The sequence below is a fragment of the Triticum aestivum genome, chromosome 2A (genome assembly GCF_018294505.1).
Source record: "Triticum aestivum cultivar Chinese Spring chromosome 2A, IWGSC CS RefSeq v2.1, whole genome shotgun sequence".
In the NCBI taxonomy this organism is placed as follows: domain Eukaryota; kingdom Viridiplantae; phylum Streptophyta; class Magnoliopsida; order Poales; family Poaceae; genus Triticum; species Triticum aestivum.
In genome coordinates this window covers 373,134,986-373,207,074 of record NC_057797.1, presented here as the reverse complement: position 1 = coordinate 373,207,074, position 72,089 = coordinate 373,134,986, and the positions used below count along the sequence as shown (strand labels likewise).

Genomic DNA, 72,089 nt, shown 5'->3' with positions numbered 1-72,089 from the left:
AACACCGCGCTGGCTGAGTGGGGCATGACGGCCAGGTAGAGCACCAGGGGCTTGAGGGGACGAGGCACTACCATCACCGGAGGGCTGGTCAAGTATCTCTTGAGGTCTTGAAACGCCAAGTCGGCCTCTCGGGTCCACTCGAATGGGCCCTTCTTCTTGATCAACTTGAAGAACGGCAGGGCATGCTCCCCCAACTTGGAGATGAAGCACCCCAGCGAGGTCACGCAGCCCGCGAGCTTCTACATTTCCTTGAGAGTTTGAGGCGGGCTCATGTCTTCTATCACCTTGACCTTCTCCGGGTTGGCCTCGATCCCCCTGTGCGACACGAGGAAGCCCAGTAGCTTGCCGAAGGGGAGACCAAACACGCACTTCTCCGGGTTGAGCCACAGGTCCACCTGGCGCAGGCTGGTGAAAGTCTCCTCCAGGTCATTAATGAGTGTTCTTGCCTCCCGAGATATTACTACGATGTCGTCGATGTAGGCTTCAGCGTTTCTCCCTAGCTGCTGGCCCAGGGCGATGTGCATCAGCCGCTGGAAGGCCGCCCCAGCGTTGCGTAGTCCGAATGGCATGTAGGTGTAGTAGTATACCCCACACGGGGTCAAGAATGTCGTCTTCTCCACGTCCTCCACCGCCATCTTGATCTGGTGGTAACCCGAGAATGCATCCAGGAAACACAGCAGGTCGCACTTGGCAGTGGAGTCGACGATCTAGTCGATGCGCGGGAGTGGGAACGGGTCTTGGGGGCAGGCTTTTATTGAGGTTGGTGAAGTTGACACACATGCGCTCCTTCCCCCTTTCTTGGGCACGACGACGGGGTTCGCCAGCCATTCCGGGTACCAGACCTCGCGAATGACGCCTGCCGCCTGTAGTTTGCGAGTTTCCTGGACAATGAAGGATTGCTTCTCCGTGGACTGTCGTCGCGCCTTCTACTTCAAAGGGTGCACATTGGGGCATACCCTTAAGTGATGTTCGATTACCCCCCCCCCCTTGGGACCCCTACCAATTGCTTGTTCTCCCAGGCGAATACCTCCTTGTTCGCCTGCAGGAGCTTCACCAATGCCACCTCTTGATCAGGGTCAAAGTTGGCGCCTATGGTGAATGTGGCTCTCGAGGATCCGTCCCCCTTGATCGGCACTTGCTTTGTTTCGGCCCGATCCTGAGTGAACAACTAGTTCTTTTTCGCCGGCGCGGCTCCCTTAGCCCCTGGAGTGGCTTCGTCGGCCGGGCGTGCCGCCGCCGCGGCCCTGAAGGCAAGCTTGAGGGCCGTCAGAGCCTCCTTGGTGTCTCCAGCCATGGTGAGGACGCCACTACTATCCGTCATCTCCATGAGGTTGTAGGTCGGATGGGTCGCTGCTATGAACTGAGCCAGGGCAGGGTACCCGAGGATGGCGTTGTATGGGAGGCTAATGCGGGCGACGTCAAAGTCGATCAGCTCGGTGCGGTAGTTGTCCCAGGTACCAAAGGTGACCGAGAGGCGTATTTGCCCCAGTGGGCTGGTGGATCCGCTACTGACTCCGAAGAAAGGCTAGGTGGGGCGGAGATGGCCGTACGGCACGTGAAGCAAGCCGAAAGCTTCGCCGTTGAGGAGGGTCTTGGTCATGGCGACGTTGCAGATGGTGGGTGTGCAGAGCATTGGGAGCACCCCCGAGCCAGCGGTGGTAGCGGCATGGTCTCCTGAGTCGAAGGTGAGGTCGGCCTTGGGTGCCGCCCATCCTAGAGGGGCTCCCGGCTGCACAGAGGTGGCGTTGATCTGGCAGAAGAACTGCTTGACATGGCAGTCCGAGGGCGGTGCCTGTGAGCCGTCGAGGAGGGCCGCGACAGCGACCGGCACCGGTGCTGCGAAGCGCGCGACGAGAAGGCCATGCAGCACCTCCCAAGAAGCCACAGAGGATCCTGGTAGGTGGAGCAACCAGGCGCGCGGCACGCCAGCGAGGATCATGGGGAACTAGTTGGCCATGACCTTGTCGTCGCCTCCAGCCTCCAGAACGGCCTCCTCGTATGCCAGCAGGAAGGCCGATGGATCCGCCGCACCGTCATAGCGGGGTGGAATCTCCGGCCTGAACTTGTGCGGACACTGTACCCACCGTAAGGTGGGGGTGAGGGCCATAAGCCCAATGGTGCCATCGCGGGTGTCCGTCGGTCCAGTCGGAGGAGCGACGCCGGCCATGGGGGGCCGAACGGGGAGGTGAAGCTGGTGGAGGAGCGAAGCTTCGGCGCACCCCTACCTGGCGCGCCAAATGTCGGATTTGAGGTTCCAGCAAACCCTTGAGGTTTAAACTCCAGGGTGCGCACAAAGATCTCTCTCTTCCTAGCTTGCTCTCGCAAGGATATCAAGGCCTAGCTCCCCGATCCCAAGGAACAAGCGACATGAGGGTTTATACTGGTTCAGGCCACCGTTGTGGTGTAATACCCAACTCCAGTGTGGTGTGGTGGATTGCCTCGTGGGCTAAGGATGAATCAGTATAGTGGATGAACAGCCTCCTGAGGAGAGGTGTTCTTGAGCTCGATGATCTGGTGTGTCTGAGGATGGTCTGAATGATCTGTCCCTTGCTATGGTGGTGGCTAGCCCTATTTATAGAGGCCCTGGTCCTCTTCCCAAATGTTAGGCGGGAAGGGATCCCACAATGGCCAATTTTGAAGGGAGACAACTAGTACAAGTTATCCCAACAAAAGGTGGTCTTCGCCTGCCAAAGGTTCTGGTGGTGATGTAGCTGTGGGCTCCGCGGTGACCTCCGTCATGCCGTCCTCCTAGTCTTGGTCTTGTTGCACTGATATGCAAACCTTTTCCTAATGCCCCGGGACTCATTGCCTGCGCCTGCTCCTTGAGCACCAAAGAGGAAACTGGCACTCTACGCCCGCTGGCGCCCTTCTGGCTTCAGTCATCATGGCTCACGTCATGCGAACTTCGCGAGGTGTCCCCCACCTTGATATCGCCGCTCCTCGAGAGCCAGCCTAGTGAGGCTTCCCCTGAGGAGGTCATGTATCGTCCACCTCGCGAGGCTTGGCCCCTCGTAAGGGTCTTGAGTGGTTGCTGATGAAGATGGGCCGTACCGGGTCACCGGTAGAGCCACGACGTGGGCCGCAGGCAGGCAGGTCTGGGTACCCCCATTCCGAGGACGCTGACAATCTCCAAAGTAGTGGGATCATTATTACCTAAAGTTGACACTCTTCCAAACCCACTTTCAATATTGTAGCAAACATATTCATCATGAGGCTTAAATAAATATTCAAAATCGTAAGAAGCATTATCACCCCAATCATGATCATTGCAATAAGTAGTGGACATAGAAAAATTAGTGTCCCCAAGCTTAGGGTTTTGCATAGTATTAGCACAATTAACATTAATAAAATTTATAATAAAATAATTGCAATCATGCTTTTCACTCAAGGAGTTATCGAGAATCACTTCATAAATTTGTTCTTTTAGCACTTCATCACAATTTTCAGATTCACAAATTTCAAGCAAAACTTCATAAAGATAATCTAGCGCACTCAACTCACAAGCAATTGGTTCATCATAATTGGATATCTTAAAAATATTGGCAAGTGGATGAGGATCCATAAACTTTTAGCATGCAAAGATGCAAGCAAAAGGAAGGCACATGGTAACACAAGCAAAGATAGCAAATGAAAAGACGAACGGAAGATGGGCGAAGAAAAGGCAAATCTTTTCGAAAATCGCTTGAGAAGTGGGGGAGAAGAAAATGAGAGGCAAATGGCGAATAATGTAAAGCAAGAGATGATAGTTTATGATGGGTACTTCATATGTCTTGACTTGGCGTAGATCTCCCCGGCAACGACGCCAGAAATTCTTCCTGCTACTTCTTGAGCTTGCGTTGATTTTTCCGTTGAAGAGGAAAGGATGATGCAACAAAGTAGAGTAAGTATTGCCCTCAGTTTTGAGAACCAAGGTATCAATCCAGTAGGAGACAATGAACAAGTCACCGAATACCTGCACAAACAATCAAACAACTTACAACCAACGCGATAAAGGGGTTGTCAATCCCTTCACGGTTACTTGCAAAAGTGAGATCTGATAGAGATAGATGAATGGTAAAGTATATTTTTTTGTATTTTTGGTTTATAGATCGGAAAGTAAAATATTGCGAAGGAAGTAAATCAGAAACTAAAATTGTAGATCAGAAACTTATATGATGAAAATATAAGATTATATATGGAAAATAGACCCGGGGCCATAGGTTTCACTAGAGGCTTCTCTCAAGATAGAAAATTATACAGTGGGTGAACAAATTACTGCCGAGCAATTGATATAAAAGCGCAAAGTTATGACGATATCTAAGACAATGATCATGAATATAGGCATCACGTCCGTGTCAAGTAGACCGAAATGATTCTGCATCTACTACTATTACTCCACACATCGACCGCTATCCAACATGCATCTAGAGTATTAAGTCCATAAAGAACAGAGTAATGCATTAAGTAAGATGACATGATGTAGAGGAATTAACTCAAGCAATATGACGAAAACCCCATCTTTTTATCCTCGATGGCAACAATACAATACGTGCCTTGCTGCCCCTACTGTCACTGGGAAAGGACACCGCAAGATTGAACCCAAAGCTAAGCACTTATCCCATTGCAAGAACAACCAATCTAGTTGGCCAAACCAAATTGATAGTTCGAAGAGACTTGCAAATATATCAAATCATGCATATAATAATTTAGAGAAGATTCAAATAATATTCATAGATAAGCTGATCATAAATCCACAATTCATCGGATCTCGGCAAACACACCGCAAGAAAATATTACATCGAATAGATCTCCAAGAACATCAAGGAGAACATGGTATTGAGAATCAAAGAGAGAGAAGAAGCCATCTAGCTACTAGCTATGGACCCATAGGTCTGAGGTAAACTACTCACGCTTCATCGGAAGGGCAATGGTGTTGATGTAGAAGCCCTCCGTGATCGAATCCCCCTTCGGCAGGACGCCAGAAAATGCCCCTAGATGGGATCTCACGGGTACAGAAGATTGCAGCGGTGGAAAAGTGTTTTCGTGCCTTCCCCTGATGGTTTTGGGGTATAAGAGTATATATAGGCGAAAGAATTAGGTCAGTGGAGTCACAAGGGGCTCACAAGGGTGGGGGCGCGCCCTCCATCCTTGTGGCCGCCTCATGGCTTCTCTAACTTGCACTCCAAGTCCTCTGGATGTCTTATGGTCCAAGAAAAATCATCGCAAACGTTTTATTCCGTTTGGACTATTTGGTATTCCTTTTCTGCGAATCTCGAAAATAAGGAAAAAACAGAAATTGGCATTGGGCTCTAGGTTAATATGTTAGTCCAAAAATCATATAAAATAGCATATTAATGCATATAAAACATCCAAAACAGATAATATAACAATATGGAACAATCAAAAATTATAGATACGTTGGAGACGTATCATGAGCCAGCCAACTGTTCTCTCCCGCGCATAAGTAGCTCATCAGAGAGGTAAGGGCTGCCATGGTTCTTAGCTTGTCCTACCCGAGCTGTCATACAAACCATTCATCCCAGATACTATGCCGGAAGGCGACGATCGCCTATGCATCAGGACAAACAACTATTTGGTTCTTTTTAGTTAAGAACCGATTCCAAAATTTCCTGCCCGACTCACTAGGCTGTTGAATGATGTGGCTGAGGTCATCGGTGTCTGGAGATAAGACGTAGGTGCCTTGGAAGTTTACTCGAAATGCATCCTCGAGCTGCTCCTAGCTCCTGATTGATTTCTCAGGTAAGCTGTTGAGCCAATGCCTTGTCGATCACTTGAGCTTAACCGGAAGGTACTTAATGGTGTGGAGGTCATCTCTACGAGCGATATGAATGTGGAGGAGGAAATCTTCGATCCACACAGCCGGGTCAGTCATTCCATCGTACGCCTTGATGTTGACGTGTTTAAACCCTTTGAGGAGCTGATGCTCCATGACCTCATTTGTAAAGCATATCGGGTGTGCGGGCACTTGAAAAGGAGCCGCCTCATCCCAGACAATGGTTGGCATTTGAGCATATGCTTGCTCCTGGGCCCTCCCATACTTGTCCAACCAGGCCTGGTAGTCGACCTATGTAGCACGCGCGTGTCCTCATGATTCGTAAATGGATCGAGCTAGAACTGGGTTTGCATTTAACTGCGTTCACAAATCGTACGAATCAGGGTAATGGAATTGGTCGTTGCGTTCACGACGAGGTACCATTAGAGGATTTCTGTTTCCCCATGTCGGCCTGTCTCACTCTCGCCCCCTAGGAGGGAGATTAGGTTGATCATCTTGGTCATGCCTAAGTAGCACGTTCTCAGCTACTTCGTTGTTGAAGTCAAGAAGCAAATGTCGATGTTGGTAGGATTTGGCTTGCCCCTTATGTCGTGCCTCAAGATCTTGCTCAACCGCGAGGATCTCTATGCAGTTGTCATTAAGTGTATTTTGATCAGCGAGAAGTTGATGCTACTTTTTCTTTATGCTCCTAGCGATTGCAGCGTGGCGCCGCCGGAATCCCTCTTGCTTGTACGGTCCTCGGGGACAATGAAGTCTTTGGGTCCAAGGCAAACATCCTCCTTGAATTCAGGAAGGTAATCACTTTTCTCCTCAGCCTTGGGATCCTTGGGGTCCCTGTTGCTGAACGCCCCTTTGGGGCCGTCGATCTGAGCGGGCGTGGTGTTATTGCCATTTCCCTGGTCGTCGACGTTGTCAGGGGAGGGGCCATCGGTCGTGGCTCCCATGTTGTTGGTCTGGGTGTTGCCCCTGCCAGTGCCTTTTCGTCACCTATGAGGGTGTCGATGTCTGGGTGGATATTTTGGTGCATACATCATATAAACGTCATAGGTAGATGTCGTGGACCAATTGTCGGCATGTGGTGTGACCCCTGGCAATGCCGCCACGAATGCATCATTGGCATCTTCATCCATATCAGTTGCCTCGTCGGAGGCGTATGATACGTCCATTTTGCATCATGCTTTTATATCGATATTTATTGCATTATGGGCTATTATTACACATTACGTCGCAATACTTATGCCTATTCTCTCTTATTTTATAAAGTTTACATAAAGAGGGAGAATGCCGACAGCTGGGATTCTAGGCTGGAAAAGGAGCAAATATTAGAGACCTATTCTGCACAACTCCAAATGTCCTGAAACTTCACGGAAGTCATTTTCAGAATATATAGAAAATACTGAGCGCAAGAAGTTCACCAGGGGGGCCACACCCTGCCCACGAGGGTGGGGGTGCGCCCCCCTACCTCGTGGGCCCCCTGGTGGCCCTCCGATGGCCATCTTCTGCTATATGGAGTCTTTCGATGAGGAAAAAATCATAAGCCATCTTTCCGGATGAGACTCCGCCGCCATGAGGCGGAACATTGGCGGAACCAATCTAGGGCTCTGGCGAAGCTGTTCTGCCAGGGAAACTTCCCTCCGGGAGGGGGAAATCATCGCCATCGTCATCACCAACGCTCGTCTCATCAGGAGAGGGCAATCTCCATCAACATCTTCACCAGCACCATCTCCTCTCAAAACCCTAGTTCATCTCTTGTATCCAATTCTTGTCTCCAAGTCTGGGATTGGTACATGTGGGTTGCTAGTAGTGTTAATTACTCCTTGTAGTTGATGCTAGTTGGTTTATTTGGTGGAAGATCATATGTTCAGATCCTATATGCACATTAATACCCCTCTGATTATGAACATGTTTATGCTTTGTGAGTAGTTACGTTTGTTCCTGAGGACATGGGAGAAGTCTTGCTATTAGTAGTCATGTGAATTTGGTATTCGTTCGATATTTTGATGAGATGTATGTTGTCTCTCCTCTAGTGGTGTTATGTGAACGTCGACTACATGACACTTCACCATTATTTGGCCCTAGAGGAAGGCATTGGGAAGTAATAAGTAGATGATGGGTTGCTAGAGTGACAGAAGCTTAAACCCTAGTTTATGTGTTGCTTCGTAAGGGGCTGATTTGGATACATATGTTTCATGCTATGGTTAGGTTTACCTTAATACTTTTGTTGTAGTTGTGGATGCTTGCAATAGAGGCTAATCATAAGTGGTATGCTTGTCCAAGAAAGGACAGTACCTAAGCACTGGTCCACCCACATACCAAATTATCAAAGTACTGAATGTGAATCATATGAATGTGATGAAAACTAGCTTGACGATATTCCCATGTGTCCTCAGTACTTTTCTCTATATAAGAGTTTGTCCAGGCTTGTCCTTTGCTACAAAAAGGATTGGGCCACCTTGCTGTACTTTATTTACTCTTGTTACTTGTTACTCGTTACAAATTATCCTATCACAAAACTATTTGTTACCTATTATTTCAGTGCTTGCAGATAATACCTTGCTGAAAACCGCTTGTCATTTCCTTCTGCTCCTCGTTAGGTTTGACACTCTTACTTATCAAAAGGACTACGATAGATTGATGACCCACAAGTATAGGGATCTATCGCAGTCCTTTCGATAAGTAAGAGTGTCGAACCCAACGAGGAGCAGAAGGAAATGATAAGCGGTTTCCGGCAAGGTATTCTCTGCAAGTACTAAAATAAGTGGTAACAGATAGTTTTGTGATAGTATAATTTGTAATGAGCAACAAGTAACAAAAGTAAATAAGGTGCAGCAAGGTGGCCCAATCCTTTTTGTAGCAAAGGACAAGCCTGGACAAACTCTTATATAGAGAAAAGCGCTCCCAAGGACACATGGGAATATCATCACGCTAGTTTTCATCATGCTCATATGATTCGCGTTCGGTACTTTGATAATTTGGTATGTGGGTGGACCGGTGCTTGGGTGCTGCCCTTACTTGGACAAGCATCCCACTTATGATTAAACTCTATTGCAAGCATCCGCAACTACAATAAAAGTATTAAGGTAAACCTAACCATAGCATGAAACATATGGACCCAAATCAGCCCCTTACGAAGCAACACATAAACTAGGGTTTAAGCTTCTGTCACTCTAGCAACCCATCATCTACTTATTGCTTCCCAATGCCTTCCTCTAGGCGCAAACAATGGTGAAGTGTCATGTAGTCGACGTTCACATAAAACCACTAGAGGAGAGACAACATACATCTCATCAAAATATCGAACGAATACCAAATTCACATGACTACTAATAGCAAGACTTCTCCCATGTCCTCAGGAACAAACGTAACTACTCACAAAGCATAAACATGTTGATAATCAGATGGGTATTAATATGCATATAGGATCTGAACATATGATCTTCCACCAATTAAACCAACTAGCATCAACTACAAGGAGTAATTAACACTACTAGCAACCTACTAGCACCAATCCTAGACTTGGAGACAAGAATTGGATACAAGAGATGAACTAGGGTTTTGAGAGGAGATGGTGCTGATGAACATGTTGATGGAGATTGCCCTCTCCTGATGAGAGGAGCATTGGTGATGACAATGGCTATGATTTCCCCCTCCCAGAGGGAAGTTTCCCCGGCATAACAGCTCTGCCGGAGCCCTAGATTGGTTCCGCCAAGGTTCTGCCTCGTGGTGATGGAGTTTCGTCTGAGAAGATGGCTTCTGATTTTTTTTCACATCAAAAGACTTCATACAGCAGAAGATGGCCACCAGAGGGCCACCAGGGGGCCCACGAGGTAGGCAGGCGCACCCAGGTGGTAGGGCACGCGCCCCACCCTCGTGCGCAGGGTGTGGCCCCCCTGGTGAACTTCTTCCACTGAGTATTTTTTATATATTCTGAAAACGTCTTCTGTGAAGTTTCAGGACTTTTGGAGCTGTGCAGAATAGGTCTCTAATATTTGCTCCTTTTCTAGCCCAGAATCCCAGCTGCCGGCATTCTCCCTCTTTATGTAAACCTTGTAAAATAAGAGAGAATAGGTATAATTATTGTGACATAATGTGTAATAACATCACATAATGCAATAAATATCGATATAAAAGCATGATGCAAAATGGACGTCTCAACGCCCCCAAGCTTAGACCTCGCTTGTCCTCAAGCGAAAGCCGAAATCAAAAAATATGACCACATGTTTAGAGATAGAGGTGTCGATAAAAGTAAAATACGGACATGAGGGCATCATGATCATTCTTAGAACAACAACTTATATAATTTTTATCATATGATCTCTTATGCTAGAGTAATAATTCAATCACAATTTCAAGTATGAATCGTAAACTTTGTTGAAAACTAACAAACTATAATCTCAGTCATTGGAGCAATTGCAATTTATCATAACATAGGAAATAGTCAATGTATAAGAGCTTTTCAGCAAGTCCACATACTCAACTATCATATAATCTTTCACAATTGCTGACACTCACGCAATACTTATGGGTATGGAGTTTTAATCAGACACAGAGAAAGATAGGGGCTTATAATTTTGCCTCCCAATGTTTTACCTCAAGGGTAATGTCAACAATAATAGTCCATGAAAACTCACATCCAATTAGCCATATATACCAGGATCTTTCCAACATGTTGTGCTTGCCAAAAGATAAAATGTAAAAAGGAAGGGTGAAGATCACCATGACTCTTATGTAAGGTAGGAGATAAAGGTAAAAGATAGGCCCTTCGCATAGGGAAGCAGAGGTTGTCCTGCGCTTTTATGGTTGGATGCACAAAATCTTAATGCGAAAGAACATCACTTTATATTGCCACTTGTGATATGGACCTTTATTATGCAGTCTGTCGCTTTTATTTCTTCCATATCACACGATCGTATAAAGCTTATTTTCTCCCACACTAATAAGTCATACATATTTACAGAGCAATTTTTATTGCTTGCACCGATGACAACTTAATTGGAGGATCTTACTCAATCCATAGGTAGGTATGGTGGACTCTTATGGCAAAACAGGTTTAAGGGTATTTGGAAGCACAAGTAGTATCTCTACTTGGTGCAATGAATTTCGCTAGCATGAGGGGGGGAGGCAAGCTCAACCATGTTGGATGATCCATGACAATATAATTTATCTCAGATGTAAGAAAACATAACCCATTACGTTGTCTTCCTTCTCCAACGTCAACTCTTTAGCATGTCATATTTTAATGAGTGCTCACAATCATAAAATATGTCCAAGATAGTATATTTATATGTGAAGACCTCTCTTTCTTTATTACTTCCTATTAATTGCAACGATGACCAAAACTATGTTTGTCAAGTCTCAACAACTTTTATTCATCATACTCTTTCTATGTGAGCTCATTACTATCCATAAGATCCATATGATCTCTTTGTTTCCTTTTTACTCTTTCTCTTTTCTTTTATTCACTTAGGATCATGGGAAAATAATCATGCCCTTGACTCGACACTAATCTTTATTATATATAGCTCACGGACTCGATTACATAGAAGGATCGTAAAGCAAAACTCACAACTAGATCATACTAAAAGCTTTTATTCTACTAGATCAAGATATTACCAAAAGGATCGAACTAAGAAAAACGGTAAAGATAAAAGTGATGGTGATACGATACCGGGCCACTCCCCAAACTTGGTAGTTGCCAAGGGGAGTGCCCATACCCATGTGATTATGTCTCCTTCGTTGATGAAGAAGGTAGTGGTTTTGTTGATGGCATAGGCTTCTTCCTTAATTTGCATTTTAGGACAGAATTTTGGTCCCTTAGGTTATCGATCTCCTGCTCCAGGCTCAGTATCTTTTTGCATAGTTCCTGCTTGTTTTCCTGCAAGAGGCAAAAAGGGGTAAACTCGATCTTAGGTTTCTTTACTCTATCCGGGAGGCTTGACCTTTTGAACTCCACATGCATGTCCCCAGGTTGAGGTAATGGGACTTCATCTTCATCTGAGCTCGTCTCCTCCTTTCCCTTAGGTTCATAGTCCACTTCTTCTTCCGTAGTCCAACCACAATGCTCCACATCCCCATAGACCTTAGGGTCTGCAAGGTAATCAGCCACATAGCTCTCTTCTTTTGAATCCTGGGACGACATGTTGCTCAAATCTGCGGCAGGATTGCTCGAAACAAAGACAGGAGATATTTACGTGATACGGGAGTCAAAACCCCGGGGAGATTATATAATGAATTTTTACCGACCAAAATACGTGTTGTGTACGAAAACGGAGTCCGGAGAGCACACGAGGTGCCCATGAGGTAGGGGGTGCGCCCAGGGGGGTAGGGCGCGCCCTCCACCCTCGTGGAGGCCTCGTGTCCTTCCCGAACTGCTTCTTATTTTTCCATTTTTCTAAATATTCCAAAACGGAGAAATATTGCCTTAAAAACTATTTTGGAGTCGGTTTACTTACCGTACCACATACCTATTCCTTTTCGGAGTCTGAAATGTTCCGGAAAGTGTGCCTTATGTATTCCTCCGGGGTTACGGTTTCAATAACATTGGTTTCAAAATTTATGGGATTACCTGAAATATAATGTTTGATTCTTTGACCGTTCACCACCTTCGGATTTGTGCCTTCGAAGTTGTTGATTTTTATAGCACTGAAACGATAAACCTCCTCGATAACGTAAGGACCTTCCCATTTAGAGAGAAGTTTTCCTGCAAAAAATCTTAAATGAGAGTTGTATAGCAATACATAATCATCTACATTAAACTCACGCTTTTGTATCCTTTTATCATGCCATCTTTTAACTTTTTTCTTTAAACAACTTGGCATTTTCGTAGGCTTGGGTTCTCCATTCATCGAGTGAGCTAATATCAAATAACCTCTTCTCACTGGCAAGCTTAAAATCATAATTGAGTTCTTTAATATCCCAATAAGCCTTATGTTCTAGTTCGAGAGGTAAGTGACATGCTTTTCCATAGACCATTTGATACGGAGACATACCCATAGGATTTTTATACACAGTTCTATAGGCCCATAATGCATCATAAAGTTTCTTCGATCAATTCGTTCTAGATCTATTAACAGTCTTTTGCAACAATAATTTGAGCTCTCTATTACTCAATTCTACTTGACCAGTAGACTAAGGGTGATAAGGAGATGCAATTCTATGATTAACATCCTATTTAGCAAGCATTTTACGGAAAGCGCCATGAATAAAATGTGAACCACCATCAGTCATTAAATATCTAGGGACTCCAAATCTTGGAAAAATAACTTCTTTAAGCATTTTAATAGAAGTGTTATGATCAGCACTACTAGTTGGAATAGCTTCTACCCACTTAGTAACGTAATCAACAACAACTAAAATATGTGTATATCCATTAGAGGAAGGAAAGGGTCCCATATAGTCGAAGCCCCAAACATCAAATGGTTCAATAACGAGTGAATAGTTCATAGGCATTTCTTGACGTCTAGTAATATTACCAATTCCTTGACATTCATCACAAGATAAAACAAACTTACGGGCATCCTTGAAGAGAGTAGGCCAATAAAAACCAGATTGCAATACCTTATGTGCAGTTCTATCTCTAGCATGGTGTCCTCCATAAGCTTCGGAGTGACACTTGTGTAGGATCTGATCTTGTTCATGCTCAGGTACACAATGTCTAATAATACCATCTACTTCTTCTTTATAAAGATGTGGGTCATCCCAAAAATAATGCCTCAAATCAAAGAAGAACTTTTTCTTTTGCTGGTATGTGAAACTAGGTGGAATAAACTTAGCAACAATCTAATTAGCATAATCAGCATACCATGGAGCAGTATGAGAAGCATTTATGACATTTAATTGCTCATCAGGAAAACTATCAGCAATAGGTAGTGGGTCATCAAGCACATTTACTAACCTAGACAAGTTGTCTGCAACGGGGTTCTCAGCTCCCTTTCTATCAACAATATGTAAGTCAAATTCTTGTAGCAAGAGAACCCATCTAATAAGTCTAGGTTTAGCATCTTTCTTTTCCATAAGATATTTAATAGCAGCATGATAAGTGTGAATAGTTACTTTAGAATCAACAATATAAGGTCTGAACTTACCACAAACAAATACAACTGCTAAGAATTCTTTTTCAGTAGTAGCATAATTTCTTTGAGCATTGTCTAAGGTTTTACTAGCATATTGAATAACATTTAATTTCTTATCAACTCTTTGCCCTAGAACAGCACCTACAGAATCACACATAATTTCAAAGGGTAAATTCCAATCAGGTGACAGAACAATAGGTGTAGATATCAATGCTTTCTTAAGTACTTCAAATGCTTCTACACAATCATCATCAAAGACAAATGGTATATCTTTTTGTAACAAATTAGTCAGAGGCCGAGAAATTTTTGAGAAGTCCTTAATGAACCTCATATAAAAACCAGCATGACCAAGGAAACTTCTTATACCTTTGATGTCCTTGGGACATGACATCTTTTCAATAGCATCAACCTTGGATTTATCAACTTCAATACCTCTTTCAGAAATTTGTGCCCCAAGACAATGCATTCATTAACCATAAAGTGGCACTTTTCCCAATTCAAGACAAGATTAGTTTCTTCACATCTCTGCAAAACTCGATCAAGGTTGCTTAAGCAATCATCAAAAGAAGATCCATAGACGGAGAAATCGTCCATGAAAACCTCACAAATCTTTTAACAAAAGTCAGAGAATATAGCCATCATGCATCTTTGAAAGGTAGCAAGTGCATTAAATAAACCAAAAGGCATACGTCTATAAGCAAAAGTACCAAAAGGGCAAGTAAAACTAATCTTTGATTGATCCTTAGCTAACACATGTATTTGAGAGAAAGCAGAATAACCATCTAGAAAGCAAAAATGTGTATGTTTAGATAATCTTTCTAGCATTTGATCGATAAAAGGTAAGGGTTAATGATCCTTTTTAGTGGCCTTATTTAATTTGTGGAAATCAATTACCATCCTATAACCTGTAATAATTCTTTGAGGAATCAATTCATCTTTATCATTAGGAACGACAGTAATACCTCCCTTCTTAGGGACACAACTATCAGCAACGGGATAAATTATACCTGCCTCAAGGAGCTTTAGTATTTCATTTCTTACCACTTCTTTCATTTTAGGGTTCAGCCGTCGTTGATGATCACAAACTGGTTTAGCATCTTCTTCCAAATTAATTTTATGTTGACATGGAGTGGGACTAATGCCCTTAAGATCATCAAGAATATACCCAATAGCAGCATGGTGCTTCTTCAGAGTTTTCAATAATCTCTCTTCCTCATGCTCTGAAAGGTTAGCACTAATAATAACATGATATATCGTTTTCTCATCAAGATAAGCATATTTAAGAGTATCATGTAACGGTTCAAGCTCAAACACGGGATCACCCTTGGGTAGAGGAGGATCCCCTAGGATTTCAACAGGCAGATTGTGTTTCAGGATGGGTTCCTATTTAAAGAATACTTCATCTATTTCCCTTCTTTCATTCATAAACATATCATTTTCATGGTCTAGCAAATATTGTTCTAAAGGATCACTAGGAGGTACGGCAATAGAAGCAAGACCAATAATTTCATCCTTACCAGGCAATTCCTCTTCACGATGTTGTCTACAAAATTTAGAGAAATTAAATTCATGAGTCATATCATAGAAACCGATAGTAACAACATCTGTTTTGCAATCTATGGTAGCATTAATAGTGTTTAAGAAGGGTCTGCCAAAAATAATGGGACAAAAGCTATCTTGTGGGGAACCAAGAACAAGAAAATAAGCAGGATATTTAGTTTTCCCACACAAGACTTCAATATCTCTAACAATTCCCGTTGGTGAAATAGTATCTCTATTGGCAAGTTTAATTGTGACATCAATATCTTCTATCTCAGCAGGTGCACTATCATGCATAATTTCTTTGTATAAGGCGTAAGGTATTGCACTAGCAATAGCACCCATATCACATAAGCCATGATAACAATGATCTCCTATTTTAACAGTAATAACAGGCATGCCTACCACAGGTCTGTTTTTATCTTTAGCACAAGGTTTAGCTATTCTAGCGGTCTCATCAAGGAAATGAATAACATGCCCATCAATATTATCACACAAGAGATCTTTAACGATAACAATATCAGGTTCAACTTTAATTTTCTCATGAGGTGTATAAGTTTTAATATTGCTTTTACGAACCACAGTTGAAGCTTTAGCATGATCCTTTATCCTAACAGGAAAAGGTTGTTTCTCAACATAAGAAGTAGGAACAATAGGATCATTATAAGTGACAATCTTTTCTTCAACTTTAATAGGTGCAGCTACTTTTACTTCTATGGGAGGATGATATTTAAACCACTTCTCCTTGGGGAGATCAACATATGTAGCAAAAGATTCATAGAAAGAAGCTACTATCTCAGAGTCAAGTCCATATTTAGTGCTGAATTTACGGAAAACATCGGTATCCATAAAAGATTTAACACAATCAAACCTAGGTGTCATACCTGACTCCTTACCTTTGTCGAGGTCCAATCTTCAGAGTTGCATTTAATTCTTTCCAATAAATCCCATTTGAATTCAATAGTCTTCATCATAAAAGAGCCAACACAAGAAGTATCAAGCATGGTGCGATTGCTATTAGAAAGCCGAGCATAAAAATTTTGAATAATCATTTCTCTTGAGAGTTCATGATTGGGGCATGAATATAACATTGATTTGAGCCTCCCCCAAGCTTGAGCAATGCTTTCTCCTTCACGAGGCCAAAAATTATATTTATAATTGCGATCACGATGAACAAGATGCATAGGATAAAACTTCTGATGAAATTCCAATTTCAATCGTTTGTAATTCCAAGACCCCATATCATCACATAGCCTATACCATGTCGATGCATCTCCCTTCAAAGATAAAGGGAAGACCTTCTTATTAACAACATCTCCTGGTACACCTGCAAACTTAAATAATCCACAAACTTCATCCACATATATTAGATGCTCATCAGGATGTTTTGTTCCATCTCCTAAAAAAGGATTAGCTAACAGTTTTTCTATCATACCAGAAGGAATTTCAATGCAGAAATTTTCATTTTCATTTTCATTTTAGTAGGTTGAGTAGGTTGAGGAGCAACTCTTTGCTCTACTAGTCGGGGTGAAGATACCCCAAACAAGCCCCTCAGAGGATTACTTTCCATAGTAACAAGTGTCAGTAAGTTTCAGCACACTATATAAATTTTTCCTTACCAAATTCCACCTACCAGAGGCGCTTCACTCCCCTGCAACGGCGCCAGAAAAGAGTCTTGATGACCCACAAGTATAGGGGATCTATCATAGTCCTTTCGATAAGTAAGAGTGTAGAACCCAATGAGGAGCAGAAGGAAATGATAAGCGGTTTCCGGCAAGGTATTCTCTGCAAGTACTGAAATAAGTGGTAACAGGTAGTTTTGTGATAGTATAATTTGTAACAAGCAACAAGTAACAAAAGTAAATAAGGTGCAGCAAGGTGGCCCAATCCTTTTTGTAGCAAAGGACAAGCCTGGACAAACTCTTATAAAGAGAAAAGCGCTCCCGAGGACACATGGGAATATCATCAAGCTAGTTTTCATCACACTCATATGATTCGCGATCGGTACTTTGATAATTTGGTATGTGGGTGGACCGGTGCTTGGGTGCTGCCCTTACTTGGACAAGCATCCCACTTATGATTAACCTCTATTGCAAGCATCCTCAACTACAACAAAAGTATTAAGGTAAACCTAACCATAGCATGAAACATATGTATCGAAATCAGCCCCTTACGAAGCAACACATAAACTAGGGTTTAAGCTTCTGTCACTCTAGCAACCCATCATCTACTTATTACTTCCCAATGCCTTCCTCTAGGCCCAAATAATGGTGAAGTGTCATGTAGTCGACGTTCACATAACACCACTAGAGGAGAGACAACATACATCTCATCAAAATATCGAACGAATACCAAATTCACATGACTACTAATAGCAAGACTTCTCCCATGTCCTCAGGAACAAACGTAACTACTCACAAAGCATAAACATGTTCATAATCAGAGGGGTATTAATATGCATATAGGATCTGAACATATGATCTTCCACCAATTAAACCAACTAGCATCAACTACAATGAGTAATTAACACTACTAGCAACCTACTAGCACCAATCCCGGACTTGGAGACAAGAATTGGATACAAGAGATGAACTAGGGTTTTGAGAGGAGATGGTGCTGATGAAGATGTTGATGGAGATTGCCCTCTCCTGATGAGAGTAGCATTGGTGATGATGATGGCGATGATTTCCCCCTCCCGGAGGGAAGTTTCCTCGGCAGAACAGCTCTGTCGGAGCCCTAGATTGGTTCCGCCAAGGTTCTGCCTCGTGGCGGCGGAGTTTCGTCCAAGAAGATGGCTTCTGATAAGTTTTTCTCATTGAAAAACTTCATATAGCAGAAGATGGCCACCGGAGGCCACCGGGGGCCCACGAGCTAGGCGGTCGCGCCCAGGGGGTAGGGCGCACCCCCCACCCTCGTGGGCTGGGTGTGGCCCCCTGGTGAACTTCTTCCGCTGAGTATTTTTTATATATTCTGAAAACGTCTTCTGTGAAGTTTCAGGACTTTTGGAGCTGTGCAGAATAGGTCTCTAATATTTGCTCCTTTTCTAGCCTAGAATCCCAGCTGTCGGCATTCTCACTCTTTATGTAAACCTTGTAAAATAAGAGAGAATAGATCATAGATGCAAAATGGATGTATCATAGATCCCCTATACTTGTGGGTCATCAAGACTCTTTTCTGACGCAGTTGCCGAGGAGTGAAGCTCCTTTGGTAGGTGGAATTTGGTAAGGAAAAATTTATATAGTGTGCTGAAATTTACTGTCACTTGTTACTATGGAAAGTAATCCTCTGAGGGGTTTGTTCAGGGTATCTTCACCCCGACTAGTAGAGCAAAGAGTTGCTCCTCAACCTACTGAAAATGAAGATGTCTGCTTTGAAATTCCTTCAGGTATGATAGAAAAATTGCTAGCTAATCCTTTTGCAGGAGATGGAACAAAGCATCCTGATGAGCACCTAATCTATGTGGATGAAGTTTGTGGATTATTTAAGCTTGCAGGTGTGCCCAGAGATGTTATTAAGAATAAGGTCTTCCCTTAACTTTGAAGGAAGATGCATTGACATGGTACAGGCTATGTGATGATATGGGGTCATGGAACTACAAACGATTGAAATTGGAATTTCATCAGAAGTTTTATCCTATGCATCTTGTTCATTGTGATCGCAATTATATATATAATTTCTGACCTCGCGAAGGAGAAAGCATCGCTCAAGCTTGGGGGAGGATTAAATCAATGTTATATTCATGCCCCAATCATGAGCTCGCAAGAGAAATGATTATTCAAAAAAATTGCTCAACTTTCTGATAACAATCACATCATGCTCGATACTTCTTTTGCTGGCTCTTTTATGATGAAGACTATTGAATTCAAATGGGATTTATTGGAAAGAATTAAACGCAACTCCGAATATTGGGGGCTCGACAAAGGTAAGGAGTCAGGTATGACACCTAAGTTTGATTGTGTTAAATCTTTTATGGATACCGATGTTTTCCGTGCATTTAGCACTAGATATGGACTTGACTCTAAGATAGTAGCTTCTTTCTGTGAATCTGTTGCTACTCATGTTGATCTCCCTAGGGAGAAGTGGTTTAAATATCATCCTCCCATAGAAGTAAAAGTAGCTCCACCTATTAAAGTTGAATAAAAGACTATCACTTATAATGATCCTATTGTTCCTACTTCTTATGTTGAGAAACCACCTTTCCCTGTTAGGATAAAGGATCATGCTAAAGCTTCAACTATGGTTCGTAAAAGCAATATTAGAACTTATACACCTCCTGAGCAAATTAAAGTTGAACCTAATATTGCTATTGTTAAAGATCTCTCGTCTGATAATATTGATGGGCATGTTATTCATTTCCGTGATGATACTGCTAGAATTGCTAAACCTTGTGCTAAAGATAATCCTAGATCTTTGGTAGGCATGCCTGTTATTACTGTTAAAATAGGAGATCATTGTTATCATGGCTTATGTGATATGGGTGCTAGTGCTAGTGCTATACCTCGTGAATTACACAAAGAAATTATGCATGATATTGCACCTGCTGAGATAGAAGATATTGATGTGACAATTAAACTTGCCAATAGAGATACTATTTCACCAATTGGAATTATTAGAGATCTTGAAGTCTTGTGTTGGAAAACTAAATATCCTGCTGATTTTCTTGTTCTTGGTTCCCCACAAGATAGCTTTTGTCCCATTTTATTTGGTAGACCCTTCTTGAACACTGTTAATGCTAAGATATATTGCAAAAAGGATGTTGTTACTATTGGTTTAGGTGATATGTCTCATGAATTTAATTTCTCTAAATTTCGTAGACAACATCGTGAAGAGGAATTGCCTGGTAAGGATGAAATTATTGGTCTTGCTTCTATTGTTGTACCTCCTAGTGATCCTTTAGAACAATATTTGCTAGACCATGAAAATGATATGTTTATGAATGAAAGAAGGGAAATAGATGAAGTATTCTTTAAATAGGAACCCATCCTGAAACACAATCCGCCTGTTGAAATCCTAGGGGATCCTCCTCCACCCAAGGGTGATCCCGTGTTTGATCTTGAATCGTTACATGATACTCTTAAATATGCTTATATTTATGAGAAAACGATATATCATGTTATTATTAGTTCTAACCTTTCAGAGCATGAAGAAGAGAGATTACTGAAAACTCTAAAGAAGCACCGTGCTGCTATTGGATATACTCTTGATGATCTTAAGGGCATTAGTCCCACTCTGTGTCAACACAAAATAAATTTGGAGGAAGATGCCAAACCAGTTCGTGATCATCAACGACGGCTGAATCCTAAGATGAAGGAAGTGGTAAGAAAGGAAATACTAAAGCTTCTTGAGGCAGGTATAATTTATCCCGTTGCTGATAGTCAATGGGTAAGTCCTGTCCACTGTGTCCCTAAGAAGGAAGGTATTATTGTCGTTCCTAATGATAAAGATGAATTGATTCCGCAAAGAATTATTACAGTTTATAGGATGGTAATTGATTTCCGCAAATCATATAAAGCTACTAAAAAAGATCATTACCCCTTACCTTTTCTCAATCAAAAGCTAGAAAGATTATCCAAACATACTCATTTTTTCTTTCTAGATGGTTATTCTGGTTTCTCAAATACGTGTGTCGACCAATGATCAATCAAAGACTACTTTCACTTGCCCTTTTGGTACTTTTGCTTATAGACATATGCCTTTTGGTTTATGTAATGCACCTGCTACCTTTCAAAGATGCATGATGGCTATATTCTATGACTTGTGTGAAAAGATTTGTGTGGTTTTCATGGACGATTTCTCCGTTTATGGATCCTCTTTTGATGATTGCTTAAGCAACCTTGATCAAGTTTTGCAGAGATGTGAAGAAACTAACCTTGTCTTGAATTTGGAGAAGTTCCACTTTATGGTTAATGAAGGTATTATCTTGGGGCATAAAGTTTCTGAAAGAGGTATTGAAGTTGATAAAGCCAAGGTTGATGCTATTGAAAAGATGCCATGTCCCAAGGACATCAAAGGTATAAGAAGTTTCCTTGGTCATGCCGGTTTTTATAGGAGGTTCATTAAGGACTTCTCAAAAATTTATCGGCCTCTGACTAATTTATGACAAAAAGATATACCATTTGTCTTTGATGATGATTGTGTAGAAGCATTTGAAATACTTAAGAAAGCAATGGTCTCTGCACCTATTGTTCAACCACCTGATTGGAATTTACCCTTTGAAATTATGTGTGATGCTAGTGATTATGCTGTAGGTGCTGTTCTAGGGCAAATAGTTGATAAGAAATTAAATGTTATTCAATATGCTAGTAAAACTCTAGACAATGCTCAGAGAAATTATGCTACTACTGAAAAAGAATTCTTAGCAGTTGTATTTGCTTGTGATAAGTTTTGGCCTTATATTGTTGATTCTAAAGTAACTATTCACACTGATCATGCTGCTATTAAATATCTTATGGAAAAGAAAGATGCTAAACCTAGACTTATTAAATGGGTTCTCCTGGTACAAGAATTTGATTTGCATATTATTGATAGAAAGGGAGCTGAGAACCCCATTGCAGACAACTTGTCTAGGTTAGAAAATGTTCTTGATGACCCACTACCTATTGATGATAGCTTTCCTGATGAACAATTAAATGTCATAAATTCTTCTCACACTGCTCCATGGTATGCTAATTATGCTAATTACATTGTTGCTAAATTTATACCACCTAGTTTCACATACTAGCAAAAGAAAAAGTTCTTCTATGATTTGAGACATTACTTTTGGGATGACCCACATCTTTATAAAGGAGTAGATGGTGTTATTAGACGTTGTGTACCTGAGCATGAACAGGAACAGATCCTACGCAAGTGTCACTCCGAAGCTTATGGAGGACACCACGCTGGAGACAGAACTACACATAAGGTATTGCAATCCGGTTTTTATTGGCCTACTCGCTTCAAGGATGCCTGTAAGTTTGTCTTGTCTTGTGATGAATGTCAAAGAATTGGTAATATTAGTAGACATCAAGAAATGCCTATGAATTATTCACTTATTATTGAACCATTTAATGTTTGGGGCTTTGATTATATGGGACCTTTTCCTGCCTCCAATGGATATACACATATTTTAGTTGTTGTTGATTACGTTACTAAGTGGGTAGAAGCTATTCCAACTAGTAGTGCTTAAATAAGTTGTTTTTCCAAGGTTTGGAGTCCCTAGATATTTAATGACTGGTGGTGGTTCACATTTTATTCATGGTGCTTTCCAAAAAATGCTTGCTAAATATGATGTTAATCATAGAATTGCAACTCCTTATCACCCACAGTCTAGCGGTCAAGTAGAATTGAGTAATAGAGAACTCAAAATAATTTTGCAAAAGACTGTTAATAGATCTAGAAAGAATTGGTTGAAGAAACTTGATGATGCATTATGGTCCTATAGAACTGCATATAAAACTCCTATGGGTATGTCTCCGTATAAAATGGTTTATGGAAAAGCATGTCACTTACCTCTAGAACTAGAACATAAGGCTTATTGGGCTATTAAAGAGCTCAATTATGATTTCAAGCTTGCCGGTGAGAAGAGGTTATTTGACATTAGCTCTCTTGATGAATGGAGAACCCAAGCCTATGAGAATGCCAAATTATTTAAAGAAAAAGTTAAAAGATGGCATGACAAAAGAATACAAAAGCGTGAGTTTAATGTAGGTGATTATGTATTGCTATACAACTCTTGTTTAAGATTTTTTGCAGGAAAACTTCTCTCTAAATGGGAAGGTCCTTACGTTATCGAGGAGGTCTATCGTTCTGGTGCCATAAAAATCAACAATTTCGAAGGCACAAATCCGAAGGTGGTGAACGGTCAAAGAATTAAACAATCTATCTCAGGTAATCCTATAAATGTTGAAACCAATGTTATTGAAACCATAACCCCGAAGGAATACATAAGGGACACTTTCCAGAACTTTTCAGACTTCGGAAAGGAATAGGTATGTGGTACGGTAAGTAAACCGACTCCAAAACAGTTCTAATGGCAATTTTCTTCCGTTTTGGAATATTTAGAAAAATAGAAAAATAAGAAGCAGTCCGGGAAGGACATGAGTGCTCCACGAGGGCGGAGGAAGCGCCCCCTACCTCGTGGGCACCTCGTGTGCTCTCCGGACTCCATTTCCGTACACGACACGTATTTTGGTCGGTAAAAATTCATTATATAATCCCCCGGAGGTTTTGACTCCCGTATCACGCAAAAATCTCCTGTCTTTTTTCGAGCTGTTTTTCTAACAGATCCAGGTCGTCATGTCGTCTTCAAGTGCCCCCAAGGACCAGTTCTTCGAGAAGGTCATCAACCCCTACCTCACGGAGGTGCTGCAAGACCCTCAAACCATTGAGATGCGTGAGGGGTGGTTGCACATCCACGATGTTGAGGGAGCAAGGAAGACCGGAAGCACGGAGGCAAGGCTCGAGGCATTGGAGCAAGAAGTTTTCAAGTGTCAGGAGATGGTGGAGCGTGGACTCGATTCCAATCAAATTATGATCGCGGAGTTCACCAACAACCACAAGCTGGACGTCAAGGACATTGGGGAGGCCATCTTCAAGCTTCATGAGAAAATCGAGCACCTCCAAGCCCAGATTTATGACCTGCAAAATCAAAACTGTGAGTATGAATATAGATTCAAGAGGATGAGTTTGGCTGCAGATTTGAGGTTTTAGGAGACTCGGTCATCCTTCTATGATGGTGAGCCTATGCCTTGGAAGAAAGACGACAAGCCTACGCCATCAGCAAAACCATCAACTTCTTCACCAACAAAGGAGACATAACCACATGGGTATGGGCACTCCCCTTGGAAACTGCCAAGCTTGGGGGAGTGCCCCAGTATCGTATCACCATCACTTTTATCTTTACCGTTTTTCTTAGTTCGATCCTTTTGGTAATATCCTGATCTAGTAGTATAAAGCTTTTAGTATGATCTAGTTGTGAGTTTTGCTTCATGATCCTTCTATGTAATCGAGTCCGTGAGCTATATATAAAAAAGATTAGTGTTGAGTCAAGGGCTTGATTATTTTGCCATGATGTTGAGTGAATAAAAGAAAAGAGAAAGAATAAAAAGGAGATAAAAGAGATCATATGAATCTTATGGAGAGTAATGAGCTCACATAGAAAAAGTATGATGAATAAAAGTTGTTGAGAGTTGACAAACATAGTTTTGGTCATGGTTGCAATTAATAGGAAGTAATAAAGAAAGAGAGGTCTTCACATATAAATATACAATCTTGGACATCTTTTATGATTGTGAGCACTCATTAAAATATGACATGCTAAAGAGTTGACGTTGGACAAGGAAGACAACATAATGGGTTATGTTTTCTTGCATCTAAGATAAATTATATTGTCTTGGGTCATCCAACATGATTGAGCTTGCCTTTCCCCCTCATGCTAGCCAAATTCATTGCACCAAGTAGAGATACTACTTGTGCTTCCAAACATCCCTAAACCCAGTTTTGCCATGAGAGTCCACCATACCTACCTATGGATTGAGTAAGATCCTCCATGTAAGTTGTCATCGGTACAAGCAATAAAAATTGCTCTCTAAATATGTATGACTTAGTAGTGTGCGAGAAAATAAGCTTTATACGATTGTGTGATATGGAAGAAATAAAAGCGACGGACTGCATAATAAAGGTCCATATCACAAGTGGCAATATAAAGTGATGTTCTTTCGCATTAAGATTTTGTGCATCCAACCATAAAAGCGCTGGACAACCCCTGCTTCCCTCTGCGAAGGGCCTATCTTTTACCTTTATCTCCTACCTTACATAAGAGTCATGGTGATCTTCACCCTTCCTTTTTACATTTTATCTTTTGGCAAGCACAACATGTTGGAAAGATCCTGGTATATATGGCTAATTGGATGTGAGTTTTCATGGACTATTATTGTTAACATTACCCTTAAGGTAAAACATTGGGAGGCAAAATTATAAGCCCCTATCTTTCTCTGTGTCTGATTAAAACTCCATACCCATAAGTATTGCGTGAGTGTTAGAAATTGTGAAAGACTATATGATAGTTGAGTATGTGGACTTGCTGAAAAGCTCTTATATATTGACTCTTTCCTATGTTATGATAAATTGCAATTGCTCCAATGACTGAGATTATAGTTTGTTAGTTTTCAATGAAGTTTATGATTCAAGCTTGAAATTGTGATTGAATTGTTACTCTAGCATAAGAGATCATATGACAAGAATTATATAAGTTGATGTTCTAAGAATGATCATGATGCCCTCATGTCCGTATTTTATTTTTTATCGACACCTCTATCTCTAAACATGTGGACATATTTTTCGATTCCAGCTTCCGCTTGAGGACAAGCGAGGTCTAAGCTTGGGGGAGTTGATACGTCCATTTTGCATCATGCTTTTATATCAATATTTATTGCATTATGGGCTATTATTACACATTATGTCGCAATACTTATGCCTATTCTCTCTTATTTTATAAGGTTGACATAAAGAGGGAGAATGTCGGCAGCTGGGATTCTGGGCTGGGAAAGGAGCAAATATTAGAGACCTATTCTGCACAGCTCCAAAAGTCCTGAAACTTCATGGAAGTCATTTTCAGAATATATAAAAAATACCGAGCGCAAGAAGTTCACCAGGGGGGCCACACCCTGCCCACGAGGGTGGGGGCGTGCCCTACCCCCTGGGCGCGCCCCCTACCTCGTGGGCCCCCTGGTGGCCCTCCGATGGCCATCTTCTGCTATATGGAGTCTTTCGATGAGGAAAAAATCATAAGCCATCTTTTCGGACGAGACTCCGCCGCCACGAGGCGGAACCAATCTAGGGCTCTGGCAGAGCTGTTCTTCCGGGGAAACTTCCCTCCGGGAGGGGGAAATCATCGCCATCGTCATCACCAACGCTCCTCTCATCGGGAGAGGGCAATATCCATCAACATCTTCACCAGCACCATCTCCTCTCAAAACCCTAGTTCGTCTCTTGTATCCAATTCTTGTCTCCAAGTCTATGATTGTTACCTGTGGGTTGCTAGTAGTGTTAATTACTCCTTGTAGTTGATGCTAGTTGGTTTATTTGGTGGAAGATCATATGTTTAGATCCTATATGCACATTAATATCCCTCTGATTATGAACATGAATATGCTTTGTGAGTAGTTACGTTTGTTCCTGAGGACATGGGAGAAGTCTTTCTATTAGTAGTGATGTGAATTTGGTATTCATTCGATATTTTGATGAGATGTATGTTGTCTCTCCTCTAGTGGTGTTATGTGAACGTCGCCTACATGACAGTTCACCATTATTTGGGTCTAGAGGAAGGCATTGGGAAGTAATAAGTAGATGATGGGTTGCTAGAGTGACAGAAGTTTAAACCCTAGTTTATGCGTTGCTTCGTAAGGTGCTGATTTGGAGCCATATGTTTCATGCTATGGTTAGGTTTACCTTAATACGTTGTAGTTGTGGATGCTTGCAATAGAGGTTAATCATAAGTGGGATGCTTGTCCAAGAAAGGACGGTACCCAAGCACCGGTCCACCCACATACCAAATTATCAAAGTACTGAACGCGAATCATATGAACGTGATGAAAACTAGCTTGATGATATTCCCATGTGTCCTCGGGAGTGCTTTTCTCTATATAAGAGTTTGTCCAAGCTTGTCCTTTGCTACAAAAAGGATTGGGCCACCTTGCTGCACTTTATTTACTCTTGTTACTTGTTACTCGTTACAAATTATCCTATCACAAAACTATCTGTTACCTATTATTTCAGTGCTTGCAGAGAATACCTTGCTGAAAACCGCTTGTCATTTCCTTCTGCTCCTCGTTGGGTTCGACACTCTTACTTATCGAAAGGACTACGATAGATCCCCTATACTTGTAGGTCATCAGCGTAGTTCGGGACGTCAGTTAAGTCCTCAATTGTAGCGACTAGGTGAGTGGTGGGTGGGATGTAAATTTCCCTAGTATCGGCTTTATATTCGATCGTATCATAGACCGAGGGTGAGTTCACTAGATTCTAAATCCGGTCTAGCATCTCGTTTATCTGCGGGAGATCTCTCGGACCCATGGCCTGTCTGTAAGCCAGGACGAAATGAAATATGCTCCGTTGGTTGCTTGATGCTGCCTCATAGTCCTGGCTTGACTCGAGGTCAAGATCTGATGAGACAGCACTCGGATCAATGGGTAACAAGAGACGGGGGAGACATTAGTTTAACCAAGTTCGGGCCCTTTCGAGGAGGTAAAACCCTATGTCATGTTTTGATTGTATTAATGATGATGTATCGAGTACATGCTTGATCTACCCTGAGATCGTATGTTGAGTTCTAACCCTAAGGTAGGTAAATTGTGATTATCTCTCTACGGACTAAAACCCCTCAGCTTATATAGGTACTGGGTATCTGGGGTTACACATGGTCAGTTGCCAACTAGGGATAAACATGCCAACAGGCGAAGTAGTCCTTGAAGTACATGCCAAGTCTTTGGGCGAGTCCATCTTGGTCATGTCTAAGGTCGAGGCTTCTATAGTCCTCCCTTGTGACGTCAATGAGACATAAGCTCGACCCATGGACTGTGGGCCAACTAGGTTGGTACCCCCTTGTCCACGACACCAGCATGAAACCCTTGGAAAAAGGCTCCTCGTGAATGTGCGGCCTGAAGCATGCCTGGCCGGTAGAACTTTCCCCCTTCAAGGCCAGGGATTGTGCCAGCCGCTCGACACATTGGCGAGCGTCTTACTCGTCATGAGGGACCCACGGCCCTAGCCGCTCACTTAACACAGGGCGCGCAGTCGGCCCTGCGAATGCCGGCTTGCCCCAACGTGCAGGTGGGGGCTGCCGTGCCGGCTAGTGGCGTGCTTTGCCAGCCGACTCGTTCACTCGGCTGTTGACAGTCGGCGGTCGCGGATACCTTTGCTCTGATTGCCCCGCAGCTGGCTTCTTGTTGCCATTCAATGAAGATGCTTGTTGTGCCGGCTGAGGACCCTCAGCCGCCCGCTGGTCGGCCAGCTCCAGAAGAGGGGTCCCAGAGCGAGAAGCGGACGGCTGTTCAGGAAATACCGATTGTGCCTACTGCTGGTTCACGGCAGCCAGAAGATCGAGGACACGCTGCTGCTGCAGCAGCAGCTCCTCGCCTTCATGTGTTCCAGCTTGGCTGCAGATGTCTCTTCCGCCCTCATGTTCTTGACGGCGGAGTTGTAGGTGGGTCGGGCTGCACCCAACATCTGGCTAATAGTCGTGCCCTAGCGTTGCACCTCCTCTAGCCGGCTGGGCCCCTCGCCAGTCAGGGTGAAGCCGTGGGCGGAGTTGTACTCACGCAGTATGGACTCCAGCCGGCACTACGTGGTAGCAAGCCAAATGGCCTCATCGAGCAGGCGCTTTCCCTTCTCCTCAAGCTCGGTCGCGACAATGTTGGTGTCCATGCCGATTGCAGTGGGTGCGTGCAGGCTCAAGAACATTGTGCGGAGCAGGTTTTCCTGGCAGGCATGAGCAGCCGTCACCGCAGTAGTGCTGAAGCAGGTGGTCAACACCTCAATGTGGGTGGAGAGGTAAAGAACTTCATGGGAGATGCCATAGCTATCCAAGATAGGTGGGTCAGTGAAGGTGAGCACCTCGCAAGGGTACTCGTCAGAGACGACCGCGGCATAGACGCGGTGGTCAGCGAAAGGGGTGATGGAGCCGCCCATAGGTAAGTCGGCGTCTGTTAAATGTGTCGCACTATTGTTGACGCAGTCAAGTGCACCAAACGTAATGACCAGGCCATGCGCAACATGCTCGCCGGAGGGAATGTAGGGTCTTGTCCGGAACATTATTTTGGCCAATGCCGCGTCAGACCCCATGGTGGGCGCCAACTGTCGTGGTATTCTCATGGCAGATGCCATGGGATGGCTTATCTCGTGTGGTTAGGGTCGATCAGCGCCCACGGCGTCCTGATGCGCGATTAGGCACGTGCACTGATGTACACAGAGACATAGCTAGGTTCATTGCCCTCTGATGGAGGTAACAACCCTAGTCCTACAAGGATCACTATGATCTACACGGGGTGTACATGGTTGCTCCAAGAGTTGTATTAGTGGAGGAAGAAGAGAGCTCCATCTCTGCTCTCTGCCTCGAGTGTGTGGGAGTGTGGAAAGAATGAGCCGCCCCCCTTATGGGACTGCTGGGATGTCTTATACTTGGGTCTCCCAGGTTACAAAATGGTTAAGAAAGAGGGGTGGGCCCCTGGTGCCAGCGTCTCTGGCCTCTAGTGGGGCCCATCAGCTGTGGGGTCATGTTGGTCGTAGGGCCCGCCGGCTGCATGATATTGTTGCTCGTAGGTCACGGCATGACGGAGTGGTTGACAGTATGCCTTTACAGTGTCGGGCCGCGTTGACGTAGGCAACCCCGGTCAGCGGTACGGGTGACACTGTAGCCATGCTCTCCATGACGTGGTGGGTGTCTTGTTATACGCTTGGATTTGTGTGCGCTGAGCCCGCTAGCTGCCGGCTGCGGCCAGCCAGCCCAAGCCGACATCAAGCGGGGGGAGCCAGTTGGAGGGCCAGTCAATTTGAGGGACCTGAGCCATCCCGATACTTTGAAATGTTAACTTCTTTCCTTGAGCCTACCCGGGGGTCATCCCGTGACAACTTGAGCAATTGTATTCCATAGATTATATGAATACAAAAAGGACATAGGGTTTTAAGCTAGCATGACGGCCTGAACCTGTATAAAATCCGTTGTGTCCATGTTTCCTTGTGTTCCCTTCATAGTGGACTGACTAGGCGTTTAGCCCCTGGCCGAACCCACAAATACAAGGTATCCTTGATCCCCGGTGTCTGGAGAACACATTCTGACACAAGCCATGGCCGGAGAGGCGGTCGCCACATTGGAGGCCATTGCCCCAGTTGGAGGAGCTTGGACCCGGTGGGTTTCTTTCATCCCCGAAGTTTTCTTCGACGCGGGCGGTGGCGCGTGGGTGGTTTCCCGTGGCAACAAGCCGGCGCCGGTGGCCGGTCGGGTGTGGGAAGGGACCGGGCTATCCATTCTGGCCAGAGAGACGGTCATCGATGGTGGCAACGGGGCGTGGTGGTTGTGGCAGCGGGAGACAGGACAGCGCGGTGGTGGGAGAAAGAGGCTTCCACTTTCACTCAGCCGCAACGGGAGTGAGCATATTTAGGGTGATTGGAAGTGATTTTGGACTGCGGATGATGATTTTACTCCTTTATAGATTTTAGTACTTCGGCTAGGTGCGCCGTAAGGGAAGAAAACTGAAATTATCATCCCTTACGCTCAGATAGGGGATCGGTTAGAAATGCCCTAATGGATTTTGTTTGATGTATGGACCATAATTTCTTAAGTCTTTGAAACATGAAGAACGAACATTCTACAAGCTATGTTTTTTCAGCGTGTGCAGTTTAGCAAAATGTCCAGCATCAATTAATTTTTTTAGTCGGTAGTTTATGTATGGAGTGAGATGAATATTAGGGGTCGACAGACACAAAGTCTTAGAATGGTCGCCGATGTTAGATAAATATGAGACTGCTTGTGAATAGACAAACCGGTTGTCAACCAATTAGCTGGCTCACTACAAGATATAGGGCACCAGAGCCTTAATGCTAGCCGGGAACTCCTCGAACTTGGATTCTTACCATCTTTGGGTGGCGAAGCTTCGCCGACGAGGTAGCCTGCCATGCCAGAGGCCATTGCGAGCGCATAAACAGTCTGCGAGATCATCGCGAACCCGAAGAATCCGGTGATCTCGAAGAGGTAGTGCGGGCAGGTGATGAACTCGAAGAGCCCGCCTTTGGGGATCTTGTACCCTGTATCGTTGTCACCTCCCTTCCTAAGTTGCGAGATGAGGTAGTGGTGGTAGAAGTTGCCGGCGATGCCAACGGCCAAGAGGAGGACGCCTGGGTAGAGGAGGTCCGTTGTATGGTCAGGGAGTTCGACGGCGAGGTGTCGCGCGTAGATCATGGTGATGGCGCTGAGCAGGTAGCTGGAGGAGATGGTGAGCGCCGTGTTGAGTAGCATGTTTCTACTGTACCCGTGGATGAAGAGTACCTTGTAAAAGAGCAAATTAAGTAGTGGTTTGAACTAAAACCAGGAAACTTATTTTGAAATGGAGGAAGTACTAGATTGTAATGGAACAATATTCATGCCTCTATTGGAACACGATTTGTTTTCAATAAACCTATAAAAAATTGGAGATCATCAAATTATTGTGAAGTTTAGTCCTCAGGTTTTTCTTTTAGGTTTCAACTACCATTGAACCTTGTTGAAAACACAGAGATTTCTCTTCCTTGATTTCTCTTCCCATTTTTCAGTCAAATGAGAGAAAATATTCAACTCTAATTCAAATAAAGTTTGACGAAATAAGTTTGCATTTTGTTTAAATTTGACTCAAATTCATGTGTCACCACAATCGATTAACCGAAATGCACTAAAATTCCTGATTTTCTTGTCAATTTCATCCAAGATGTGAACCCCACTTCTATAACATGTCTCGGTCAGGGGAAAAACATGGTTGAAGTACATGATTTCCGATACTTTTTGTGGCACCTAAAGACCAGTTCTTCGTTAGTACTCTCTTTGTTCAGAACTATTTGTTGGAGAAATGGATATATCTAGACGTATTTTAATTCTATATACATCTATTTTTGTCTAGTTCTCCGACGAGTATTTCGGGACGGAGAGAGTATTTTTTTTTCCCGAGTAAATCTTGAACAAGACTTTTACCTTGAGGACACGCTTGAGGAAGTGGACGGCGAGCGCGGCGGCGAGGAGCTCCGCGCGCAGCCCTTCCACGGCACCCGGCACGACGAAGGACGCCGCGGCGGCGACTAGCGGCGGCGTGTAGGCCACCAGCATCCCGTCATGGTCCGACAGCTGCGCGCCACCGGTGCCTCACTTCTTTTGCTGCTGTCCAGACATGACGGGCCAGAACTTGGAGTAGGTCGTTAGTCGTCCCGCCTAGCTTCTAACACCCCAGTGCTGGCCACCATGGGCAGGCACCTGCGCTCGCCCAACCTCCCGCCCGCCCTGGCAATCGGCCGGCGCCGCCTGCCAGGCTGGTGGACGCCTCACCACCGGAGAGGGCACGGCCAGTTCAAATATCGGCGGAGGTTCGGTAGCCCGCGCATTCTGCTGGTCGTGATGGCGTCACAGTGGGGACAGGGAATGACACCTAAAGTGTGATCGGGTTGGTACAAGGGGCCCCGTCAGCGGGCAAGTGCATGGAGACCAGTGTGGAAGACAAGCGGGCTCTGGCTGAAAGCGGTGTGGGCCCAGAGTCCAGCCGTGGCTCGGCTTCTCCCCGTGCTGGCCAAGTGGAGGTGGGGCCTCCCGCCTCGGTGACGCTGCCGCGGTGGCATGGTTCCCACGCGCAGCAGGAGGAGGCCAGTGATCATGCCGCCTCGGATCTGGCACGATCGGCCCTGGCGTTCCGCGTCTGGACAATTCAGAGCATGCTTGGATACGTTTTAGTCCCATGACTAAAAGTAGTGGGACTAAAACTTGCTAGTCTCACCCATGTTTGGATCCAAATACTAAAGAGACTAAAATCTAGTTATTGAGCATTTATTATCCTCCAAACCCTCCAATCCAGAACTAAGGAGAGGAATTAAATGAGGAGAGAGAGAGCTAATACATATTTTAGTAGGTTTCCCATGACTAAAAGATTTTAGCCTCAAGACTAGTCCTAGCCTCTCTTTAGTCAGGGGTGCTTGGAACTTTAGCCTCTAAAAGAGACTATTTTTAGTCAGACTAAAAATAGTCCCTTGTATCCAAGCACCCTCTCAGTTGTCCACATCCGCGGGGGCCCGCCATATGCAATCTCTTGTATCACCACAGGACGACGCGGATTGGGCATTGGACATGCAGCAAATGGAAACTGAGCATGCAGAGCCAGCAGATCCTGTGCACGAAGACCATCCCGGATTGGGGGAGGGACCGGATCCCATGCAGCTCTCGCCTCCCTCGTCCAATTGCCAGTGTAGCTCGGAGGCAGCCACCACCACGCATTGTATGGGACAAGTGCATGAGTTGGACACTTTCCTGGTCAGCCTCTCTGAGGAGGTTCGGTCCCTAACACACAATGGGAGGGGGCCCACTCACAGCAGGAGTCCCAAATGGCTGCATGCGCACGCCTTGATGCATTATGCGCTCAAGTCCAGAGGGCGCTTTCTCCCATCCTACAAAATCCAGCAACTCGTGCCCCCCCTCCCCCGACGAAGCTTCCGCGGCAGCGGAGGCAGGTGGGTCTGTCTACACCCAGGCGAAGCGTGTGCTTGGCAAGAAGAAGGGCCCATGGCTCGGCGGCAAGCAAGCAACAGCAAGTGATCATCCACAATCTCTGATTAGCCCACGAAGGAGATACAATTGGCGATGAGGCGCTGCAAGCATACATCCGCCTGTTCGAGCAGCCGCTGAATGATACCCACATCGTTGCCATACTAGCGCTCTTTGGTTGGGAGCCGTCGGCCCTCCCGATGCAGGACGAGGTAGAAGGAGCGAGGGTTTAACACCCTTTCCTCTGGTTGTTTTTGCGGGTTGTTTCTATGGCCGAACAACCGATAAAAATGCTGTTGTGGAATGTCCATGGGCTCAACTTGCCGGCGAGGCGGCACGCTATCTTCCAAGTGGTGGCCTCGGTTGACCCTAGCATCGTGTGCTTCCAAGAAACTAAGTTGGAGGTTGTAACGCTTGAGGTTGTCAAACAATGCCTCGGTAGTAAATTTGAGAGTTTTTACTACCTCCCGGCGATTGGGACATGCGGCGGCATTTTGTTAGCTTGGGACCCGCTTGCGGTTACATTGTCCAACCCCCACCTTTCGGAAAACACGTTGTCCGCCCTTGTGCAGCCCTTGGGAGCACCAGTGTGGTGGCTAATGGGTGTGTATGGACCATCTTCGGAGGATGTGGCCAAAGTAGAATTCATGAGGGAATTGGTGGAGGTCCAGGAGCTTTTGGCTAGCTCGTGGTTGTTGGTTGGCGACTTCAATCTTCTAGTCAACCCGGAGGATAAGAACAACGACTCTGTCAACCGCCACATGATCAGCCGTTTTAGGTCCAAGCTTAATAAGCTGGAGCTCAAGGAGATATACTTGAATGGGAGACGCTATACGTGGTCCAACGAGAGGTCCAGGGCGACATTGGAAAGGATTGATCATGTGTTCGGGACGAATTGTTGGGAGGATTTATACCCTTCTAGCTTCCTAATGGCGGTGAGCTCAGCAGCCTCAGACCACTTCCCACTTTTGGTGGACATGCACGCTGACTTCCAATATGGGAAACGCTTCAAGTTCGAAGCCTTCTGGCCCAAGGACCCGGGTTTCATGGAAACGGCGCAGGAGGCGTGGCACTCCACATCATCGGAGGGCAACCCCTACATGGTGTTGAACAATAAATTGCGGGCCACCGCAAAGCACCTCCAAAGGTGGAATGACAAGTGGATTGGCAATATACTTATGCAGATTGCCATTGGCCTAGAGTTGATATTGGTTAAGCTAAACAACAACTTGGAGAGTTGGAAGATAAAACTTACCTAATTTAGTTTGTTTCAAAGGGATATCCTTGTGTTGTGTGTTAGTTGAAGAAAGATGATATCTTCATCGATTGGTCCCTGTGATCAGTTGTTGGACCTATTGTCTTATCAAAACTTGATTTGAGTATGGGCTATCACCAAATCAAATCAGTACCAACGATGTTCATAATGTTGTCTCACTCGTGGTTGATTCCTCGAGCCTACACCATTATATCTTTTGGTCCAAACAATGCTATCACCTGGTTCACATAGTTGTGGAACTTCATCATTGGGAAGCCTCGATGGATTGTTGTTGAGCCCATCAGCAGCATTTTGTCTCCCCCATGATTCATGTTGAACATCAACCTAGTGTTGAAAACTTTGTAAGCAATGCATTCGTGTTTCGTTCATGAAGCTTATGCTTGGATGGAAGAAGTGACTTCCTTGAATTCATGTGCATTTGGTGCAAGCTGCCGCCGTGAGTTCGAGAAACATTGTTTTTGTTTCCTTTGGAATCATCCCAAGTTAGATATGCAAGTGCGAAGGTATTATATGGTTTGGTAGATTAATTACCTCCACTCCATATGTATTCCCTAGCACACCAAGCCACTGATTGATTTGCTCAAGGAGAAGAAGTTCCTTCTTAAGAATCATGACTTATGCTAGGACTTCATTACCCTCGATGATGGTTCCCAACCTGAACTCGGTAGTGTTATATCATGAGACTACTACGTGGTCATGCTTGTCTGGGACAGCGTGTTCACATGTGTGTAGAAGAACTAGCTCATGTTTTGGAGCTTGCTATCGTAGTTCATTTCCCGAGAATCTCGCAACGTTATCTCGTCGATTTGTGTTGCAACTCTTCTTTTCAAACATGTTGAGTCTGAAGTATCCTGTTACTAACCAGATCTGAATCCCGGGCAGATATGATGGTTGGGACGTCCCCAAGAATTATAATATTGGTCTCTTTGTAACCCGCTAAAGTGGATGTCGTGGCCAACACACCCAGTCGGAAGATCTATTATTGTAGTATCCTGATTGATAAAGTAGGTCACCTCCCCATAAGCATTCCGTAGGATTTACTTCCGAAGTTATTCCTTATGGATTCTTGTGTTCCCGAAATCCGACCTTTTACTTGATGTTCTAGATACCAAACAATATCAATAAATGGGCTACGCTAGCACACCAAGGAGAACATTAGAAGCGGAGTGCTAAATGTCTCTCGGTCGATCCTCCAGATTTTGATCCCTTGGCCTCGCTAAGGTGAATTCTGAGAAAGTGTTACCTTTCTTTGCATCTGCATCCTCCACCATTATTCATCATGGTAGTATGTTGTGTTGCCAGGATCCTTGACACGAATATTGGTAAAACTTGTTGAATATGGGAATGCTCAAGGTCTTAAGAGCATGCACAATCACTAGGATTTATCGTCGGCATTAATTGGGATCCACTCTTAGTTTCCTTGGTTATGCTATAACCTTTCCAATAGTGGAATCTCTCTCTACTGTTGGGTTCTCCCCAGTTACTAGAATCATTCCCAGCATTTGCATTTTGTTCTCAGCTTGCATCGCCATTGTTTCATCCTACTATGGACTAGCCTTCTCAGTAATTACTGATCAGGATCATCTTCAAAGTGGTCCTACAACGGGTTCCATCCATTTCCGATGATAAGCAAAAATCATCCCTTGTGTTGTCTTCAACAAGGTAGTCAACATCATCCATTCTAGTCCGGGTATGCCATCCCTTCGTACTCTGCCAATCGATTGTTGTGATTTGCCTTAGGCTGGTATAAAGAGTTCCAATGATCTCCATATCACAAGTAATTCTTTTTGCCACTTAAGGGAATAATTCTACGAGTCACCTTCCCTAAGGCACCCCGTCATGGAATCATGGTAATTTTTCCTTGCTACTTTGAAACCCTCGTCAAATTGTTTCTTCCGTCCCTCCTGATGCATGTTTTGCCTCTCAGCTCCAGAGATGTTTCTATGTCCCATTCTGTGAGTTGATCTTGTGATCATTAAGATGATCCTAAGTTGCTCGAACCTCACGAAGATTGATTCTTTTAAAATTCTTCCTTTCTACTCGTTGTCATGTTGGATGTAGTTCTCAAAGCAAGACTTCGCGATCAAGGTGATGCAGTGAATCAACACCCTCGAGAAAGACATCTGGATCGTGAAGATTGTGTTAGCTTGTGTCCCTCTGTCTTCTTACCTGACGACTTGAATCTCCGGACGAGATTCTTGTTTAGTGGGGGTGAGTTGTCACAGCCCTAGAATACCTGAGTGAAATAGTTGCAACTGCACTCATGCATCATGTCTAAAATTTCTGACAGTTGAATTAAGGTTTGTTGAAACCCTCAGAATTCAGTTAAAAAATAACCAACTTTAAAATCTTCTCAAATGAGTCCAAGAAAATGTTCCTATTATTCTATAAAAATATTAGCAAGAGGTAAAATTCAAACCAATATTTTTAGGAGCCCAGAAACATTTATTTTGGCCATTTGAATTAATCCAATAATTATTTTCTTTGGATTTATATTTAATATATATTAAATATAACTCCAATAATTCTAGAAGTTTGTGAGTGGCTTTGTGTATATATTAGCAAGCCATAATAACCTACAGAATTTATTAAAATGATTTAGTAGCTAAACTAAATCAGAATAGAGGAAATGAAATAGAAAAAGAAATACAGGAAAAGAGAGAGAGAGAGTTAGTACCTGGCCTCACCTATGCAGCCCACCTGGTTGGCCCAGCCAACTGGCCCAGTCCACCACCGCAGCCCCCTCTGTCGCCTTCCTCCTCGCGCCAGTAGGCACGGGCGTGTGCCGCGGTGCTCTAGCATGCGAGCGGCCACCGACGGCCACCTCCTACTTCTGCCGACGCCCTGGACGACTCCAGACGACGCCACGCACCCCCCTGGAATCCTCTCGACCTCTTCCCGTGCTTCTCCCCTCCTCTGTCTTTCTCACGCGCAGCCGCCCGAACATGTCGTCGCGCCGCTCGCCGTTCCCGCGGCTACCGGCCACCCCACGCCTCACCGACGCGCCTAGAAGCTCCGCCACCTCGTCCTCGACCCCCTTGCTGAGCTACACAATGCCGGATGCCTCAAAGCGCCGCCCCCGACGCCATCTTCTTCCTCGGGTCGCTGAGATTGCCTCCGCCGCCCCGCTCGCTTCGGACCTCCTCCGAGCTCGCTGTAGCCTCTGCTGCAACCGCTGTGAGCTCACGGACCGAACCCCTCTCTCCCCGCGCTCTTTTGCTCTCTCTAGACCGTGCTACCACCAGAGCCGAGCGCTCCTCGCCGCCGTTCATGTCGCTACCGTGGCCACGGCCGTGCAAGCTTGCACCCGAGCTCACCACTGCACTCAGTACATCCCCACAAGTCGAACACGGCCACCCGCTGCTCCTCATGTCGCCTGTAACGCCATTTCGAGCAACGACCGAACTCCGGCGGCCGCAAAAGAGCTCGCCGCCGTCAGCTCCGGCCACCCCAGTTGCTGCCGCTTGTTGCTTTGGATGCGCCACACTCCCAGGAGCCCGTAGGAGCAAACTGCGCATCGAATGGTGCCCCGTAGCGAGTGCATGGTGCACCTCCGCCGTCGGCCGTGGTCGTCGCCGGTGAAACTCCGGTGGCTGACGCGGCACGATTAGTTGGGTGTTAATCGTCTTTAGTTAGTGACATGTGTCGCTGACGGATGGGCCCCATGCCCTAATTAACCTCAGGTTTTATTTCCTGCTTAGTTTAGATTAACCTAGCGGGACCCACGCGTCAGAGTTGACCCTGCGGATGTGGTCGTTGACCTGGCCCATCGGTCAGCGAGCTAAACAACCCGGTGGCGCCGACGTGTGGCCCCCACACGTTAGGTTTGACCTGGACCGTGCCCCGTTGACCTGCTGACGCAATGCTGAAGTCATGCTGACGCGGTAAATAGTTTCTGTATTTAAGATAATTCAGAAATTCCAGAAAATTGCCTAAACTTCTAAAAATCATAGAAAATCAACTGTAACTCCAAATGAAAAGATTAATATATGAAAATGATCAGAAAAATCCAATCTATCCATCTGTACCATTTTCATGCATGTTTAAACAACTTAACCTTGTTGTTTAGATCAAAACATGATTATGCACTTTATAAGTTCTTAGTTTGAATTTGAATTTGAACCTTTGGTTCAAATCAACTCAAACCTTTATGTTCTTAGCTGCATTAGCTCAAATCATAGCATATTGACATGTCATGATCATGCATCATATTATGCATTGCATTGATTGTGTTCTTTCTATGTTTGCCGGTGATTGTTTCCCCTCAGTAGACGTATGTTCCGATGATGAGTTCGATGACAGCGATGAAGAGCTATATCATCTTCAGAAGTGCCAGGCAAGCAAAACCCCCTTGTTCATTCTGATACAATCCTACTCTCTTGCTCCTGGTCTCTTTTACTGTATTAGTACAATAACGATTCAACTGTTACATGCTGCAGTAGTTGAACCCCTTTTCCTCTACATGACCTGTCATTGCCATAGTAAATAGATGAAACCCACTAGCATGAGTAGGAGTTGTTTGAGCCCTGATGTGCCTACTCATTCATGCTTGTTTGTCATGCCTGCTACTGCTTAGAGTTGAGTCATGTCTGATTCATCGGGGATGGATTGGAATGGTGATGAACATGTCCTACTGCGTGTGAGCTAAGTGTGTGAACACGATTTGGTAAAGGTATCGATGAGAGGCCATGTAAGAGTACATGGTGGGTTGTTTCATTGGAACCGTCCTTAAGCACCGAGATCTGTATGTGTGATTTAAGAACCAGCTACTACCATGCATTGGGCCCGAAACCAATGGACCCTCTCGGCTTCTTAACCACCCTAGTCTTCTGTCCAGGAGTTGCAACTAGTTTCTGGTGTTTATAGGATATGTGTTGGTGGCCGTGCATAGCGCTGACCCTAAGGGTGGGCTATGATGCGGTAGATACACCGTGGTCGGGTATGTCGGGCGCCCGTTTTGGTGTCTCGGAACCCTGAACACATCGTTCGGGGCCGTAAGTCGAAACCTCGGCCGGACTCCCTGCGGATGGAACCTGGATAGGCGATAAACCTGGACTAGAGACTTGCGTGTTTAGGTAGGCCGTGGCCGACACCCTCATTGGGCTTCCGCTTGAATGTTGCCGAGTACATCTCGTGTAAACGGCAGTAAGTTGTGAGAGCGTGTATGAAGAAGTACACCCCTGTAGGGTTAACATCATCTATTTGAATAGTCGCGTCCGCGGTAAAGGACTACTTGGTTGCCTATACAATTCATAGACAAGTGAAAGTGGATACTCTAAAATGCGCAAGATAAGCGTGAGTGCTAGGGATGGCGTTCTAATAGGGAGACGGGAGCGGATCCATAGTGGTGTATTGTTATGGTGAATATGTGGACTCGTGTGCGCCACCTCAAAAGAGTTTAGGATAGCCACCGAGTCAAAACTGGCTTGCTGCAGTTAAACCCCACCATCCCTTTGTTGATAATGATGCATATGTAGTTAGTTCTGATGTAAGTCTTGCCGAGTACATTTGTACTCACGTTTGCTTAATTTATGTTTTGCAGAGAGACTTCAGTCTCGCTAGCAGTTCCGTGTGGTCTTCGACGTTTAGCTTGTTACCTCAACTACGATCTTGTGCCCTCGGCAGGGTCTTGTAGATAGTCAGGCCTCTCAGCCCTTTTTCATTTGTACTTGTCTGTACTCAGACAAGTTAAGCTTCTGCATATGCTTGTTGCTTGTATGCTCTGTATGTTGGGTCATGAGAACCATGTTTGTAATATCTGGCTCTTCGAAGCCTAATGAATAAATACTTGAGTTGTAGAGTTTTGCTGTGATGTCATGTTGTATTTACACATATCGGGCATATTATGTGTATGATTGAAATGCTTGGTATGTGTGGGCTCCGACAACCTAGTTGTTTATCCTTGGTAGCCTCTCTTATGGGGAAATATAGTCTGGTGCTTCCACTGAGCCTTGGTAGTCCGCTACAGCCCGGTTTACCGGAGTCCTGCTAGCCCAGTTACTACTGCTCCGGAACACTTAGACTGGCCGGCATGTGATCCACTTCGTTCATGTGTATGTCCCTTCGGGGAAATGTCACGCGGTGACTTCCGGAGTCCTGCTAGCCTGCTACAGCCCGAGTTTCCGGAGTCCTGTTAGCCCAGGTGCTACAGCCCGGATTCACACCCTGATGACCGACACGTTCGATGCTGGTTCATGTATGCCTGTCCCCGTAAGCTTGCGCCACTTTGGGTTCACGACTAGTCATGTCGACGTGATTTCTCTGTCATATGGATGCTAGCGACACTATCATATACGTGAGCCAAAAGGCGCAAACGGTCCCGGGCCATGGTAAGGCGACACCCATGAGAATACCGTGCGTGAGGCTGCAAAGTGATATGAGGTGTTACAGGCTAGATCGACGTGACTTAGAATCGGGGTCCTGACACTCATTTGGCTCCTAGACTCGGGACATCAGCCCCGATATGGCCTACGAGGCTCTGGTGGATTACCTGGAGGTATGGCAGCGACTGTAAGGGGTCCAGCTTCAGGAGCACGTCCCCGACGCCATTTCTTGGGCCTGGGAACCGAACGGACAGTTCTCGATCCGATCTGCTTATGTTGCATGGTTCGTTGGTAGGGAGGTGGCACCGACGACGGACTTTTCCTAGTGATCTCGGGCTCCTCTGAAGTGACGCTTCTTCACCTGGTTGGCTATGAGAAATAGGTGCTGGACTTTGGACAGACTGGCCAGTCGCAGCCTCCCGTACTAGGATGGCTGCCCGTTCTGTGACCAGGAAGTTGAAACTATTGATCACATCTTTCTGATGTGCGTGTTCGCTAGAACGGTTTGGAGAACTCTGTGCTCGGCCTTAGGGAAGCCGCAGTGGTCCCCAATGGCCCAAGACACCCTAAAGGATTGGTGTGTAGCGAGAACGTCAGGCGTTCGTAAGCCGATGGAGTTACGGGCGCTTCATACCCTAGGGCTTTGGGAGTTGTGGAAGCACATGAATGCAATTGTTTCGACGGCGCTTCTCCATCACTACAGCTGGTAGTCGGGCGCATCGTCACGGAAGGCAAGGCTTGGCAGCAGGCGAGCTTATTGAAGGGCGAAGTGGATAGCATGCCCGAACTTCTGGTAGGGTGGGTAGGTAGTGAGTAATCCCAATCACCGCGTTTGTAGGCGGAACGGTGGATTGTAAATTTAGTGTTGTTGTTACTGTAGCGTTTAACACTCTGTAACATTAATGGCGGTTGAGGCTCCCCCTCTCTTTTATAAAAGATGATACGCACACTCGTGCGTATTCGAGAAGAACTTGGAGTAGGCCATGTGCTGGCCGCGGAGCTCGGAGAGGCCCACGGACGCCAGTGACGCGAACGACACCACCGACATCGCCGTCACGATGGCCGACGCCGGCGGCGGGTACAGCAGCGACGGCCACATCTCTCTCTCTCTCTTGTCCACTTGGCCTTGGTGTAGGAGCTAGCACTGGATCGACCCTTTTATTTAAAAAATGATTTTCGGTGTGTTCAGATTTTCTTTTCGGTGTGTTGAGATGGGAGCATGTTGAGGGGAGCAGGCGCGCCTCTCGTTTCCATCTAACTCTCGCACACCATCGGATGGCCCGGGCCCGGAGGCCCACATATGCTCTTGACTCATCAATTCGCAACCACCGCTTCGACCTCCATGTCGTCAGCGTGGCGGCGCTCGGTGAGGCGCCGCGCGCCCGTGAGCGACCGGGAGGTGGGCCGGCGGGAGCTGGGTCGTAGGGTGGAGGAGCTGGAGGAGGCGGTCGAGGGGCTTCGTGGGGAGAAGAATGCGGCGGAGACAGACGAAGCGGCGCTGTGCGCTGAGCTGAACGCGGAGCGCGGTGCGGCGGAGTCCGCGGCGCGCGAGACCATGTTGATGATCGAGCGGCTGCAGCGGGAGAAGGCGGCCGCTCTCCTGGAAGCGCGTCAGTTCCGCCGACTGGCCGAGGGACGCGTCGAGCGCGACCGGCAGCTCCACAACGAGCTCGCGTCGCTATCAGCCCTCGCCGGCGGTTACCTCGCCCTCCTTCACGCCCACGGCATCCGCCCCGCCGACGAGAACTGTTACCACGAGGAGGAGCGTCCCGGGGAACACATCGAACCGGAGGTCTACAGGGAGCAGGGGCGGAGCCCATTGGGCCGACCCGTATGCACAGGAATACGGGTGAAAAAAATCGCTAGCAGTACCTATTAAGTAATAAGGCCCAGTGCATCAGGGTGGCCCAAGAGCTGTGCATCAGGGTCAGCCCGTTTCAGCCAGGCCGCCGCACTGGCCCAACGCAGGAGGACACACGTGCGGGCCTGTACGCACGCCGGTTCGCTTGCGGATCCATCTCTCTCACGTACTCCAGTAGTTTTCTCTGGAAAAAAAGATCTCTTCACGTAGTTTTTTTTCCCACTAACAAGACTAATCGATCCATGATGGATTTATGTGGACGCGTACCATACACCATACGCCCCCTGCGTATCGCCATCCCGTACACATGCGGGAGATCGGCAGCGGCAGCGCGCCGGCGGCCGGACGCCACACAGGCTGGGTCCTCACACGGTGACGACGCGACGCACGCGAGCGACGCTGCAAGCCATTGGCCGGTCCGGCTCTCGGTAATTTTCGCATCCTTTCCAAATTCCAATCTTGAGTCTTTGTCTCTGTGTGCGTCCATATAGGATAGATTACAAAAGGCCACAATTGTGGTTGCGCCTTCGTCTTGCTTTTCCTAATTTTGTTTACAAACTGCAACAATCATGTATAAAATTGTAGCAAATACAATAAATGACTATGTTATAGCAAAAACATGGGGCATTTTCTAGGGTTATAACTTTTAATTAGATTATATTTTTTGTCTATAGAAGTCTTCATGTCTCATTTGTAATTTGTATTTGTCAAATACAATACCATGCCTAAGTTTCTCTCAAAAGAAAAGCAGCAATATGTCCCAGAAGACATAAATTGGGAAGAGGAGGTTCAATATGATCCGGGCAATCACCTCAATGATGATAGTTTGAGTGATGATGTTATTTTTATGTGGAGAAGGAAGAAATGAAAAAGGTCACCAATACTTAAGTGGTTGAGTATTTCATGGCTTGGAGGAATAGAACCTACTAAAGGTAATTGCCATCTAAGTACTTTCATTTGGGCATTTTATTATGTTCTTCTGAACCATGTAGTCCAACGCTGTATTTTGGAATTTGGAAATGCATGTCCTTTTCAAGTAATTGTGTCCATTGTTTTATCATTATAGTAAACATTTGATGGCTACCTTTTTATTTTTACAAATCGCCTTCTATTATATCCAATAATGTGTGCTAGAACCTATGCCACACACCGTTAGTCAATACATCCTTGCTTGAAAATTTTATGCCTTGTTAAAGTGGTGCATCGGGTAACATTTGCTCCAGCTCCGCCCCTGACAGGGAGAGTAGCGGCGCCGGCGGCGAGAGTGGCATGAATGTCATGGTGATCAAGAAGTCGGTCCCGCCGCCTCCTGCGGAGGAGTTGGAGTACACGAAAGACATGGGGTGCGCGGCCGCGACGAAGGCTGTGGCTGTGGAGTACACGGAAGAGGAGCGCGTGGATGGTGCTCTGGAGCTGTACGCGAGGGTGGAGGCGCTGGAGGCGGACAGGGCGGCCACGCGGAGGGGGGTGGCGGCGCTGCGAGCCGAGCCAGCGCGAGTGGTGCTAGCAAGGGAGATGGCACGGCGCCTGTGCCGTGAATCCGCGGCCGTCACGATGGTGCAGAAGCCGCGTTTCTCCGTGGTCGCCATTTGCAAGGTACTTACTTACTAGCAGCGTGCATGTATCTGTTCCACGACTCAGTCTTTCTCTGACGCTATTAATATATCTCCAGTTCACAAAGTTTATTTTGTAGTAACTTCAAATTCATTTAATTTGTACAGTGTTTCTTCTCCATGATCCTAAAGAGCAAGAGATGTTTTACGGCCAGGTCCGCACAACTGGCGCTTATGTCTTTGAGTGGCAGTTTTCTCGCCATGGAACCTGGGCGAACGTTCCCTGAATCTCTCTCTCTTTTTTCTGGCAGAAAGTTCCCTGTATCACTCAGGCTGACGTTTGGCCTGTCGTCGGCGCTCGGCATGCTTCTGCTTCTGGAGAGATTCACCGCTGCACTGCACCGCCGCCGGCGATCACTGTTGGACTCATAGCAGCTGTCGATAGGTGGCTTGAATCTTTGCATAGCTTTGTCTAGTTTTTTTCCTTCAGAACATCAGGTGTCCACTGACCAGACCACACGCTCTTTTCATGACGTAACGAACTCTCCTTGCATGTTGGTTGTGAAGCTTTCTATCACGGAAGGATGTACTAACAAGAATGAGACGTCTGAAACAAGCGTGGGCTCAGCACGTCTTTTTTCACATCGCGGAAATGACCAAAGTAGTAAGCCGCGTTTATGTATAGGACGGCCGTACGTGTGTGCATATGCATGCTGCCTGCAAAATTAATTCGCACCGTTTGTTTTGGGTGGGTCAAAGGTACGCGTGTGCGTGTGCTGTGTCTCATGCATCCTCCATCATAACTCACGCCATAGGCTCCCATGACGCCACGTCTCGTGGGCAACCACCAGAGCATAAACCAACGGCCTGAGTACCAAGGAGATGCGCTTTAAATAATAGGGACTCCGGCTCCATTCATAAAATGAAATCACAATAGTTTACACATCAGCTCACTGAGAGAAACATTTTAAAAATGATTCTAAAAATAAAAATAATAGCAGGTCTCGCATAACTATGTTCGAAAAGACATCAAAGGAGACAAGAGAGGTGGGTTGTGTGGCTCAAAAGCATACCGGTGGAAGTGGTCATGGTTGACATTCCTGAGTGGTTTGCTACAGCACCAGTGTGTGACCCACTGTCTGAGCTAGCCTGAGAGCTCCGATGAGATCCATTATCCTCTACAAAAGTGTTATCACCCTTTTCAGCGTTCATAGACACCTGATTGTCAGCGGGTGGGATTGTAGGGTTAGAATCATCAACTGGTATGCCTGGGGTTCAACTTTAACTTGGATCCTGAAAAGCTTCCCATCAATCCCAAAAAATGTGTCCTCGGATATCTTGGTGTAATATTGCAAGCTATCCTGACCCTAATAGTTTCATAGAAAAAAAATTAGAAGTTGTGTTGTCAATCCATATCTAGAAGCACCCCAAAGGTGGAGATAATCTGGTCCAGGATGTGTCAGTCGCATCATTTGGGATTGAGCTTTCTCAATTTCAGCCAAATTTTGTGCGACTTGGCCTCAACTTCAATATTACTTTTTCAGACCTCTACTTTGACAGTAACATTATCCTTTTGCAACCCAAACAGGGGGTATCAAGCAACTTCTTCAACTACTATTTCAGGAGGGAATTTGACTAAAAAAGTCCATCTATCTAAGGCATTGATTGGCCTGGTCATGTAAATATCTGCAATTTCCTTAGACAGTTCCTCCTTGGAGATGTCACCAGACTGAATAAAGACAATGACAACATTCTTAACTGACCCCAGATGTTGAAAATTGACATCTGGAGTATCGAGGTGGTAAAAACCAAGGCCTGGAGTAGCACTGCCTACAAACCTAGCTGAAATGTGTGGTTTCTTCCCAACAGGGCATTCATCCTCTTTATGAGTGACTGTCTTGCAGATAAAATAACTTTATGGCTTCACACACTTATTCATGTGGTGCCCGGGTCTCCACAACTGAAGCACACCACATATGCATATGGCATTGTTGCTTGTGAGCTGTGTTGGGATTTCCTCATAGAGGAGAGGATGAAGCAGTATAGTAGAGATAAGTATTTCTCTGAGTTAAGAGCCAAAGTTATCAATCCATTAGAAGAACCACACAGAACCTCGTTAGCGGCATATGCACACATAATATATTTTTTTGCAAACAAGGGGGTTGTCATTCCCCTCGGCGGTTATTTGCAAGGATCAAATCTTGTAATGGTAGGCAAATAGATAAATTGCAAAATAAAATAAAGTGCAGCAAGGTATTTTTGTGTTTTTATATATAATAAAAGTAGACCCGGGGCCATAGTTTTCACTAGAGGCTTCTCTCTAGAGCACATAACATACGGTGAGTAAACAAATTACTGTTGGGCAATTGGTATAAAAGCACGTAGTTATGATGATATTCAAGGCAATGATCATATATATAGGCATCATGTCCGAGACAAGTAGACCGACTCCTACCTGCATCTACTACTACTCTTGCACTCATTGACCGCTATCCAGCATTCATCTAGAGTACTAAGAATAAAATAGAGTAACGCCTTAAGCAAAACGACATGATGTAGACAAAGTAAACCCAAGGAATAGGAATAAATCCCATCTTTTTATCCTTAATGGCAACAATACAAATACGTTTCATGTCTCTTTCTGTCACTAGGATTGAGCACCGCAAGATTAAACCCATCACAAGACACCTCTTCCATTGCAAGATAAATCAATCGAGTTGACCAAACCAAACAAATAGATCAGAGAGAAATATAATGCTATAATAATCATGCATAAAAGAATTAATTAATATTTATGAATAATCTGATCATAAACCCACAATTCATCGGGTCCCAACAAACACACCCCAAAAGAATATTACGTCGGATAAAACTCTAAGAACATCGAGAAGAACATTGTATAGAAGAACAGGGAGAGGGAATAAGCCATTTAGATACTAGCTATGGACCCATTGGTCTGTGGTGAACTAGTCACGCATCATCGAAAGACGGCAAGGATGATGTAGAATCCCTCTATGATCGATTCCCCCTCCGGGAGTGTCGGAAAAGGCCTCCATATGGGATCGCGAAAGAACAGAAACTTGCTGCTACTTCTTGAGCTTGCATTATTATTATTTTGAAGAGAAAAAGGGTGATGCAGCAAAGTAGAGATAAGTATTTCCCTCGGTTAAGAACCAATGTATCAATCCAGTAGGAGAAACATGCAAGTCCCCAATATATGCACCTACACAAACAATCAAACACTTGCACCCAACGCGAAAAAGGGGTTGTCAATCCCTTCATGGTCACTTGCAAAGGTGAGACCTGATAGAGATAGATATAAAAGATTACCAAAATGTAAAGTAAATAAATTGTAGCAAGGTATTTTTGGTATATATATCTGAAAATATATAAAGGAAAATAGACCCGGGGGCCATAGGTTTCACTAGAGGATTCTCTCTTGAAGGAAAATAATACGGTGGGTAAAAAAATTACTGTCAAGCAATTGATAGAAAAACGCAAAGTTATGACGATATCCAAGGCAATGATTATGAATATAGGCATCACGTCCATGTCAAGTAGACCGACTCCTGCTTGCATCTACTACTATTACTCCACACATCGACCGCTATCCAACATGCATCTAGAGTATTTAGTTCATAAAGAACGGAGTATCGCCTTAAGTAAGATGACATGATGGTGAGGGATAAACTCAAGCAATATGATGAAAACCCCATCTTTTTACCCTTGATGGCAACAATGCAATACATGTCTCTCTACCCCTAGTTTGTCACTGGGTGAAATCACACAAGATTGAACCCAAAACTAAGCACCTCTTCCATTGCAAGAAAAAACAATCTAGTTGGCCAAACCAAACTGATAATTCGAAGATAAATACAAAGACATCAAATCATGCATATAAGAATTCAGAGAAGATTCAAATAATATTCATAGATAAGCTGATCATAAATCCACAATTCATCGATCTCAACAAACACACCGCAAAAGAAGATTACATCGGATAGATCTCCAAGAACATCGAGGAGAACATGGTATTGAGAATCAAAGAGAGAGAAGAAGCCATCTAGCTACTAGCTATGAACCCGTAGTTCTGTGGTAAACTACTCACACTTCATCGGAAGGGCAATAGGGTTGATGTAGATGCCCTCCGTGACCGAATCCCCCTCCGCAGGATGCCGGAAAAGGCCCCAAGATGGGATCTCACGGGAACAGAAGGTTACGGCGGCGGAAAAGTATTTTGGTGGACGCCTCTGGTAGTTTGGAATATTTAGGAATTTATTGGCCGAAGAATATGGTTGGAGGAGCTCCGAGGGACCCACAAGGCAGGGGGCGCGCCCTGCACCCTTGTCGTCGCCTCAGGACTCTTCCAACTTGGTTTCCAAGTCCTACGTGTATCCTCCGGTCCAAGAAAAATCATCATAATTTTTTTTTCTATTTGGACTCCGTTTGATATTTCTTTTCCGCAAAACTCAAAAACAAGGAAAAAACATAAACTAGCACTGGGCTCTAGGTTAATAAATTAGTCCCAAAAATAATATAAAATAGCATATTAATGGATATAAAACATCCAAAACAGATAATATAATAGCATGGAACAATAAAAAATTATAGATACATTGGAGACGTATCAAGCATCCCCAAGCTTAATTCCTACTCGTCCTCAAGTTGGTAAATGATAAAAAAATAATTTTTGATGTGGAATGCTACCTAACATATTTATCCATGTAATTTTCTTAATTGTGGCATGGATCTTCAAATCCATAAGATGCAAAACAAAAGTTTAATATTGACATAAAAATAATAATCCTTCAAGCATACTAATAAAGCAATCATGTCTTCTCAAAAAAACATGGCCAAAGAAAGTTATCCCTACAAAATCATATAGTCTAGCTATGCTCCATCTTCATCACACAAAGTATTAAATCATGCAACCCCGATGACAAGCCAAGCAATTGTTTCATACTTTTAATGTTCTCAAACTTTTTCAACTTTCGCGCAATACATGAGCATGAGCCATGGATATAGCACTATAGGTGGAATAGAATAAGGTGGTTGTGGAGAAGACAAAAAGAAGGAGATAGTCTCATATCAACTAGGCATATCAACGGGCTATGGAGATGCCCATCAATAGATATCAATGTGAGTGAGTAGGGATTGTCATGCAACGGATGCACTAGAGCTATAAGTTTATGAAAGCTCAAAAAGAAACACTACTGTAGGATGCTGCTAACGCGACCCTACGATCAGAGACCCTTCGACGAAACTGTGTGCGATGCAATAATTGCAAACAGTGGTGTAAAAAACCCGTCAAAAAAGGTGCAAAATGTTTGCAATGACGGATGCATCAAACACGGTTCGGATTTTAGTTGCGTGTGCGATATACATCATACAATTCACTCGGATGAACTGTTTGTGATTAGGCAACACAAAAGAAATGGTCAGCCAGGTCAAGGTGTGTGCGATATACGGCATGCGGTTCACACGGCCTTGTCGTAAGCGTGTGACCTCCGTGGCAACCGTTCTCTCCCCACTAGCCTCTTCGTGTACCGTGGCAACCGTCCACCGCCTCTTCGCCTTTCCCTCTCGATTTGGAACTACTGTCGCACACTCTTCCTCCCTCCATTTGCCTTAACCATTACTTCTGCCATTGTTCAATTATCTTCTCCATGGATGGAATAGGCCAGAAACGACCCCGTTATTCTTGCCCCGATCTAAAAGATGACGTGGTGAAGGAACTCATTGATTGGTGCGACGTCATCACCTCGTCTAGCATGCCAGGTTCATTCAAGTCCATTCTCAACTCAACAAATAACATCATTGCAAAGAACCCAAGTGTTCAGGAGTGGTGTGATCTCCCCTATCTTCTTTTCCGTGACATTGGTCGCCGGCGTGGGGACGATGGAAGCGTTGCCTTGTGCAAGTTGATGCCGCTTGATAATGATACATGTGATGTTAAGATGCCAACGCTTGAGGGTAAGGCTTGGGTAGGTGCAAATGGAGATTGGGTTGTTTATATTGGGTATAACTGCGAGTGGGAACTTGTGAATGTGTACACTCGTCACCGGGTTCCACTTGCAAAAATCACAGACTGCCCTGAGGTTGAGCACACAGAGGATCTACGTACGTTCAAATACGATCAGGGTGACTATCGTCTATGGAAGATAGCAATTTGTCGAGTACCCAATCGCTCTTGGGATTACAAGAACTATGAAGTTGTTGCTATCTTCGACAAGCTTGTTGCCGTCCTTACTTCCACGCCTCGATGGATATTGATCAAGAATCAATTTTTGTACAGGGATGAGTATTGTGATGCAATTCAATACGAGGGTATTGTGTTTGCTGCCACCACTCGTGGCATTGTTTTTGCATGGAATCCTTATGGTTTCGATACGTTTATCTTCCACCGTAATTATAATTGTTTCATCCACATGCATGCGGGTTAGCTAGTTTCCCTTTACTAATTAACCTTCTTGTGTTTCCAAGGTCCTATGAACATTCGACCACCTATACTTGAAATTTTTTATAACCAAGGGGGAGATGACGATGGTGATGATCACGAGCATGAGGATGGATCACCTCTTCTTGTATGTATACAGGGCACTGCTGATGTTACTAACAAAGCAGGTGTTGTCTCCCATGGTCGCACTCTCGAGACCTATTCCAATATCCATTGCAGGGTATTCGGGATGGATACTAGTGTGCTAGCGCCAACACCTTCTCCCTTGTTCAGTATTGATAGTCTTGGAGAAACTCACTCTTCCTTGGACAAAACTATCCAATGATGGTGAAAGGCGATCCAGCTGCTGTTGACACAATGTTACTACCATTTATGAGAAGCAACTGTATCTATACCTCGGACATTGTTATGGTTCCCTACCCTGTCTATCACAATATGCGCCCTGACATAGGCCGCTTCAGCCTGGATGATCAGTCATGTGTTGGTCTCGAGATTGACAATAGTCGTCCCTTCCCAGAGAATCAGTTATGGTTCAAAGCAAGCGTTTCCAACGCCGATGATTGGTTGAGCTGAAGTTCATTTCATCACTTTTTTAATTTTTGTGTGAGAAAACTTTAGTATTTACTAGAATGTTTTGTTGGAAATAATCTATAATCCAACATGTATGCTCGTTGTCGTTGTATGTTGATGACTTGTTGTATGTAATTGTAACGCCCCGGATGCAGCTTTCCATATTTGTAACTCCGGCGCTTGCCTTTTTCTGGAGATGTGTTGTGAGATTCCCTTCGTGGTTGGGTTTTGTCTTCGTTTTGCTTTTGTTCATGTCATGCATTTCATATCATGTCCTCGTGTGCATCTCATTTGCATACGTATTCGTCTCATGCATCTGAGCTTTTTCTCCGTTGTCCGTTTTGCAATCCGACACTCCTACTTACACCGGCGCACCCCCTTTTGTCTCTTTTCTTGAGAGGGTGTTAAACATTCCTGGAATGGACCGAGATTTTCCAAGCAGCCTTGGTACACAAGCAGTAGACCGCCTGTCAAATTTCGTGTCATTTGGAGTCCGTTTGATGCTCCAACGGTTAATCGGGGAAGCGTAAAGGCCTCGTGTGTGTTGCAGCCCAACATCCCTCCAAAATGGCCCAATAACCCATCCAAACCTCTTCCATGTCCTCCGCCGTCGGATCACGATCGCGTGGTCGAAAACTACACCTCATTTGGACATTCCAAACTCTCTCTACCTATATAAAGGTCTTCCCTGTCCAAAATCGCAGTCCAAACCCTAGCGTCTTCCTCCTCGCGCCGCCGGACATGTCCAACTGCGTCGGACATGCCCGCTGGACACGTCCGTCCGGACAATCCCATCGCGCCACCTCAGCAGCGCCACCCCCGCGCCCAATCCCGCATCGCCACATTGCCCTCAGCTCCGCTCCATCGCGCCTCCTCTCTATCCCCGCCGCCGCGGCCCGCTGGGGCCGAGGCCGGCCCGCCCTGGGCCGCGACCGGGCCCGTCCGCGCCCGAGCTTCTTGCTCGCGCGCCGCCCGCGTTAGCCTCAGCACCGCCGCCACGTATGCTCGCCACCTCCTCACCGCGCCGCCGCCCATCGCCGCTCTGCCCAACGCCCGTGCTAGCAAGATCCGCCGCCCGCTAGAGGTCCACGCGCCTCCGCCGCCCGCCCGTGGGTCATCGGACCCCGCCACCGCACTCCTCCGGATGTCGTGCCATCTCCATGGCCGGATGTCCGCCTCCATCGCCGGGATCCGCTTCCCCCACGCCGGATCCGCCCATCCCCATTTCGCCGGCCTCCCTGCTCCGCCTCCGTTGCTGGCGCCGCCGCGGCCGTCCTCGAGCTCCGACCAGGACGGCCTCGTCCACCCGTGGCCTGGAGGACCTCAGCCCTCGAACCAAACGGCTTCAGCCGTGGTGCACCACTTCGTCCCCGTATGACTCCGTCCCGAATTCGTACGAGGGGTATATTTCCTTCAAGTCTGTAACATTTTCATGACATGTTCCTCATGCCATAACACCATGACCGTAGCTTTGTTTCATGTGCATGATATATCAAAATGTTCTTTGAGAGATGCTCTTCATTTCATTCCATTGTGGTATGCTTGTTTGAGTCCATCTTGACGCCCAAATCATTGATGCAAGAGTGTTATAAATTGTTAGGTGATGTTTCTTATCAGAGTATGAGGATTTGTCTTTTTTGCCACATTTGTTGTGTGCTGCATATGGGCATGAGCTCTACATATGTTTTGGTCTATGCCATGCCATCTTTACAGGTGTACTTGCCATGTATTTTTGTGATCAATGTGGTGACTAGCACAAGCATGCAAAGTAGCCTTCGTGGTATTGCTAGTTTCAGGGGCTTAGGATTTTGCTAAGTCATTTCCCTGCTATTATTTTTATGCCATGTAAACTAGATGATAAAGTGAGATCCATGCTTGTTTTGAGTTGCTTTAGTAAGGATGTTTTGGACATATGGTTATGCTCTATCCATCCATGCCCCTGTTTGCAATTATGGAGTGCTCTGGCATGTCTTAAGCTTGATCTACTTTTGCTATAAAATGTTCCTGGCAGATTGTTTACATGTTAATCAATTTTGCCATGGTTGTTGTAGTTGATCCAAGCATGCTATGTTTTTGCTCTTGCCATGGTTAGCTTCATGAACATGTCTTGTTGTTGATGCTATGCTTGTTTTGTCATTCAAGGCTTTGTGATGAGTGATTTGAGCTCGCAAAGATGCCTTCATAATTCTGTTTATGCCATGCTTTGTTTTCTGCTAAGTCTGAAACTGCTAATAAAACTTGCTATGTTTATATGGGTGCCATCATATTTTCTATGCCTTTTTGGCTCATGGTCAGTAAGGGACTTTTGTTCTATGCATTTAGTAGTTTCATTCCTTGCCTTTGTTTGCTATGATATGTTCCTGTAGCATGTTGTTTTGTTGGTCTAAACATTGCTTCCTGATGTTATTCCTGGCATGTTAGTCTGTGAAGCTAATATCTTTTGCACTTTTCCCATGCTTGTTTAAATCTGCTCTTGTGTGATTTAGCCATAGCTCAGTGTTCATGATTTGTCAAGCATCTTGAGTAGATCACTGCCATATGCTTTGTTGCTATATTGGAGTGCAGTAGTTTAGTTTCTTGTTGCATTCTAGGCGGCATCGTGTTGTTAATCGCAGAATTGTGCCATTATTGTTTTTCTTGCCATTTGCAAGCTGTGCATCGGATTCCAGTGATCTTTATATTGTTTTCGACCGAAATCATCTCATCTTTCCAGCGGCACACTTGGTTTGACAAGTTGATGCCATGATCAATCTTTTCCTTCCAGAGCACGCATATGCATTGCATATCATGTCATGCATATCATGCCATGTTTTGCATCATGTTGCTTGTGCATTGCATCGTGATTGATTGTTGGTCCTTTTTCTTGTGTTCTTGCTTTGGGTCGAGCCGGGAGACGAGTACGTGATCGAGGAACCTATTGAGTATGCTTACGACGATCAAGCTTTCGTCAACTATGAGAACTTTGCAGGCAAGATGATCATACCCTCGAAATCACTTCTATCTTTGATTGCTAGTTGATCGCTCTATTGCTATGCCGCGATACCTACCACTTGCTATATCAAGCCTCCCATTTTGCCATGTCAAGCCTCTAACCCACCTTTCCTAGCAAACCGTTGTTTGGCTATGTTACCGCTTTTGCTCAGCCCTCTCTTATAGTGTTGCTAGTTGCAGGTGAAGTTGCAGTTTGTTCCATGTTGGAACATGGATATGTTGGGATATCACAATATCTCTTATTTAATTTAATGCATCTATATACTTGGTAAAGGGTGGAAGGCTCAGCCTTATGCCTGGTGTTTTGTTCCACTCTTGCCACCCTAGTTTCCGTCATACTGGTGTTATGTTCCTTGATTTTGCGTCCCCTACGCGGTTGGGTGTTATGGGAAACCCTTGACAGTTCACTTTGAATAAAAATCCTCCAGCAAGGCCCAACCTTGGTTTTACATTTGCCTAACAACCTATCATCTTCCCTTGGGTTCTGCAGACCCGAGGGACATCTTATTTTAACCCCCCCGGGCCAGTGCTTCTCTAAGTGTAGGTCCGAACCAAAGCCACTTGTGGCGCCACCTCGGGGAAATTTGAGGGTTGGTTTTAGCTGTATAGTGTTCATCCGGTGTTGCCCTGAGAACGAGATATGTGCAGCTCCTATCAGGATGTCGGCGCATCGGGCGGTCTTGCTGGTCTTGTTTTACCATTGTCGAAATGTCTTGTAACCGGGATTCCGAGTCTGATCGGGTCTTCCTGAGAGAAGGAATATCCTTGGTTGACCGTGAGAGCTTGTGATGGGCTAAGTTGGGACACCCCTGCAGGGTTTGAACATTCGAAAGTCGTGCCCGCGGTTATGGGCAGATGGGAATTTGTTAATGTCCGGTTATAGAGAACTTGACACTTAACTTAATTAAAATGAATCAACCACGTGTGTAGCCTTGATGGTCTCCTTTCGGCGGAGTCCAGGAAGAGAACACGGTCTCGTGTTATGCTTGAACGTAAGTAGTTTCAGGATCACTTCTTGATCACTATTAGCTTCTCGACCGTGCTTTGCTTCTCTTCTCGCTCTCTTTTGCGTAAGTTAGTGCTTGCTGCAGCTCCACCTCACTACCTTTCTCTACCTTTAACCTTAAATAGTCTTGATCGTGAGGGTGTGAGATTGCTGAGTCCCCGTGACTCATAGATACCTCCAAACAGATGCAGGTGCCGATGATGCCAGCGCAGGTGACGCAACCCATCTCAAGTGGGAGCTCGATGAAGATCTTGATCGTTGTTTTGTTTCGTTTCCGGTTGATCAGTAGTGGATCCTAGTTGGGGCAATCGAGGATCTAGCATTTGGGGTTGTCTTCTTTTATTTTGGTTCCGTAGTCAGACCTTGCTTGTATTCTGGATCATGTATGTTTAACTTGTATTTGTGTGAAGTGGCGATTGTAAGCCAACTCTTTATCCCTTTCTTATTCAGTGCATGGGATTGTGTGAAGATGACCCCTCTTGCGACAAACCTACCATGCGGCTATGCCTCTAAGTCGTGCCCCGACATGTGGGAGATATAGCCGCATTGTGGGTGTTACATGTTGGTATCAGAGCCTTCCCCGACTTAGGAGCCCCCTGCTTGATTGAATCGTTGACGTTGTGGAGTCTAGAACAAAATGTTTTGACTCTTAGGATTATATATATCGGAGAGTAGGATTCTTTTTACTCCTCAGTCCCTTCGTCAGTCTGATGAGGCCTCCGGATGTAGAGTTTTGACTCTTGTCTCCTCAAATTTCACAATTTTTTTAGGATCACGCGGGTATCTTGGAATCGTTTTGATGGTTTTATGACGAGAACATTGTTCTTGGTGCCTCCTGACATTTAGGGGTTGTGGCAGTGTCCCGGGGAGTTGAGCTCCGAGGTGTTGTCGTCACAATTTTATCGTTGCAGTTCTGGAATACCTGAGTTCGGCGACATCGAAAATCTCTTTTATGCAGTTATTGGTGAGATAACCTTGACGCCACCCAGTACTGGGGCGGGAGTTCGGGAGTATTGCCATAACTCGTATAACGGATGCTTTTTGAAGGTTGAGGTACATGATTTCTGAAGGTTTGTTGGTTATGTGTTGAAGGATGGATACAACTGGATGTAGGAATTGTTAGTTTTGGGTGAGATATTATGCTTCCCCTGTATGCCCAACACCTGATTGCATAACCAGAAAGTTTCGGGAGTTTATAAGTGGGAATTCAACTATCACGTAGGATATCTTTCCAACAGACACATGATAATATATGGGATCTATCATATGTTTGTTTCCGGCTTATTTTGCAAGCCAATACTTTGTTATGTTTTGAGTTGTGGTATTCGAGTTGCTTCAATTTCAAGTGTTGATTCCATACCTTGCCTAAGCGGTATTCTCATATTTCTATGTGAATACTAATCCTTCATGATAATCGAGAATGTCATGTCAATCCTTTTCAACCAGCGTGTTTCTCTTCAAGTTAATTCGATCCCTTCAACATTTGCAAGATCAATGCTCAGTTATTCACAACGGTGTTTGTTTCATCCGTCCTAAGTTGTCTTTGTTTTCCCGCCCTCGCACCTTTTTTCTTCAAGGACTCGGATTTCTTAATCAAGTATCATGTTATTGATGGGAAGTCTCTCCATTCTTTTCCGTCAATGTTCTTATCCGGTGATTCTCAGGAAGTTTCTAACAGACCTTCAAGTTCATCATTCTTCGTTCTCTTTCTTCTCCGATTGATTCAATTCAAGCTTTGTCGATCATATCCTTTCCTCGTTTCAAATGTTTTCTCATGCCGGTGCATCTCTTAATTATTCAATTCTCGCTATTCTTTTGTTCTGGAGTGCTGAAGATATCTCAGAAGATTTTCATTTCCATTCCTAATCCGTTCAAGATATCAGCCATTTAATTCAACCGGTGCAATCTCTCTTCAAAACCATTTCAATGATGTTTCTTTCGACTGGGCCCTAACCCACATGTCTTTTTCCAGGATCTTACCTAACTCTTCTAATCTTTCCCGGAGCTATCCTCAAATTCTTTCAAAGTTGACGTAAGAATGAATTATCATCAGTCATATGTCTTTCTCCAAGATCTTTCAAATTCTTTTCGTTGTTGATTCAACCTTTATCTTCTTCCTTATTCCGGAGGTTCATCAAAGTTCTTGATTTCATTTGTTCGTCTTTCTTTCCCAGAGTTCCAAGCTCTCATCATGACGAAGATCCATCTAAATCATTGAAGGCTTCAATCTTATTCTTTTCATCCTTCGTTTCGTTTGATCATTCTTTTCAAGGCTTCAATCTTATTCTTTTCATCCTTCGTTTCATTTGATCATTCTTTTCAAGGCTTCAATCTTATTCTTTTCATCCTTCGTTTCGTTTGATCATTCTTTTAGTACCAGAGTTCTCACGAAGGCTCAACATGATGGTTCATCAAGGATTTAATTCCTTCTCGAAGTGTTCATCGAGATTCTTTCCAGAGGAGTTCAAGCATTCTTCATCTTGCATTCTAAAGTGCGATTCTTTTAGATTATCTTTTGAGGTGGTGTTATGCCATTCTTGACAATTTTCTTTCATGTTTCATGATTCACAAGTTGTTAAGAATGAGATATTGTAAACCCATCAGTTTCTCTTCGTTGAGGAGATGCTTTGCAACCCGTCAACCTCTTCATTGGAGTTATCTTGGGTTATATTTCACCTAAAGCCTTCCCTAAGGAATGTTGCTTATTGTGGTGTCTATCAATGATCCAAGTTTTCTCCTATCCTCTCGGCGAAAGGAGTTGTCATCTCCTTGTTGACCTCAATCCAGTCTATTGTTTTCGTTAGTGCCATAATTTCACCTCATAATTTTGAGACGTTTTCCATAAGCCCACAACAAGCCTGTTCTTTTCGTATTATTTTCCCAACAACTCCGCCCAATTCTCTAGGGAAGGATGCTTTCAAATTCATTCGAGGTAGAAGTTGTTTTCTTCTTCGTTACTTTTCATTCCATTCTTTCTTTCTTCTGGAGGCATTGTGTTGTTGCTCTCTTCACTCATCATCTTGAATTGTGAGGATCGTGTTCTTTTCATGCTTATCCATTTAACGGAGTGTTGTGCCCTCTGCTCAAGTTATTTTTGCCTTGTCAAGTATTGCATCTCTTTTCAACCGGAGTGCTGTCCGAATTTCTTCTTCCTTGCTCCTCTTTTCTAACGGAGTGTTTTCAACTTCGTCCATCTCCGTTGTATTCTTTTCTCGAAATGGTTTAACCTCTAAAGGTTCTTTGGTTTCACTCGTTTGCCAAAGAAGCAACTTAATATTACCTCTTCTCTTCCTCTTGCCTTTCCCCTCCGGTGCCATCCTAGATCTCGGGACGAGATCCTCTCATAGTGGTGGAGTGTTGTATCGCCCCGGATGCAACTTTCCATATTTGTAACTACGACGCTTGCCTTTTTCTGGAGATATGTTGTGAGATTCCCTTCGTGGTTGGGTTTTGTCTTTGTTTTGCTTTTGTTCATGTCATGCATTTCATATCATGTCATCATGTGCATCTCATTTGCATACGTGTTCGTCTCATGCATCCGAGCTTTTTCTCCGTTGTCTGTTTTGCAATCCGACACTCCTACTTGCACCGACGCACCCCTTTTGTCTCTTTTCGTGGGCGGGTGTTAAACATTCTTGGAATGGATCGAGATTTGCCAAGCGGCCTTGGTACACCACCGGTAGACCGCCTATCAAATTTCGTGCCATTTGGAGTCCGTTTGATGCTCCAACAGTTAATCAGGGAACCATAAAGGCCTCGTGTGTGTTGCAGCCCAACACCCCTCCAAAACTGCCCAATAACCCATCCAAACCTCTTCCATGTCCTCCGCCATCGGATCACGATCGCGTGGTCGAAAACTACACCTCATTTGGACACTCCAAACTCCCTCTACCTATATAAAGGTCTTCCCCGTCCAAAATCACAGTCCAAACCCTAGCGTCTTCCTCGTCGCGCCGCCGGACATGTCTGCCTGACACGTCCGTCCTGACAATCCCATCGCGCCACCTCAGCAGCGTGGCCCCCGCGCCCAATCCCGCATCGCCACGTCGCCCTTAGCTCTGCTCCACCGCGCCTCCTCTCTTTCCCCGCCGCCGCGGCCCGCCGGCGCCTGAGGCCGGCCCGCCCCGGGCCGCGACCGGGCCCGTCCATGCCCGAGCTTCTCGCCCGCGCACCGCCGCATTAGCCGCGGCGCCGCCTCCGTGTATCCTCACCACCTCCTCACCGCACCGCCGACCATTGCCGCTCTGCCCAGCGCCCGCGCCACCAAGATCCGTCGCCTGCCGGAGGTCCACGCTCCTCTGTCTCCCGCCCGTGGGTCGTCGGACCCCGCCACCGCACTCCTCCGGATGTCGCGCCCTCTCCATGGCCGGATCTCCGCCTCCATCGCCGGGATCCGCTTCCCCCACGCCGGATCCGCCCATCCCCACTTTGCCGGCCTCCCTGGTTTGCCTTCGTTGTCGGTGCCGCCGCGGCCGTCCTCGAGCTCCGACCAGGACGGCCTCGTCCACCCGTGGCCAGGACGACCTCAGCCCTCGAACCAAACGGCTTCAGTCGTGCTGCACCACTTCGTCCCCGTATGACTCCGTCCCGAATTCGTCCGAGGGGTATATTTCCTCTAAGTCTGTAACATTTTCGTGCCATGTTCCTCATGCCATAATGCCATGACCGAAGCTTCGTTTCATGTGCATGATATATAAAAATGTTCTTTGAGAGATTCTCTTCATTTCATTCCATTGTTTCATGCTTGTTTGACTATCTTGATGCCCAAATCATTGATGCAAGAGTGTTATAAATTGTTAGGTGTTGTTTCTTATCAGAGTATGAGGATTTGTCTTTTTTGCCACATTTGTTGTTTGCTGCATATGGGCATGAGCTCTACATATGTTTTGGTATATGCCATGCCATCTTTACAGTGGTGCTTGCCATGTATTTTTCTGATCAATGTGGTGAGTAGCACAAGCATGCAAAGTAGCCTTCGTGATATTGCTGATTTCAGGGATTTGGATTTTGCTAAGTCATTTCCCTGCTGTTATTTTTATGCCATGTAAACTAGATGCTACAGTGAGATCCATGCTTGTTTTGAGTTGCTTCAGTAAGGATGTTTTGGACATATGGTTATGCTCTATCCATCCATGCCCCTGTTTGCAATTATGGAGTGCTCTAGCATGTCTTAATCTTGCTCTACTTTTGCTATAAAATGTTCCTGGCAGATTGTTTACATGTTAATCAATTTTGCCGTGGTTGTTTTGCATGCCATTATTGTTTTGCATGCCATTTGCAAGTCGTGCATCCGATACCGGTGATCTTTATATCGTTTTAGACCAAAATCATCTCATCTTTCCAGCGGCACACTTGGTTTGCCAAGTTGATGCCTTGATCAATATTTTCCTTCCGGAGCACGCATATGCATTGCATATGATGTCTTGCATATCATGCCATGTTTTGCATCACGTTGCTTGTGCATTGCATCGTGATTGATTGTTGATCCTTTTGCTTGTGTTCTTGCTTTGGGTAGAGCCGGGAGACGAGTACGTGATCAAGGAACCTGTTGAGTACGCTTACGAGGATCAAGCTTTCGTTAACTCTGAGAACTTTGCAGGCAAGATGATCATACCCTTGAGATCACTTCTACCTTTGCTTGCTAGTTGAACACTCTATTGCTATGCCGTGATACCTACCACTTGCTATATCAAGCCTCCCATTTTTCCATGCCAAGCCTCCAACCCACCTTTCCTAGCAAACCGTTGTTTGGCTATGTTATCGCTTTTGCTCAGCCCCTCTTATAGCGTTGCTAGTTGCAGGTCAAGTTGAAGTTTGTTCCATGTTGGAACATGGCTATGTTGGGATATCACAATATCTCTTATTTAATTTAATGCATCTATATACTTGGTAAAGAGTGGAAGGCTCGGCCTTATGCCTGGTGTTTTGTTCCACTCTTGCCGCCCTAGTTTCCGTCATACCGGTGTTATGTTCCTTGATTTTGCGTCCCTTACGCAGTTGGGTGTTATGGGAACCCCTTGATAGTTCGCTTTGAATAAAACTCCTCCAGCAAGGCCCAACCTTGGTTTTACATTTGCCTAACAACCTATCACCTTCCCTTGGGTTCTGTAGACCCGAGGGTCATCTTATTTTAACCCCCCCGGGCCAGTGCTTCTCTAAGTGTTGGTCCGAACCAAAGCCACTTCCGGCGCCACCTCGGGGAAACTTGAGGGTTGGTTTTAGCTGTACATAGTGTTCATCCGGTGTTGCCCTGAGAACGAGATATGTGCAGCTCCTATCGGGATGTCGGCGGATCGGGCGGTCTTGCTGGTCTTGTTTTAGCATTGTCGAAATGTCTTGTAACCGGGATTCCGAGTCTGATTGGGTCGTCCTGGGAGAAGGAATATCCTTCGTTGACCATGAAAGCTTGTGATGGGCTAAGTTGGGACACCCCTGCAGGGTTTGAACTTTCGAAAGCCATGCCGCGATTATGGGCAGATGGGACTTTGTGAATGTCCGGTTGTATAGAACTTGACACTTAACTTAATTAAAATGAATCAACCGCGTGTGTAGCCGTGATGTTCTCTTTTTGGCGGAGTCTGGGAAGAGAACACAGTCTCGTGTTATTCTTGAACGTAAGTAGTTTCAGGATCACTTCTTGATCACTATTAGCTTCTCGACTGTGCTTTGCTTCTATTCTCGCTCTCTTTTGCGTAAGGTAGCCACTATATGTGCTAGTGCTTGTTGTAGCTCCACCTCACTACCTTTCCCTACCTTTAAGCTTAAATAGTCTTGATCGTGAGGGTGTGAGATTGCTGAGTCCCCGTGACTCACAGATACTTCCAAACAGATGCAGGTGCCGATGATGTCAGCGCAGGTGACGCAACCCAGCTCAAGTGGGAGCTCGATGAAGACCTTGATTGTTGTTTTGTTTCGTTTCCGGTTGATCAGTAGTGGAGCCTAGTTGGGACGATGGGGGGTCTAGCATTTGGGGTTGTCTTCTTTTATTTTGGTTCCATAGTTGAACCTTGATTGTATTCTGGATGATGTATGTTTAACTTGTATTTGTGTGAAGTGGCGATTGTAAGCCAACTCTTTATCCCTTTCTTATTCAGTACATGGGATTGTGTGAATATTACCCCTCTTGTGACAAACCTACCATGCGGCTATGCCTCTAAGTCGTGCCCCGACACATGGGAGATATAGCCGCATTGTGGGTGTTACAGTAATGAATGGTACATTTGCATATGCGTCCTGTCAACTCATGCCTGCTCGCACGACACACGGGTCACGTGGAAGCACGTATATTTTTTTCTATTTGGATGATTAATGCTGCCGCTTTATTGCTTAACCGAAGCATTGCACGTATCCATTGTTGGTCTAACACTCACGGTTCAAATAAATAATCCGTTTGGGATATTGGTTCCCAATTATTAATAATCTCCCGTTTGTAATTAGATAAAGATTACATCAAAACTGGTCTCAAATTTGACAAAAAGAGTACAATGCCACTTTGTATTGGTGTCCATATGAATAGTGCTAGTGATTTTAGTTGCAAAAATTAGATAGTGCTAGTGATTTTTAGCTGCATATTTTGACAAATCGCAGTGTTACAAGGTTGACAAATGTCAATATTACTAGATCAACAAATGTCAATCTTTCTAGTTTGACAAATGGCAACATACCCAATGTGATAGATGCAAATCTTACCCAATTGTTTCTATATGGTTGCACACGGGTCATCCAAAACAACCGTTTGCGTTGAAGGGATGCACAAATCCTGCACTGCGAATTTTCCCTTGACTTAACGGGGAAGACCATAGCTCTCACTTTGCATACGGGTGTTCTATCTAAAACGTTTGCGATCAACAGCTGCACAAATCCCGCTCAACATAGTTTCCCTTGGCTTCTGGTGGAAGATGTCGGTTTGCATATGGGTGTTCTAACTAAAACGTTTGCGATGAGTGTATTATATTTAAAAACCATTGATGTTATTTTCAAAAGAAAATCATTTGATAAATCTGTACATTAAGAGAGAAAAACACACATTCATTCAAACCATATCTTTCATTCAGTTACACTGCGAATTTATATTCATATGATCGAGAACTCGAGACAGTATTAAACCCCCCAAAAAAACTATTTCCGGCGGCGGCGGAGGCGGCGTGCCGCGCCGTCATTGTCGTTGTCGTCCTCTAGGACGCCGTTGTTGAAGTCTTCAAGGCAACACTGAATTTTCTTAACTTGTAAACAAAACATCAGGTTGTTGCGTGAACGACGGGCGGGGCACGTGAGGACTGCAACTGGCGCCACTGAGAGGTACACTACAAAAAAAGACACATCCGTGACATTTTGGGCCGAACGAATTTTTTCTGTCATACTTATGACACTTCTATGATGATAACCGTGACAAAACCCGGTATCATCATAGATGTGGTGGGGTCCTACTTCTATGACAAAAAATCATGACAGAAAATGGGCTTTTCATCCTGGGCGGGCCGGAGACACAGCTGCATGACATTCTTTGGGCCGTCCATGACAGAAAAAACCATGGTAGAGGCGAGGGCGAGGAAAATATCGGGGAGTTCCTGGTTATGGTGGGTGGTCGGGGGCTGAGCAATGCGCATTTCTCTCGTACATACGCGCGTGTGTGCGAGGCGATGGGCTCTAACTGAACCCGAGTGAGGCATTGGGCTCTAATTGCACCTGAGCGATTGCACTGCAGGCTACGCGTTACTGAACCCGAGCGATCAATCGATCCCTTGCTGTTAACTGAAGCCGTGTGATTCCTTCGCTACTGCTGCTAACTGAAGCTAATCAAACATTGCTGCCTCCTTCCCTTGATGAACAGTGAGTGTTGTTGGGGGGTTTGGATGAATAGTTCCCGGTGGGGGGTTGGATGAACAGGACCCCGTGGTAGTAGAGGTCGTTGCCGCTCGATGAACAGCCCGATCGATCGAGCCGGTGGATGAACAGGACCCCGTCAAGGGCTGGATGAACAGGACCCCGTGGAGGGATGGATGAACAGTAGTCGGTTGAGGGCTGGATAAACAGTAGCCCGTGGAGGGGTGGTTGAACAGGACCCCGTGGAGAGGGTTGGTCGACCAGTAGTCGGTGGAGGAGCGTGCGATGGAGGCTCGATGAACAGGAGCCCGTGGATGAACAGTCGCAGGTGGAGGCTGGAGGAGGTCGATGATGGATGAACAGTAGCCCGTGGAGGCTGGAGGAGGTCAACGGTGGAGATGAACAATATCCCGTGGAGTCCCGTTTTGCGGTACGACACATCCGTCCCGATGAACATGACCCCTGTTTCGACTGTAGCGCTCCAACACAAGTCCGTTTCCTCTGTTTTGTGGTACGCCACACCCCTCCCGATAAACAGGACCCCGTTTCCATCATAGGAGGTCTGTTTCCTCCGTTTTGTGGTACGCCAGACCCCTCCTGATGAACATGATCCCGTTTCGACCGTGGCCGGTCGAACACAAGGCCGTTTCCTCCGTTCTGTGGTACGCCAGGCCTCATTTCCATCGGATGTTCTGTCCAAGCCGGTTGGCTCCCGATGAACAGCAAGCGTTCCGTTGCCTCCCGGTGAACATGACGCATTCCATTGCCTCCCCATGAACACGACAACAACACAGTTTCTCCGTTCCAACCCAGCCATGTACACGAGCCTTGGCTGTACCTATGCGCGAGTAGGCATTCGAGACCCCGCCCGTATGTACGTACATGGCCATATTTACTATCTTGCACCCTGGCCGCCCGAGTAGTACATGCTATGTGCGCGCCTCTACTACGATACACGCGTGCCTCTACTACGACATGTGCCCTTCCTTACACGGCCATGGTACATCGCTGCAGCCTGCAGACAGACCGATCGTATGTACGTACATGTTCGCGACCAGAATGACAACGCTACGTACGCTTTGACCAGGTGGGTCCCGACTGTCAGGCACTTCCTTGCATGCGAAGACGTAGCTGGTGGGTCCCAGCAGTCAGGGGGAAACGTTTTTTTCGCAAAATATGGTGGCCCGTCTGGTGGGTCCCTAATGTCAGGTGGAGGAATCATTATTTTCCACGTAATAAGGAGGCACTTCCTTGCTGCGGTCGTGGACCCAGCTGTCATTCGTTGACCACATTGACCACGCCGCGCCGAGAGCACCAAGGCATTGGATGACGACGAGGCCTAGGAAGGGGACGTCGCGGATCCGGGGAAGACGCGACATTTGATGCCCACGTGGAGGGGAGTACGTGCATTGACTGGTTCGGCTGCGGTGTGAGGCTGCCGTCGCCAGAGAATAACAGGAGGTGTGGGTGAGTATAGAGGGATGGCATGGCCAGCGGTGGTAGCACAGCCGGACATGAGAGGAAGGAGCAGGCGGCACGGCCGACACTTGTTTGGGCGGCTGGAGCAAGAAGACCAGAGGTTGAAGAAGCACTACGGCCGTTGGATGGACATCGTACGGTCACTGGAGCTAGAATCGTTCATATTGACTAAGTTGACAAAGCCCTCCATCCCCGTCATCTTAGTAGGCCCACAAGTCAGCCTCCCACTATGGTGGGTCCCAGCTAGCAGGGGGTATTCATTTTTTGTGCGTAATAACAAGGCACTTCCTTGCGTGCGAAGATATAGCTGGTGGGTCCGACTTGTTAGCGGGGGAACGTTTTTTTCACGAAATACAGAGGCCCTTCTCGTGGGTCCCAGCTGTCAGGTGGAGGAATCATTATTTTGCATGTAATAAGGAGGCATTTCCTTGCGTGCGGCCGTGGACCCAGCCGTTAGCCTCTCCACGTACAGTCCACTTCCAATGCATGTCGTTTGTTGACCACGTTGACCATGCTGCACCGAGAGCACCAGGGCGGTGGACGACGGCGAGGCCTAGGAAGGGAACAACATGTAGCCAGGGAAAACTCGGCAGTTGTTTCCCATGCGGAGGGGAGTGCGAGGGTTTACTGGTTCATTTGCCGTCGCTGGAGAATAACAACAGGTGTGGGTGAGTAGAGGGATGGCTAGGCCAGCGATGGGAGAACGATGGGGCGGTGAGGCCTGCGCGACAGCATAGCGGACCGCGGGAGGAGGGAGCAGGAAGTCTCGTCGGTGCTGGTTTGAGCGGCAGGAGCAGGAAGAGCAGAGATTGAAGAAGCACGACGGCCGTTGGATGGACATCCAACAGTCACTACTCTCGTGTGTTGACTAAGTTGACACGGCGTTGCGTGTGCGTCAACCTTATTTTTTAGGAAAGCATACACATCAACCTATAGTAGGCGCACAAGTCAACCTCAAATCTGTGGAAATCATCATACAACCCATCTGCCATTATTTCTAATAATTTACAGCCCATTTTCCAATTCTTAAGAAATTTTTTGGAGCCCATCTTCTTTTTGTTAGCATTACACCCCATATTGTGGACACGGTTAAAAATTATAAGAAATTTTGCATATTTCGGTGTGGTCAACTATTTTTAATCCTGAAATATCGAGATACATTCAAACTATTTTGAAAAATAATTTCTATAAATATAAAATCCAAATAATTGTCCACGCATAAAAATCAATGGAATTGAAAAATCTTGTAATTAAAAGAAATTGAAACTAATTCCCGGTTTGATGTGTTTTAAAATGTACAGCCCATTTCTAGGAAAACCGAATGAAACTCTCTTCGTCTTGAAAGATTTGCGGCCCAGCAGGGCTGACAAAGCAAGTAGGCATCGTTTGGGTATTTCTTTTAAAAAAATAGAACTGGGCTAGCCATTTTTAGCAAGAAAAAAACACAACTGGGCTCATGATGTGGTAAACATAAATAAAACACTGGGTACATGAGCCATAGCCCCCGCACAGCCCCGTTGTTACCCTGATCCGTCGCTAAAACTAGTATAAATAACAACTGCTTGTTCCTCAAAAAAAAGAAGTAAATAACAACTGCGTGACCCGCTGGGTCCCTGGTGTCAGCCGCTCGTTGTGTAATTCTCTCGTTTATTGACTATGTTCACACTGGCGTGAGCCCCAGATGTCCAACCATTAGGAGGAACCTTTTTTGGGGCTTATAATAATGAGGCACTTGCTTGCGTACTGCCATGACGCTGGTGGGTCCCTACTATCATCGTCTCCATGTACAGTCATATCCTTGTTCCTCTCGGTTGTTGATGGCGTTGACAATGCAAGAGGGCGGCGCACCACGCATGGTGAGCGAACCAAGGCCGAGGACGACTGTGAGGCCTCGGACGGAACGAACAGGAGCCATGGAAGATGCGCCAGTCCAGTCGTAGGCAGAGGGGAGTACGAGGGTTGACTGGTTCGGGTGCGGGTGCGTGTTGGGGCTGACGTCGCCGGAGAATAATAGGACGTGTGGGGGAATAGAGGGAGGGACTGGCCAACGTTGGAGGGTACGGTAGGGCGGCGGAGGCGCAGCCAGCCATGGGAGGCGGGAGCAGGCAGAGCCGACGGGGTGGTTTGGTTTGGGCGGCTGGAGGAAGAAGACCAGAGATAGAAGATACACGAAAGATGTTGGATGTCAATCCAACGGCTGGTAGGCAGAATAGTTTGTTGACTAGCTAGTAAGTCGACACCACCTAGGTAGGCTATTTCCTCATGGGTCCCAAATGTCAGAATCCAAATCTGTCACAGTCATGCAGCCTTTCCTATGAAAATTTACAGCCCATTTGGTGTGCTAGTTCGAAATAAGTTTGTGGGTGCTGGTGGGGGCTAATTACTTGGCTTTTGTAATGCACAGTGAGCTCAAGAAGCCAGCTAGAGTGATGTTATTTCTTTTGGTTGGGATTTGCTACAATATTTCACTCTAAATTAAACGAATGGCACACCATTTTCCTTGTTTCAAAGAAAATATGACAGTCACAACCGAGTTGAAAAGGGCAAGAACATCTAACTCGAGCTTACAAACTATACAAAAGCACGAGGGTTAATTGTTCATCAGGTTTAGACAAAACCCAGGTTGAAAAGGGAAACAACATCTAACTCCAGCACTGTTTTCGGCAGTCACAGTCAAATGGATCGGCCAGGTCCATAGAATGAACATCCTGGGTCGTAAAATTTATTGGGTTATGACCATAATATGTTGTAAATAGAAGCCCGACACATTCAAAAGCTCTTTTTGCCTACCTGAAACTCCATTTTCCTCGAGGGCGTTGCGTCGCGCTCATGGATTTGAGCAGAGTAACGAATGACGAGCCTAGTTGTAGTGCGAGTGAAGAAGAAGGGGAGCTGGGGTTTTTCTGTAGCAGTGAGGAAGAAGGGGAGCTAGGGTTTTCTGTAGGAGTGAGGTGAGGAATTTGGGGGTACGAGTGGAGCGAGCTGACGTGAGGTGGGTGGGAGTGAGGAGGAAGAAGAGCACCCAAGTTTTTTTGGGGGGCGGTGTGCTGGGTGTGGGTAGCGCCTCTCATTAAGTAAATATATGAGATTTTGAATTGATTTTCTTATTTACTAGGGTGGATGGGATGTTTTGTCTTGGGCCCAGAGAAACAATTACTACTAGTATAGTGGAGACACTCTACAACTACCAGAAAAACAATGACTACTAGTACAGTGGATACACTACCGCTTCTGGCTCCTCCTAGGTCATCGAAACGTCTCCCTCTACTGAATGTCGTTTTACTTTTGTTCACGGACATGTGGGCCATGCCGCGCGCGGGCCCAAATGCCATCCACCAAATTAAAAGGTCGTATGCAGGCGGAGAGTCACCCCGATCGTAGCGCGGCAGTAACGAGTTGTCGTATCACAAAACCCCACCTCCCCGCAGTCTAAGTTTGACGGACGAAGCAACCATCATTTCACTCTTCGCTGAATCCCCTTCTCCCTCATCGTCTTTAAGAAAGCCAACACTCGCATCTGCCACTGTTCTTCTCTCCCAACGAAGGGAAGGTAAGCGGATCCGTGAAATTGGTATATTTTCATTCACAGAGAAAAAAGAACTTTTGCAAAGCAGTAACCCATCCTCACTCTCTTTTTTGTTTCATTGTCATTGCGATTGTGTTTTCCTTTTAGTGTTCTCCTAGTATTCGTCAGTTTCATGATGGACCAAGGAGAACCAGGCAAAGATCTGCTGATATTGGAGCAGACGCGGGAGGCTGGTCCCCACGAGACAAAGAGCTCCAAGAAGATGGAGGAAGCCACTGAGCCAACCCCTGATACGCTCACGACCACTACTGAGATGGTCAACGCCCCATTTGAGGCTACAGCCCCGTGGCACTGCAGGAGCAGTTTTCCCCCGTTGAGGATGTGCCCCCCCCCCCCCGCCGAGCTGCCCAAGGTGATTTTCTTCTTTGCCGATCTCGATGTGGTTTTTCATCTAAGTATGTGGTGATGAATAATGCAAAATTTTATTAGCTTCGATGCCATGCTATACATAGTGGTTTTAAAAAATTATGTTTATTATACTAGAAAGTAATTCAAAATTTGTTTCTGTTTCAATTAGATCCCTGATGCAGACAAGGATTGTGTGGTTGTATATGTCACTCGCTATGAGGCGGATGACCTGAATATACGCACTGGGAAAACAGAGTTCTTAGGCTGTTGGATCCTGGAAGCCATTTGCGCTTATACCAATGTCGAGTTGTATTCCAACCTCACTGTTGTCAGACGTGTTGTCCAGGGTGTACTGAAGCACAAGAAGTTCAAAGCTACTCCTTTGTTTGTGAGGCACACTATTCTTGTCAAGCTTACGCAGGAAGATGACATGGCATGCCTCCACAAACAAGTTTATGAGTGGCAAGGCCACAAGGTTATCTTCATGAAAGCTCACGGGATTGAGCTACTGCCGGACGTCCTCGATGATGTTCATGGCAAGGTCTGTCTTGTGTCCAGCCCAAATTAGATCGAGGCATGAAATAGTTGCCCCAGCTAGTGTTTAATACTAGTTTGGATTGTGTCTACTTATCCAAACCTTGCCTATTATCGAGCCCTATGGGGCTACTACTCTATTTGAATCCATCTATGGGAACTGTTGCTACTTTTGTGTGCCCGTGAATCATGTGAGAACCATCATTATTGTTGCCGAAACAGATTCGTCCTCACTAGTTTTTTCATGAATATGGCAGGGTAAGACATAACTTGTCATGGTTTATCATACAAGCAGTGTGTGTTTGATGAAATAGAGTAGCTTCAACACTAGGCTATCGACCAGCTAACAATCAATAATCTGCTGTCTGACATATAAGCAACTATGTATCATGTTACAGTGGTTCATGCAGTTAACTGGGGCCACAATGTAAATTCCAAATGTTCACATGCTAGTCCAGCATTCATGTGGAACACTCACATTAAACTCGGCTTCATAAAAACTTGAAAAGCATAAGTTAAGCAATTTTATACATCTCAATGATTCATAGAACATAACAAACATATACTAGTTCACAGCAAAAGACAAAGTTGTGAGAAGGTTTACAAATCAGGAAAAAGCAAGCAAGGCTTCTCTAAGCAAAGGGCCTCCTGGCAGGCTTAAATTTCCTGGAGCTCACTCTAGTTTTTCTTGTTGCCACCATCCAGGGTTAGGTTCTCTCATTCTAGAATAACCAATTATAATTGCATTCTCAGCTGGAATGCTGAACTGAACCATGTAGTGTACTAACTAGCTGAAATTCTTGTGCATTCCACTAAATTTAAGCATCGCTATTTGCAGAGATAAGCAGACCACAATGCCTCTTGTCCACGCACCTGTCCCAAAACCACCGTGTAGGCATGCCAACTAGTTCTCGGTCCATGGATCAACTCATAGAAAGTGCATTCCAGACTAGGAATGCAGTTGTTTTCGCTCGTCCCTGCACTACAATCAGGAAGTAAAGCGTACGAATCAGCTTCTTTTAGATTGCGTTGGTCATTCTACCTAGTTACTACCAATGTAGGAATACCTGGAACACTGGTGGTTAGAGGACGACAGATAGGAGTAGCCATCTCATTTTGTGCACTTGTAATAAAACTGAGGTGTGTACTTTTGATTGCGCAGATAGAAACAATATGGAGACAGACATCTCTGTTTGTGCAAATATGAAATACGGTTATTTAAACAGTGACAGATATTTGCAGTGGCGTATGATTAACAACAGCATCTATTGTGTTATAATTGGCATTAGACTGACAGTATGAAAGTGCCCTTAAGTAAGTAGCATCACATCACATCAACACTGCCACTAGATTAACATGCAAAACAATAGCATTAGTATTACTATCATGAGAGTAGCACATGGTCAGTAAATGTGCAATCAAATTTGTGCAGTTCCACTGGGATGAAGCAATGTTAGCGGTGTGAGATTTAAGTGTAACTGCAAAAACACAATTCATGGGAAATAAAGCAAACAGAAGCACTTCATAAAATGGTGGTGGCATTGTTTCAATTTATCGACGGCACTAGACCATTACTTATAGTGACATTAGGTGGCATTGCTTAATGCTTCATGTGATTTTACATTAATGGTAGCGATATGGGCGTAGGGACAAC

General features: G+C 45.3%; 1 protein-coding gene and 1 pseudogene across 4 annotated transcripts; one reads left to right on the top strand and one right to left on the bottom strand.

The window, feature by feature from the left end:
- Window positions 1-30,926: 30,926 nt before the first annotated feature.
- LOC123191674 (3-oxo-5-alpha-steroid 4-dehydrogenase 1-like) lies at window positions 30,927-42,571 on the bottom strand (annotated as a pseudogene).
- LOC123185285 (uncharacterized) lies at window positions 42,469-45,323 on the top strand. 4 transcript variants are annotated; one of them, XM_044597210.1, is made up of 4 exons: window positions 42,469-43,516; window positions 43,840-44,020; window positions 44,327-44,684; window positions 44,810-45,323. In XM_044597210.1, the coding sequence occupies exons 3-4, from the start codon at window positions 44,358-44,360 to the stop codon at window positions 45,071-45,073; spliced, it is 591 nt and encodes a 196-aa protein (XP_044453145.1). In that variant the 5' UTR covers window positions 42,469-43,516; window positions 43,840-44,020; window positions 44,327-44,357; the 3' UTR covers window positions 45,074-45,323. The 4 variants fall into 4 exon arrangements, with proteins under 4 accessions (XP_044453145.1, XP_044453143.1, XP_044453144.1 ...); XM_044597211.1 differs by having other exon boundaries at window positions 42,475-44,020; window positions 44,810-44,856; window positions 44,953-45,254; XM_044597208.1 differs by lacking the exon at window positions 43,840-44,020.
- Window positions 45,324-72,089: the final 26,766 nt, after the last annotated feature.

What these genes read in the sequence shown, in the direction of transcription:
- LOC123185285 (XM_044597208.1), top strand. Translation starts at nt 44,358, where the DNA reads ATGAATGTCATGGTGATCAAGAAGTCGGTCCCGCCGCCTCCTGCGGAG. An exon ending in CCGTGGTCGCCATTTGCAAG is followed by an intron (nt 44,685 to 44,809) that starts GTACTTACTTAC and finishes TAATTTGTACAG; the next exon opens with TGTTTCTTCTCCATGATCCT.